Genomic DNA, 60,583 nt, shown 5'->3' with positions numbered 1-60,583 from the left:
AGAAAATTCATTCATTCATTCAATTTGGCATGTACTATTGACATTCGAGCGTTTATTAGATGATATTTTATTAGATGGAACCAGCGAAAACCAAAGGGTTTATTCACAAATTTCCTAACGGGTGTGAAGTTTCCAAAATCGTTTTCCATACGAAAGTTAAAAAAAATCCAAAGTATTGGAACAAACTTTAGTAATTTGCTTTTCATTATGATCTTTTCGAGAAAAACATGAAGATGATCAAAACACGGTGCAGAAATCTGTAGTGGGGCTGATATGCGGCTACTTTTCATTATGGAACAATTTGACTTATTACATATCTCATTAGAGCAGGTCTCAGCCCCACTGTATTTCTTTGAATTCGAATAAAAGGTTTTTATTCAGTGTGGAGTGTGGTATGCCGTCAATGCTGCCCATGCGGCAAAATTTATTTTCTGTCCGGTCCGCCGAATCGATCGCCACTCACGATTTGATGCCACTCACGCCCGAATCCTGTCTGTCAAAATGTTGGGACGTTTTGTGTGCGAATAAAACGGAGAAAACGAGGAAAGTACAACAAAACGTCGTAATTTTGTGAATTTCGCGAATTCCTTGGAATATTGGTTGTGTTTGACTCGGGTCGCCATGAGCGCCAGCGACAACAGTGAAGATGGGCAGCTGAGCAGCCCGTTGGAATTGAGGTAAGATGAAAATGGTCAAACTGATCGAGGTTCATGAATTATTTTTGTATTTATTTTTTTTAGCGGTGCCGAAGAGGAAACGACCGATTCCCTGGATATCAAACCCCCGCAGGCGTCGTCGGCCAGTTATTACACGAAACGAAAGGAGAAGAAATCGAAACATTCCAAGGAACATCAGCGCCATGCGAGCACTTCCGGAAGGGAGCACTATTCCGATTCGAGGCGGGAAGGCTATCGCGGCCACCGGGAGCGGGAAAGGGAAAGGGATCGCTACCACAAGGAAGCCAGAATGGAGCGGCCGAGAGAACGGGGTCACGAAAAAGAACGGTACCATTCGGCTTCTTCTTCGGGGCACCATTCGAAGGAAAGCCGGTACGAGATGAATCCATTCTATGGAGAAATGAGGGAAACCTATCAGAGCAGAAAGGAGAGGGATCGGGAGTATTATGAGAAGGAGCGCGACAAGCGGAAGGAAGTGGAGAAACAAGATCCGGACAAATTACTGGAGGATTTGAGAATGAGGCTGCTCAATAAGAAGAGCAAGTACGATTCCACAAAGCAGCAGGAGGATCATGCTCAGCATGAAAGCGAAGGTAGAAAGGAAAAAAGTCACCGCCATCATCATCGACACAGGGAGAGGAAGGAACGCTCCGAACCTGAATTGGTTGAAATCATGGAAAGCCCAGATTACGAAGATGCATCGAAGAAGGTTACACCGGAAGTGAAAGACAAAGAACATGACGAGAGAAGAGCTAAACTTTTAGAAGCCGAACGGCAGATGGCCCGCCGTAAGGAAGCAGCTAGAGATGAGCTTCAAACCAGACGTCTGATGAGACGAGAACGTGAACCTTCCGACTCCGCGGACGAAACCTCAAAGAAACAACAAGCCGACGACGATGAAGAGATGGAAAGTGCAGACGAAGCAACGAAGAAAATCGCAAAGAAGAAGAAGAAAGCTAAGAAACGCGCAGATTCCGACCGGTCAGACAGGGAAATGCGTTCCGAGGGCGAGGACGACGACACCAATTCGGACACTTCGTCTTCGAGCAGCGATAGCGATGATTCCCGTGATGCAACCGACGACGAAGAGAAACCGCCAGATAGTCCTCTGTCAGTGGGCGATTTGGCCAAGTCGGATAGAAGACACAGAAGTGATTCGCGCTCACGGTCCGGATCAAGGTATCGTTCGAGATCACGATCAACACGATCTAGGTCTGCCTCCGGCTCCAGTAGAAGCCGATCCCGAAGCCCCCGTCGTCGTCACGAAAGCAGCAGAAGCATTTCACCTCGATCCGATCGCGAAGACGGGGACAAGCGGTCAAAATCGAAAGACAAGGATGAACCCAAATCGCCACCAATGGAAGTGGAACCGGAGGAACAGCTTCCTCCTTATTTCCCCGGGATTCAAGGTTGTCGCTCTGTAGAAGAATTCCAATGTTTGAACCGCATAGAGGAAGGTACATACGGAGTTGTTTATCGGGCCAAGGACAAACGCACTGAAGAGATTGTCGCTTTGAAGCGACTCAAGATGGAGAAGGAAAAGGAAGGCTTTCCGATCACTTCTTTGCGAGAGATAAATACTCTCCTCAAAGGACAGCACCCGAACATCGTGACTGTGCGGGAAATCGTTGTGGGAAGTAATATGGACAAAATCTTCATTGTAATGGACTACGTCGAGCACGATTTGAAATCGCTGATGGAAACTATGAAACACAAGAAGCAAGTGTTCCTACCAGGGGAAGTCAAATGTCTTACTCAGCAGTTACTTCGTGCTGTGGCCCATCTGCACGATAATTGGATCTTGCATCGTGATTTGAAAACATCGAATCTTCTACTTTCACACAAGGGGATCCTCAAAGTTGGAGATTTCGGTCTAGCTCGAGAGTATGGATCTCCCTTGAAGGCGTACACTTCGATTGTGGTGACTTTGTGGTATCGTGCACCAGAACTGCTTCTATGCTGTAAAGAATATTCCACTCCGATCGACATTTGGTCCGTTGGGTGCATTTTCGCCGAGTTCCTTGCAATGACCGCCCTGTTCCCAGGCAAAACCGAACTGGATCAACTGAATCGAATTTTCAAAGAATTAGGTACGCCTAACGAGAAAATCTGGCCTGGATACAATCAACTCCCAGCTGTACAGAAGATGACGTTCACCGAGTATCCCGTATCGAACTTGCGCAAACGCTTCGCACACCAAACTAGCGAGTTGGGCATCTCTCTACTCCAGGGACTGCTAACCTTCGACCCGAAGCAGCGTTTGACAGCGGAAGCCGGCCTCAAGCACAGCTACTTCAAGGAACTGCCCCTTCCCATCGACCCGGCAATGTTCCCCACGTGGCCGGCCAAGAGTGAGCTGGGGCTGAAAAAGGCACTCGCTTCCAGCCCGAAACCTCCGAGCGGCGGAGGAGAATTCAAGAAATTGGTAAGTCTGTTAATTATTAACACAGCGGAATATAAATAACCTCCTCGCGTGTCTCAAAGATCAAATTATGCAAGTCTAGTAAATTTAGAACTGTTGAATCCGTTGTCTCTATCAGAAATGTTCCAACACGTAAAAATTATGTGCTACAGATCGTCAAAGTTGTGCAAAATAATGTGTTATTTTTGGTGTTTAACTAAAAAATTGAACTATGATTCATCATTATGCTTTATAATTCAATCAACCGAGCATGTAAAATACGACAAACATTTATATGAGGCATAGTTTGAATGAAATTCAACGTTCATCGAATTTTTGGACATGCTTACAGTCTTCATATAAAATTCGTCGTTTTTTATATGGCCAGAAAATCGCTTTGGATGATCTATGGTACCGTAAGGTGGTAGATGTTGCTAGCGTAAGACGCATATTGGATCCCATGTTAAAGCTAAATTCACGTAATTCAATTAGGAATTCTGAATATAACAAGTTTGGCTCACCCGTTTGTATCGAAATGTTTCATCTATCTTAACAGTGCAATTTGAAGTACTGTCCGTGTTCAAAAGAAGGGTAAATCACAGATGAAAATGTTATTAGTGAAAACCCACACCGCGAAATTGTGTAGACCGCGAAATGGCATACCGCAAAATGGTACTAATCACAAAACGGTAAATCGCAAAATGATACAAACTGCGAAATGGTACACCGCGAAATGTCGGAGAACCGTGTAACATCATATTCTTGTGGCTATAGCATAGTATTCATCTGATTCAGGACCCCTTCCTCTTCCCCACATTGGTCTGCATTCTGACGTGGCAGGCGCCATTGTTGCCTAAGAATAGAAGATCACCAGCACTAATAAACTGAGGGTGTCTGTTAGTCCCAAGCAGTCATTCGGTTGGTTCCTTGTGTAAGTGCAGCTGATCTGGCGATACTGGAGTAGCATCCACGGGCGGCCAATCAAGCTCAAGCTCAAGTTGAGACTAACCGAACAACAGTCAACTAACTGTTTCAATAGTAATATAGTAAAAAAAAAAAACATTTGCAACTCTATTTTTATAAGCACTTCCTAACAAAAAGTTTTTATTAAAAATCAAAAAGTTTTTATTAAAAACGCTTTTTTCGTATAGAAAGTTTATTTATTAAATTTATCAACAGGCTTCGTGGCCCCAATGATATTGTTAAAACTAAGGACAGTAATACAAATTAAAAAAAAAACTCAATCTCGAACATAATCTTGGTCACAGTCTCAAACATAATCATAAACTTGTCAGGCAATTAAAAAAAAAAATAACATATAATCGTTGTCGTTATCCGCTTCTACCAGCAAAAAACTCCGAAAATCTTCGACGAAGCGATTCACGGGTGACGTGGAAGTCAAACAGTAGGGCAATCCTGTTGAAGACGCGCTGGATACATAAACTTTCTATACGAAAAAAGCGTTTTTAATAAAAACTTTTTGATTTTTAATAAAAACTTTTTGTTAGGAAGTGCTTATAAAAATAGAGTTGCAAATGTTTTTTTTTTACTATATTACTATTGAAACAGTTAGTTGACTGTTGTTCGGTTAGTCTCAACTTGAGCTTGAGCTTGATTGGCCGCCCGTGGATGCTACTCCAGTATCGCCAGATCAGCTGCACTTACACAAGGAACCAACCGAATGACTGCTTGGGACTAACAGACACCCTCAGTTTATTAGTGCTGGTGATCTTCTATTCTTAGGCAGTTTCCGAAGTGCAAACCGAAGTAAGCGGTGCTGTACGGACTCAATCCTTTCGGAGCAGTTGTCGTAAGCGGGGCTCCAGACCGCAGAACAGTATTCCAAAGTGGAACGCACGAGCGAGAAATATAGGGACTTTGAGCAGTAGACGTCTGTGAAGTTCTTTGCAATCCTGAAGATGAATCCCAATGTTCTGGATGCCTTGTCGACAATGTACGAAACATGTGGCTTGAATGTCAGCTTTGAATCCAGAATCACCCCGAGATTCTTTACTTGGTTCACACGATCGATTGTAGTTCCCAGCAGGCAGTAGTCAAATATTATCGGCTGTATTTTCCTTGTAAACGTTATAATGGAACACTTCTTTGGGTTAACTACCATACGGTTCAGGAAACACCAATCGGCAAAGTGATCAAGCTGTTGTTGCAAAAACCCACAGTCGGCAATGGAGTGGATCTTAGCAAACATTTTGAGATCATCAGCATATGATAGCCGAGGACTTCTGATGGCCGAATAAACGTCATTAAAATAGATTAAGAAGATCAATGGCCCCAGGTGACTACCTTGGGGTATGCCAGACGTAGCATAAAAGCTGCCAGATCTGCAGTCTCCTATCGCCACCTTCAACAGGCGACCGGTTAAATAAGTTTTGAACCAACTAGAGAGACTGCCACAGACGCCGAGCCTTTCAAGCTTAGCGATCGCAATAGTATGGTTCAGCTTGTCAAATGCGGCGGACAGATCGGTGTAAATAACATCCGTTTGTGATCGTTCTACCATGCTGTCGGTTATAAACGATGTCAAACAGAGCAAATTGGTGGCGGTGGAACGACCGGCAGTAAACCCGTGTTGATCAGGACAAAGATGTTGCTTGCAGTGCGACAGAAGTGGTTTCATGATAACGAGTTCGAAAAGCTTCGACACGGCACATAGCGACGTAATCCCTCTGTAATTGTCAACGTTGCGCTTGCTTCCTTTTTTGTGCACCGGAAACATGTGTGCAATCTTCCAGTTAGAAGGAAATATGCCGCTCGAAAGTGACGAACGAAATAAAAAAAGAAGGGGGCTCAGCAAGCCGCCGATGTGTTTCTTTATGAGTACAGACGGTACTCCATCAGGTCCAGGATTGTTGGACGCTTTCAGTTGCTTCGCAGCAGTGAAACTTCATGGCTGCTTAAAGTCTCGCTGCTAAAAACCATAGAAAACTTTTCTGCGAATAGCTGGCAAATTTCCTGAGCAGATGAACTCGTTCTCCCATTCAATTCCATTGAAGATGGCAGCCCGTACGTCTTCCGCTGCTCGTTAACGTATTTCCAGAAAGATTTTGGCTTCAATTTGAATTTACGTTCGATTTCACGTTGGTATCGCAAGAAACATTGACGACTTAAGCATTAATATTCGTGGTTCAGCCTCACGTAATGGCATCTAAGAGAGGGTGTTCGAAATTTGGTATACTTGCGGAGAGCTGCTCTTTTAATTGACTTCATTTTTCGCAGTTCTGCAGTCTGCCAAGGAAGTCGCGAAACTTGATGCACTCTTTTTGGGACGTGCCTGTCAATGACGTATGCCAAGACATTCTTCTTTCTTTTTCTGGCGTTACGTCCCCACTGGGACAGAGCCTGCTTCTCAGCTTAGTGTTCTTATGATCACTTCCACAGTTATTAACTGAGAGCTTACTATGCCAATGACCATTTTTGCATGCGTATATCGTGTGGCAGGTACGAAGATACTCTATGCCCTGGGAAGTCGAGAAAATTTCCAACCCGAAAAGATCCTCGACCGGTGGGATTCGAACCCACGACCCTCAGCTTGGTCTTGCTGAATAGCTGCGCGTTTACCGCTACGGCTATCTGGGCCCCACATGCCAAGACATGTGAAAAGGTTAAAGCAGCAGTATCAACTTTGTTACGATCCAAAACATTGCCCCAGTCAATGCTACTCAACACTTCCGCAATACTATGGTGGTCGGCGTTCTGGAAATCATAAGATACAGTTGCTGGACGATCAACGCAATTGACGAGGAGGGTTCTTTCGACGGAAATAATCAATGGAGGGTGATGAGGGACCAAAATAAAGGGTGCTTCATCCTGGGTACTGACGAAGCAAAGATCCAAGCTGCGTCCGTTCTCATTGACTACGTGATTTATCTGGGAAATCATAGCGGCACTATAGCTGTCCAAGAGACCGGCTACACAACCATGGATTACGGAGCGTTCGGGGTCCGGATAGAAGAAACCATTGTGCGATAGTTTCCACGAGACGGTTGGTAGGTTGAAGTCACCTAAAACGAGGACCTCATCGACAGGTGAAGCAGTATCGATAACAGCAAAAACTGATTGAGAGTGAGTTTCGAAGACAGCATTGGCTCGGGTCAGATCGGGTGCAACATAAAGCGCGCATAGAAACAGTTTTCGATCACGGAGATCAACACATAACCAAACTTGTTCTAGGCATTTCCAGGCTTCGTTTTCGACGGCCCTCGCTTACAGTTTTCGTCGAACGGCAACGAGTACGCCACCACCAGTAGATTTCTTGCTGTTATCTGGACTCCGATCACAACGGAAAACTTCGTAATCTGGTCCAAAAATTTGGCTAGACAAAGTTCGAGAATCAAGCCACGTCTCGATTAGAACGATGATATCAAAACTGGAACCCGAAACAGCCAAGTGGTAGTCCTCCACACATGAGTTAATTCCTCCAACATTTTGGTAGTAAACTACGATCTCCTCGAATCGTTTTGGTACGGGATCGCTGATGTTCCTGGAATCCATGTAAAAATCAGGCGACGACTGAGGGCGTACAGAAGGAAAATACTCGCCGTGATTGGATGCTTAGAAGACCCTCTCTCCACATCTGACTACAGGACCGGAACGACTTTGATGAACGGAGCCAGCAAAAGGCAGGACTGCGTCAGAGGTATTAAGGGCTTCCATTGGGCTTTCTAGAGTGCGTTCCGGGTGTCCAGGAGGAGTTGAGTCCAGGGCCAGCATTGGTAGACATTCGGATGGAGATTTCCAAATCGAATTCTCGGCGTCGACGGTCTCGGCGTGAACTGATAGAGTACTGGAACACGGAAATTGATCAGGCGAAGAATTGCTATATATAGAAGCGTACTTGCCTGATAAAGGAGGTTGGGAGACCCTGTCACCAAGCACGACAACAGGACCAGAACGACGCCGATGGCAGGAAACAGCTTGCTCGACTGTGTCGTGAGGATCGAGGGCTCCCATAAGGCGACAGGCGGTGCGTTCTGTTATACTGGAAACGATGGCTGCTTGATCTACGTTGCTGCTTTGTAATCTGGTAGAAGTTAACTTGAAAGATCCATTCCGGTGGTGGGAGTGGAGAACTGCGAGGCTCCGACTTCGGGAGATACTATGATGGTCGGCGTATTCAAGGATGGTAACCATAAGTTTTTTGAGCTATTATCTTCGAACTCGCGAAACAATAATCCTTTTGGCCATGTATCTGGACTCAAAGCGGCATCGCGGAGCTTTGGATCAATTCCAATCTTGTAGGATATGAAGCTCAAACGAGTTGAATCAATCCCGCGTTTTACAAGTGGATCAGCCTTAATGGTGCCCTCGCTCTGCAAACAGTCTTTCACTAATTTTTCGATGGCTTCGGGTTTGACACTCGGATGAATACGGGAAAGATACACCCAAAACAGCTGAACAGGTTCAGGGACGGTAACTATGCCGGCGTTTGACATTTCCTTAGTGCCCCCAAGAAGTGGTTTGGTGACAGCCGGATTGAAAACTAACTCATCGTCACGGCGCCTTTTCGACGGTGGTTGTCGTGAAGATGAAGCAGATTCTTGCAGAAAAGGGGAAGTTGGTGCCATTCGTTTAGACAATTGAGCGATTTGTTGTCCTTGTATCGCCAGTTCCTTCCTAATCTCGGCATGTACCATCTCCTGTCTATCGGCAATAGCCTTAAAGGCATCGCCGAACGATGAAACGACCGATTTAAATCGTGCGATTTTCATAAGCTTCGCACACTCGTCACATATCCAAAACAAATTTGGGCTGTCGTGAACGATTTTCACAAATGGTTTATTTAGCTTTGTAGCCGAGCATCTAAGGTGAATCATCCGTTCGCAAAAAGCCATGCAAGTGATGTGTTCGTCATCACTTTTTACCGGCTTCGCGCAGTGATCACAAGCGTCGGACGATGGGGATTGCTCTAACCGCGATGGGGATGCCCTTAATTTTTGTACGGTAGCCCGGAAAGTGCACAGAGGAAACAGTGAAGAAAAACAAACAAAAACAATAGTTCACCGCGCTCAGTATGATCGGATTTTCTAGATGTTTTCACAATATTGTGCTTGCTATTCGTTAATGTCCACTATACACCGGAGCGTTATCGGTTTATTTAACTGGAGACACGAGAAACAACCGGTTTTACACGGGTAAAAAAACGAATTCAAAACGGCGAGAAATGTACACAAATCAAAAACCGTTCAACTTGCGCTTCGACCTTCCAATAATTCCATGGATGCTGTTGTGGGGAAGAAAGAGTTAAATAAATTTGTGGGCTTCAAAATTTAAATGGCACAGAATGACTTACTCGATATAGGTTCGAAATTATCGTCGATATCGGGTTTTAAAATACAGACAATTTTCCTAATCCGATATTGCAGGAAGGATAATAATAGTTTTAAAGATAAAAAACAGATTTCTGCAGTATATTCACCTCATAAATATGTAAACAAGCTGGCAAGATTGTATTCAAGTAGACTGAAATCGATAAATAATGTATTTTCAACAGAAAAACATCTCAAAAACCAGATTCACTATGACAAAACGGCAATAGATTCATCGACCTCAAAATAAGTTAATAGCGTTATTGTGATGCTTGAGACAAAAACTTGTTCCGCTGTGTAATGATCGGCAGCTTTTCACTAATCCAATTTTCCATTTCCAGGGTGACGATCCCGTGGCAGATAATCCTGGTTTCCATCTGGGTGCCACCTATGCAGAATCCCGCCAGATGGCGATGGGACCGGGTTTCAGTTTGAAGTTCTGATAAATGTGGTCACTTTCAGTTCCGCTCCGGGCTGGATGATCTGACACAGTTACAAACAATTATTACTCTGCTATCAATAAAAAAGTAAGTTATTCTAGTTGTGTAGGTTTAGAACATGGATTGATATAATTTTTCCTTATCCGAACGTTATCGATTCGCTCGTTGTATACCTGGAAGCAAACCGGTTTGTAAGGCGTTATCAATCAGCTGTCTGGAGCGATAAGCCATGACCAGACAACACGAGGGAAGTTAAAAAGGTTTCGCGATAGTCTGACGTGTCCGCAACATCGCAACAGGTGATACGCTCTTTAGATTACAGAAAAGTACTCTTCTTTTCAATTGCTACCGAATTCTCGATGTACTGCCAATAAATTGTATGTACGAGTGTACTGGAAATAAATTTCGGAATAATTGCTTTATCGTTCGCTACGTGTATAATAAAACGTTCGTCAAATATCGTTCCACACTTTTGATAATTGCAATCTATCTGAATGATTACTAAGTAGCTACACACCACAGCCTGAGTTCGCATCACACGGTATTAGGGCATGATTGCTTATGAGTTCCAAATACCGTGTTTCGATTATAATTCCAAAATGGCTGAGTAAAATATATATTTTATTTTCCGAATCAATCATACAAACCTCAAGACGTTGTTTGATACAAATGTTGTAATTATGATAGGGTAGATGTACCAATAGTGTAGGTACTAAGCACGATCGAACTTCTTTTAACCGCCTAAATTAAAGAAGCGCAATCAATGTACATATTACTGTTGTAACGGGAAGTAACGATCATTGACTTAATGAGAAAAATGACTTCGTCGCAGTAACCCACGGCATGTCAGTGAAGACGGGGTTGGTGGTCTGATGGCTACCGCTTCTGCTTCATAAGCAGAAGGTCATGGGTTCAATCCCAGGCCCGTCCCTTTTCGTACTTTGTAGTTGTATATCTCTCACTTGCTTCTATCTTCCATTCTAATCTATCACACTCAAACTATTCGTTCATAGCAAACGCTAGAACCAGAAACCGTTTCCCTTACGCTTCCATTCTTCCTCGCGCATGCCTTTCCTTACGCCTGATACATAGGCAGTCTGCTAACCACAAAAGCAAACCTCTCTGCCATGCCTTTTCCCCAATCCATAAACTCCCGCATGTTCTGGCGTAGATGCAGTGGTATATACGGTCTACGTGGGAGCCAGTACAATGCATCATCAATTCCTCCCCCTTCCCCACATTGGTCTGCATTCTGACGTGGCAGGCACCATTGTCGCCTAAAAACAGAAGATCACCAGCACTTATACACTGAGGATGCCTGTTAGTCCCAAGCAGTCATTCGGTTCCTTGTGTAAGTGCAGCTGATCTGGCGATACTGGAGTAGCATCCACGGGCGGCCAATCAAGCTCAAGCTCAAGTAACCCACGGCATGTCAGTGAAAAACAATAGCTCCACTATCAGTACACTGTTCCTTTAGTTGCGGTATATTTTTAATTCGTGTTCCTATAGTTGCGGTATCCGTGGTTTTCATATGGAATCTTCCACTATAGGAACACTTTGCCGCAACTATTGGTACAAGTAAGAAAAGTTTTTGTAATTTTAGTGATATTTCATCAGTTTTAAAGCAATTTGAAATTTAAACTCAATATAAACGGCACTACCGCAACTATAGGAACACCTACAATTAAGGGAACACTTACCCTACGCTTCGTTGAGAGATGTTTCAAATTGTCACCAGCAAATAGATCAAAGTTATCCAGGCTACTATGTTCTACAGCAAAAAAGCAGTGTTGCTCTGAAAGTAAGTGAATGATCACCTCAGCATGGTTTAGACTTTGTTATCAAGAATAACAAATTATCCTTACGTCCCATCAAAATTTGGTCTTCGGCAAAGTTGTAGCTGGGAAGATTTCACATGAGAAAAGTTTGTTCACTTTTCCATAGATTATTATTTCGCGCAGTTAGAGGACTGAATACAAAAGCTTAGCCTTTTTCATAGTAATTTCCATATAAACTTCAAATAGCGTGTGCACAATCAAATTTCTTCCAAATCACTTCAAATTTTGGGAGAATGATGTTTATCATAATTGACACCGTTTAAGCATAGGGGAGCAAAAATTTCCAAATTTGCATCAGTCTATTGTACATTTTTTCGTTGATCGGCGTTTTTGTATGGACCGTAACACTATAGGCCTATTCACAAGACGTTTCAAATCAGCTGATCGGGAAGCTCTTTGACAGTTCTTCCATGGAAATGACAGCCTCGTGTTAGCACCGGTCCTCCACCGATGTAAACAAATGCATAGACGGATCTGTCACATGAAAAGGCCTATGTAAGACCCCCTCCCTACCCCTGTTGCGTTACGTAATATTTGAACGGTTCCTTCCCGATGACGCGCCTTTGCAAATCATCCATCACTAAAATAACTGTTCCCAGCTCACTGTGTTGCCGCAGTTCTGGTAGATGGTATGATTACCTTAAACGTTCGTTCGGCAAGTATGCGTGTGCTTCCGATGAAGTTGAGAGATTTGCAGTTCCTCGTTCCGAGTTTCCAATCGCGAGTCCATTCCGTCGCTGGGGTCTTTGCCGATTGTTCTGGTCAGTATTCTATTGTTGCCGTTCCTGTGTTAATGTATTTTTAAGGTTGGCTTAGATTTCCGTAGGATCATTCCCCTTAAATGTTCGGGGGCCATAGTGCACAGTTTAACATAGAGTCCCTCTCTGGTATTCGGACGATGAGTCCTTCTCTGGTGTTCGGACGATGGTCAACCGCCCCTGACATGGGGAACATACGCTGTTGTGAGCCGCTCCGCACATGGAGTACAGACGCTCCAGGTTTGCAAATGCAAACTCTCCCATCCCTGCATATGACCAAAGTTCTAACAGGGGTTGGATACCCGATCTTCTCTAAGGTTGCTCGTACCGCGGCCAGTGCTGCGTAACTACACTGCTACCCGTAAATGGGCGAATAATAAAACAACATGTATTGATCATGTTTGTTTTGTAAGTTTGCGTCTGATCAATGACATGGTGACGATAATTTACAACGATCAAAACGTGAGTTTTTCATTAGTAAATTATACGGGATATTTAAACGGCTGGCGCCAACTTATAATTTAACAGATTGAGCTAAATTTTTGTAGAGTTATTTTGGAACCCAAATGATACCCTAAAAGTTGACTGGTGCGAGCTATTTGTATGTTTGGCAAAAGTTCGACCTTAGTGATATAATCAATATTCTTAGAAAAACTATAACAGTTAAAAAGAAATAAATACCACACATGGAACTTTCAATATATTGATTACAACTTTGCTGAATAAACTTTGTATTAAAATATTTATCCATTTTTGGTTATTACAGTTTTAACATTTATTGTCTTAAACCACTGTTTCCCAACCAAGGGTCCGCGGACCCCTATGGGCCGTGGCGATCTCTCAAGGGGCCCGCGAAGCCATTGTAACAAAAAGAGTTAATTTTGATTAAACAATAAAAAGTTATAATTAATAATTCTCAACTTGCCAAAATTATCGAATTTTGATAGTTGACAAATTTGAGAAAACTGAAATTTATAACAACTTCTCTATTAATGTTATCAAACCAGTTTTCGATGAATATCTGGTAATAATACTACTCATGTTCGCATGGTCGACGTAACCACCAGCACCATTGTTGGAAAAATGCGTTTTTGTGTTCTCAGTTGTATTCTTGAATCTTTCAAATCTTTCGGTCAAATAATGTATGCATTTACTGAAGATTCAAATTCAAAAGTTAACTGGGGAAGACTTTTTAATTATTTTCGTATTATCATCATCTGAGCAATTCTCGCTGAAACCAGGCCGCCATCGGCAACCATCGTTAGAATTCCAATTTTATGTCACTGATCGCTAGTTTTCGATAAAACTTAAGGGTGGTCCTTTCTGTTTTCTCAAATTGGTAGACCCCTCGTACGCCAGCTAGCTGAACAGTTTGCGAAAAAGCCCATTTTTAGATAAATCTTGGGTATATCTTGACGGGATATGTCTTATATTTCGCTTGGAACACATAGCAAACTTAGTGGCATCGTATAGAGAAAGGATATAGCTTTCATTTAAACTTGAACAAATTTGACGGCCATTTTGAATTTGGCCGCCATCTTGAATTTTGTTAGAAAAATCAATTTTTCACCATTAGCGCACCGCTAGTTTTGAATTCTGAGATCACCATCAGAAAGCTGAGGAAAAATTGCTTAAGATAGGCTACAGAAACTAGGTGAGCAATGGTATTTACCCTATCAAATGAACGATTTTCTAAATCATGTTATACGATTTTTACGTATATGGCGAGTGCAATCAATACAAACATTATTTTTTGTACAACAAAGAAACAAGTTTTCAACCTTTGGTGTTTTATTCGAGTCGAGTAAAGAATAAGAATATTATTTTTAGTGAAAAAATCTGGCGGCCATTTTGGATTTATACTGTCATAGCAACCTGGTTTATACACTAAACTATCCATATGGACCAATGTACGAGTTCACTAGTTGACGTTTGAGCGGTGCCGTGTTAGTTATGTGATCATGACAACAAGTGAATTCGGTACCGCTCAAATGTTAAATTAGTGAACTCGTGCATCGGTACATATACACTAGATAAACCGGGTGTTTCTTCGGATAAGTTGTATGTGCTCATGCCAATCCGTTTTCCTCTTTTAATTCAATCAGTTTAGAACAAACAAGTGAGGGCCCAGATAGCCGTAGCGGTAAACGCGCAGCTATTCAGCAAGACCAAGCTGAGGGTCGTGGGTTCGAATCCCAGCGGTCGAGGATCTTTTCGGGTTGGAAATTTTCTCGACTTCCCAGGACATAGAGTATCTTCGTACCTGCCACACGGATATACACATGCAAAAATGGTCATTGGCAATAGTAAGCTCTCAGTTAATAACTGTGGAAGTGCTCATAAGAACACTAAGCTGAGAAGCAGGCTCTGTCCCAGTGGGGACGTAACGCCAGAAAGAAGAAGAAGAAGAACAAATAAGTGCTGTTCGCATGTATATCGTGTGGCAGGTACGATGATACTCTATGCCCAGGGAAGTCAAGGAAATTTCCACTACGAAAAGATCCTGGACCGACCGGGAATCGAACCCATACACCTTCATCATGGCTTTGCTTTGTAGCCGCGGACTCTAACCACTCGGCTAAGGAAGGCCCCGATTCAATGATTGTTTTGGCATAATTTGCGTTCTGGAAATATTTCTACGTAGCATATTTAACATTTGGTGCTTCACTTCTTCTTCTTCTTTCTGGCGTTACGTCCCCACTAGGACAGAGCCTGCTTCTCAGCTTAGTGTTCTAATGAGCACTTCCACAGTTATTAACTGTGAGCTTACTATGCCAATGACCATTTTTGCATGTGTATATCGTGTGGCAGATACGAAGATACTCTATGCCCTAAGAAGTCGAGAAAATTTCCAACCCGAAAAGATCCTCGACCGGTGGGATTCGAACCCACGACCCTCAGCTTGGTCTTGCTGAATAGCTGCGCGTTTACCGCTACGGCTATCTGGGCCCTCACTTGTTTGTTCTAAACTGATTGAATTAAAAGAGGAAAACGGATTGGCATGAGCACATACAACTTATCCGAAGAAACACCCGGTTTATCTAGTGTATATGTACCGATGCACGAGTTCACTAATTTAACATTTGAGCGGTACCGAATTCACTTGTTGTCATGATCACATAACTAACACGGCACCGCTCAAACGTCAACTAGTGGTGCTTCACATGTTTTTTTTATTTCAAAATCCTTGAAAAGTTTCAGACGCCATTCTAAATATAATGCAGTGTAAGATTGCTGAACAACTTTTGGTAAGATGTTGACGTATTTCTCCTAAGAACCTTCGTCATTTTTTGTAGAAAACCTTTTTTGCATTCGTGGAAAATTTACAATTTGATTTTAAACACTCTTCAAGACCAACTTTCTAGGGGCCGCGGGACATTTGTAGGACCCCAAAGAGGGTCGCAACTTTGAGAAGGTTGAGAACCACTGTCTTAAACGAATATTTGCTCCGCCGGTGGGTCAAGAGTTCGAATCTGTGAGGCAAAACTTCGCTGGCTAAAACACAAAACATCGATACTTTTATGATAGGGATACTTTATACCAGCCGTACACTTATGTTTGCAGAAAAATAAACATTTAATTTTCATCAAAAAATTACACAAACAGGATTAATTGACTTTTTTTTAGCGAGATCAAACTAATTTAGCTAAAATTAAAAGTAAACTAAATTCGGGTGAAATAGATCAGTAGCGTGAAATTGTTCACTGTTGCACACGATTTTTTTACTTCCTAATAGAGCACAAATACCAATGGTACGTACAGTGAATGAACATTGCTTGTCGTAACCATCGTCAACTTTTGTGTTGTGAAGTATTTTGCGTTAATGAATATTTATGTCTAATGTAAAATTCCAACATCAGGTACGGCGTAGCTTCGACAAACATCCATAAACTTCTAGTTTTAAACAAGGATTTGAACATGGTACCAAACTGAAAGTTTGTGAGGATGCTAAAAATATGATGATGATTATATAAGCTGCCATCTATTGTAGCAAGGTATCCACCGGTAGCAATGGCCTGTTCTAACAAAACAATTTGTTCAAGATTGTTTGACTATTTGTATTCAATCATACTCCTGACTGAAGGGCCAAAAACGAATGGCGGACCCGTAAGCAGAGACACTTACGCGAAACCCGCAAGGGAAAATGAATCTCCTTCCAAAAGTATGTTCACACAAACAGTCGTACACTCAAAATATAATCAAATCATCGATAGATTAAATGATAATCTTTTTTATCATTCAACAAGTTTACACTTAGTCTAAATTTGAACGTATACATTCTTAAGATAATAAACTAAACTTTGCTTGATTGACGAGTGACTAATTTGACCAGTGTATATCTGCACATGTCAGCGTCATCCACCATCTTTGTTTATTTTAACGTGCCCGTTTTGTCGCGATGAAATTTCGTCAATTGTAATCTATAAATAATCATCATGCTCCTGAGTAATTCGGGAAACAGAAAGGTAAGTCCATATTAATTATTATTGCCTTCCAATTTGATGGCATTAACCCCTGTATCGACTTGAAAATGGTGTGGCTTTCAGCAGTGATTATTTTATGTTACAGGCGCTACCGAAACAGGATAAGCTGCAGCATTTCAACGATACCATTCTGAGAAGTCAGCAATACAGGTCGAAAATGTATTCACTGTGCAGTGAGTGCAGCCAGGCAGTGCAACAACTAAGGATCTGATAGAAACAAAAAACGGAAGGAACATCCGGGTCTGAGAACTTGACGGTGGCGGAGGAGATTACGACTCCTCGGACGGGGAGAACGATCCGGAAGTGATTAAACCAGGGTCAACGAGATAGCAGAGTTGAACTCAGAGCACCTGACGACAGCGGCGATTGTAATGGTTCCGATGAAAATACGTTTTAGTAAGATTCCCGATTATCACCAGGTGGATCTGAGACGTTGATCATTTTGCTGGTGGAAGATCCGCAAACATCCGATTTAAGATTTGGTCATTTTTATTTTTACTGAGAATAAATTTATATTTATCGATAGGACCATATCCATGGTCCATGTATTATGTATTTTATTGCTTATTTAACTTTTGAAGATGTTAGAAACAATCCGAATGCACAAAAATTATCAATCTAAATACGAATACATCGAAGTTACGCATTGCTACATATACTTCTAACTTATACTAGCCTCGACTAACCGGTGTCTAAACGAGACATGGGGTCAACCAGGCGAAACGCGATTTAGTGTGACTTTTAAACTATTTAGTTTAGATTTTTTCCAGAGTGTACAATCAAGCCCTTGCTTGTCAGAAAGACCCAATAGATGGGAAGAAGAGCCCGCCCTTTTTCCACGAAATGTTGGCAATAGGAAGTTGACAGTTTCACTCTTCCTATCCATCTCGCTTCAATCGGGTGGCCTGATGGTCCCACCCAACCCAAAATGCATGAAACATTGGAAATATAATCAAATAATACAATTCATCATGAAAAGATCTCACCGGTTTTCTTTATCCTTGTAGCTGGTCGTCAAAACGATGTCGTCGAACTATTCCACCGTTAACTATAGAGTATTATTTATGCGAGTTACTACGAAACTGTTCAAAACCCGAAAAAAAAACAAACTCCCACTCCTGCGATAGGGCGGTACGAAAATCGGATCCACTTGCTGATCTTCTCGAAAATCGAAAAAAAGGCCAGAACACTTTGCTTATGCGAAAACTGTACCCGCTTGCTGGGCTTCTCGAAATGAAGATCGAACGGTAAAGTTGCGAAAATCAAACGGACACTGTATCAATATGCAACACTCCAATTGAACACCATTGTACATGCCCACACTGAACCAAGAAATATCATAAAAAGTATTAAAAACGTCACATACATTCGGAATAATTGAAATCCTATCAATGTTATATGTATCCATTAAAATTCATGCAATAAGCACATAGAACATATTAAAATACCCTATCATATTTATTGATCAATACTGTAAATTGTATCTGAACATAATCCATGTACGTTATCCGATAATGTTCATGTGATTTTCAGATATGAAAATTTAGGATTTCAAAACAGTGTTTTCAAGATGGCGTATTCAGTTTATTGAATTTCAGCAGGTTTAGGACTTTTGAAAGTCTTCTCACAACTTTTTCAATGTTTTTGTGCAAAGTCAATGTGAATTATGTCAAAGGAAGGTAAGTTTGATGACTACATATAAGATAATTAAATATTAATCCGTTGTTTGAATCTGAATTTCACAGAATAATGATGAAATAAATCAACCAAACTTTCACAAATCGCAGATGATGGGCCATGGCAGGAAGAAACAGACGTGGAATTGGATAGTTCAAATTTCTTTGTTGAAATAATGCGGAAGCCGAAGATTGGGTCTATGAACGAAGTTATATCTAAAGTTTAAATTATATTATATAAAACATTTACTGCTCATGAAGTTAAGTTGTATAAGGTACATTGATGCTTTCGAATAATATCAAACTTAATCTTTATCTACTGCAAAAAGGTGTTACGGAGAAACGCAGATAATGTATTAAATAAATAATTTTAAACATGAATTATATTTTTCTTTTATTGTTGTAGAACAAACCCATAAAACTGAAATATAATTATTAAAAATCATTAAACGATCATATGAGAATCATGAACAAAAATAATAATTTTCACCTGAATTTCGCATGAAATTCATTAACAAAATCCAAAAACTCACATAAGTATTTCTAATTAAATGTATGTGCTTTTCTGATAAATTTAATCAAAAGGAAATAGCTTTAGTTCATGTTGTAAACTGATGAAAGTTATGTGAAAAGCTATATGGAAAAAAACTATATGTGTTTTCAGATAAATCTTACATGAATACTTGGTTCAGTGTGGGATGGAATCATATTACCGAGATAGTCATTTACGACAAAAAGGTTATAGTGACGTCTTCCTTCACATACATTCAGAATATTACAATTCATATCCAAATTATGTGTATCCATTGGATTTCATGTAGGAAGTACATAACAATCATTAAAATACTTGATTATATTCAATGACCAATACTGTAAATTGTGTATGAACCAAATTCATGTATGTTATCCGATAACAATCATGTGATTTGCAGATATGAATATTTTCTGTTTTAAAGCAGTGTTTTCAAAATGGCGTATTCGTTCGATGTACTTTTAGCAGATTTAGGATCAATTACACCTGTTTCAGTGATTGTACGGTAAAATCAATGTTAAATGGCAACGAAACGTAAGTTAACCTTTTACACAAATCATTATGATATATAAGTTTTTTTCGCATCTTACATTTGCAGAGAGTAAGGAACAGGTCCTAAGGAAAACTCAGATTATTCGCAAGTCGCATTTGAAGGAACAAGGCAGGAAAAAACAGACTCGGAAACTAAAAAAAGAACTCCAAAATCAAAGAATTTTGTTTTTAATATGCAATAAGATGTATATCAAGAATGTTACAAGCAAACCCATATAATAAATTTAATAAATATATATATGAATGCAATTTATATTTTTGGTTTATTTTAGCAGAGCAAATCCTGAACATTTATTATTAAATTCATTAAACAAACAAATAAAAATTACGAACAAAACCAATAATTATCATCTTAGTTTCACATGGAACTCATTAACAAAATCCAATAACTCACACATGAATATATTATGAAAGGTATGTAATTTATCTGATGAATCTAATCAAAAATTGATTGCGATAGTTTATGTCATAAGCTGATGAAGGTTATGTGAAAAACTAGATGGAAAAAAACCATATGTGTTTTCAGATAAACCTGATATGATTACTTGGTTCAGTGCAGTTTTCTAATCGTACCATCATCTTGCTCATACCCGCCTCTCTTTCCCCCTTCCGAAAGATCACTTTAGTCTGTTGGTGTGGGTAAGCCTCGCAAGCAGCAATTCTCCACACGCTTATCTCTCACACCACATTACTTCCACCCGTCCTACCTTTCACTACCACTACTACTGAGACCGCGTTCACTCAAACACTTATCACTTCTCCCCGCGCATGCTGTCATCGATAATTTTTTTCACATCAAGTCCGCCTTTTAAAAATCTAAATTATTAACTTTTTATACATTTTCCAATTGAAATTTAACTTGCACTCGCGACTTTGCTCTTTTCTACGTTCGGATATATGTTTTTCATCTATTTTACCATGACATTTCCACTTTTTTTTCACCATTTGAATACCATGTTAAAAATGCACAACTTTCCTCAGCCAGTGCTGCCCGGGTCCTCCTTGTGAGGATGCTAAAAATATATCCCCTAACTAGATTTGACCATCAAAACTCGTACCAATTTGATCAATTGGTTGAATTTCTGTTACGATATCAGGAAATTTCTTAGAAAGTTGCCTACATTTAGGCCAAACGAACATTTGCCTACGTTTTTCGCGTATTCATTATGAATATTGTATTGCTAAGGATTTCGCAAGCATATTCGGATTCAGGGAGTTGGAATTCAGTAAGTAGATTTGTTTCAAACACCAACAATATCCGCATTGACTAGTGATCAATTTCACTCCGAAATGGGATTCCCCGATGTTTTATTTTAGAGATGATTTTTAGCAATAAAATTGCATTTGTTAGAAAATTTCAGTACATGAGCCAGTTGTTTGGCAATTTGATTTGCAAGTTTGTCCGCGAGAACTTTTGTCCCACTATTGGCCAAAAATGGTTACGAAACTATTATGCAAAAACTAATGCACATCAATTAAGGCATCCTTACTACAGGCTTAGCTACGCTCTTACGTAAAAAAAAAAGAATAATAATGTCTCGGTACCAATGATTGTTATGTACCAGAAGATTGGACTATAGAATAACACGTATATTTGCGCTATTTTTGGCGAATAAAGCGACTCTAGTTCAGTCGATCCGCCAAATTTCAGCTTTTTATTTTAACAAAAAGTCATATAAATAATTAAGTTTTCTAAAAAAGATGCTCCCTTGCACCAGTAGTTGCCATCGTGTTCCAGTAGTGGCTCAACTGATGGAAGCAGTTTTTTCAACACGTGTACCAATAGTGGCTCAAGCGATTTTATGCTCAAAAAATAATTTTATCACTCTTTTTTATATTTTTCCCATATAGTAGAGGTTGAAATCTTTCTGTTGACGCCAACAAGTTCTCTGTTAAGGGTTTTCATTATTATGTTTGGTAGTCCACTAATGGCAATTGTTATAATTTTTTGGAGTGAATGTTTCTTATTTGAATATCATTTGAACCACCATGACATTTGTAACATTAGTTTTGAATTGAGCTGGAAATCTTAAAAAGAAACTCTTGCCCAACTCGAACTTTTGCCTAACTTTATACATTATTAAACCATCCTCGACCGGCGGGATTCAATACCCACGAACCTTAAATTTAGTCTTGCTAAATAGCTCGAGTTCAGCGCTACCTCAATTTGGGTCCATTTCTTTGTTCACCTAGTTTACCTCACCCTATCCATTGTACTATTACCGCCACATTTATGAACGTAAAAACTCCTGATACACGTCCTCACGATAGGAGACGCCCACCGCTAGAATCTGCGATAAGATAAAATCGTGTCCGTTGAACCTTCTCCAGGCACGTCGTCGTCGGTGTAAACTGTGTCAGAGTCAAGGCCTTGTTTCTGAGAAGAAAAAATATGTGAAGAGACGAGCGTGTAGATATGTGAAATCACGTGCGATTCAGACTCAGCTGTCGGTTATGGAATATTTCTCTTATCAAACTCATTCCCCATTACTCACAAAGTCCATTCATGCTTCCATCGGTAAGTAGATGATGGTGAAAATATATGGCAGCTCATTTGTGAAGTCAAGCGTCAAGCGATAACCTCTCTCCTCCGACAGACGTTGAAGTTCCTGAGAACGTCGATGAGCCGTTATTCCTAAATATTTGCCTTTTTAACTCATTCTTCAACCTTCCGCAGCGTCTCATCAGACAGACAGCAAGCAATTACCGAACAGTGAAGTGAGGGAATACGGATGAAAGAGGAAATTGTCGATAGTTGCCATCGACAGTTATCTCTATTGGATTGCATGTTCAAGTAGACACCACTCTAATTGGAGACGATAATTATCCCGCTGTCCCCAGGGAGTGACGGATGAATGATAAGTCTTGCTTAGTGCCCATTTGAGGTGTAGAAAAAAAACAATACTATTTTATTGCTCTTATTTTTTCCGTTTATGGATTGTGTTGGAACATGGTAGAGCAGCTATCTTTTGATGAATAGAACAATGCTAACTCAACGTGGAGGCCATACTACAAAGTAGTTAGTGTTATTCTGTGTTGTGACAAGGATATGCAGTTGCAGAGTATCTCTCTAATAGCCACAACAGCTTCTTAATGCTATTTTTACGGTACAATTTACGATAATAGTTTAGTTTGCGGCATTGAAGTATTCCTTCGACTTTTGCGGATCGGCGACCATAGTCTTGGATCCAGGCTTCCAGTTGGCGGGGCAGACCTCACCGTGTTCATCGGTGAACTGGAATGCTTGCACCAGGCGGAGGGTCTCATCGACGCTGCGTCCAACGGGCAGATCGTTGACGGTCACCTGGCGGAGATTCTGCTTACCATCGATGACGAACAGTCCACGGAATGGGACACCGCTCTCCTCCTGGAGCACTCCGTAGTCACGGGAAATCTTCATGGACTTGTCGGCCAACAGGGGAATTCGCAGCTCTCCGAGACCGCCCTGCTTACGCGGGGTGTTGATCCAGGCCAAATGGGTGAAGTGACTGTCGGTCGAGACGCCGATCACAGAGCAGCCGATCTTCTCGAACTCCTCGACGCGGTCCGAGAAGGCAATGATTTCGGTCGGGCAGACGAAGGTGAAGTCAAGGGGGTAGAAGAACAGCACCAGGTACTTGCCGGCGTAGTCCTCCAGTTTGATTTCTTTGAATGCACCGTTCACAACGGCGGTTCCCGAGAATTTCGGGGCGGGCTTCTGCAGATCTGGGACAGGCATGGTGATTGGGTTTGGTGAGCTGTAATAAGAATGAAAGGAAAAATTGAAATTATTCATGTACAATCTAATTAACTGAATTGTATATTGAATTTATTTCTATCTGTCATCTAATCATTCAATGTTTCAAGTAAATTTATAATTCACTGAATCTACAAAGTCCTTTGATTCCAATTTTGCATTTTTCATATTTTATAATATGATAAGTCTGACTACTTATATTCATAATTAATTTGAATTCAAAATGGACTTCAGAATCCACCTACTACTAAATCACAAAATTTCTGAACGCTCCTCAGTGCTGATTTGTATGGAACACATTTTCATTATAATATTTTTGGCGATTTTGACAGAAGTGACAGAAATAATCAAGAACGATTCTGCAGCTGGTGCTGCAGTTTATACTTCACCAGAAGACTTCTGTAGCTGCACCAATGCCTTCTGATTGTGGAAGCTACTTAGGGAATTTGGTGAGAGATTTCCACTTTGAACTGTATTTCTATTCTATATTTTAATTTTTTTGTACATTTGTTTTTAAATTTATGGGAAACAGTTTCGATTTCTGAAAGTAGAAAGGGACATAATGAATTTTCATCTCTTTTCGAAGACACTTAACCAAGGCTCTAGGGCCAGAACAAATGTCTATGTCACAGTCCAGGAGAACAGCAATAGCAACGCCGCTCCCAAAAATTTTAACAAAAACCGTGAATCGCAACGGTGGAGATTTTTTTTGTGTATTAGTTTATCCATACGTGAATAACATGATCGTTATGGTTTTTTTTAATTATCTTCAATTCCAGTGGGCCTAGACATTTTAATATTTGTATCGTATCGCTGATATTCTGCAAATATTAATGCTGACACACCTGAATAAATTTAAGTATTTCCAGGGTGCTTTTCAATATTGGCTGTCCAAGCGCTTAGATTAGATTAGATAGTCGAAATAGTTGCTAATGTAATAATCAGTGCTGTATGATCATACCTAAAGTAGACTGATAGTTGGCTTGATTATATTTGGACCATTCCCACATGGTTTAGCCGATTTGCGGATGGTCAATGTGATCTCAGGGTGTCTACTCGTTTACAGAAATGAAATTCCCTGATATTTCCAGGTTTTTTTCAGGTTCTACAAAATAATTCCAGGGTTAAGAAATACTCCAATTTTAGACATACAAAAAGTTATTGACAAAATAATTTGCTTCAATTCGTTTCAAGCTTCCATTTTTTTTAATACATGTCGAAGCTATTTAAAGGTGGAACAATTTCAAAGCTGTAGTTTTTGTCAACTGAATTGTATTTGATACAAAGCCTTGATTTTATTTGATAAGAAGACTCATTTTTATATCGTTTGTGAGAGCTCTGATCATCATTGAAAACTAAACAGAACCTTCAAGTGATTCAGTATGGTTAACCCTTCAAGTTTATTGATAACAGCGAACTTGTGCAAAAACAGATAATGCACTATTCATTTTTGGCCCACGTTCAGTGAAGAAATCTCAAAAGGTATCCATGGGCAGATACTTAAGACAGCTGAATGGGCGAAATAAACAATACTTACAAATGTTTGTGACAATATTTCACAATTAAAATTACATGTCGTAAAACATGTTTGTCGATAAATATTTCAATTATTTTCTAAAGGAATTCAACCAGACATTAATTCAAGTATTTGCCCAAAGATCCAGATGTTACTCCGAAGATTTACTCAGGCTAGGATAGAAGGATGGATTTCTTTATTTGTGAAATTTGCACCACTAGGCTAGCTCACGTCTTAAATGTCTGCAGGAGTTCATGTAGTGATTTCCCATTTCCCATGGAATCCCTTCGAGAATTTTTCTAAGGAATTCGTAAAAGAATTTTGTTTTAGATATCTCAAAAACACGACCTGGTTTTTGCCATTTATAACCACGGAAATTAACTCAGAGATCGTCAGCAATGTCTTTACTGATTCTTACGAGATTTCTTAAAAATTGTCCTTCATAATTTCTTTAAGATTTCAACTTCAAATTTTTCTAAGGATGACTCCGGGAATTACTCAGATTTCTTAAGGAATTCCTACAGTAATCCTTTAAAGATTTCTCAAAGAAGTCTTTAAAGATTTGTCCAAGTATATTTCCAGGATTTTTTTTATGCTTTTCTGCCTGAAAATGTGAATGCAATTTTTCAGAAATTTGAGAAAATGTTCAATTTGTGAGGTATTTCCAAAGCAAATTTTAAAGCAAACTCTGATAAAACTTGTGTAAGTCACCCGGTTACTAGAAGAAATCATAGACCCTTGAAGAATTTTTAGAAGATTTTCTCGTTAAATTGTTGGGATAATTGAAAAAAAGCAAAAAATATGTGTATAATTTTCTGGTAAAATGCTACAGTGTTAATTAGTATGGAAACCTAAACTTTTATCACTTTTGTAAGTTCCATGGGATTTTAAGAGAAATTTTTTGAAGAACTGCAGTTGGGCAGCGTCCATTTATTACGTAACGCTAAAATTGGAAATTTTCGACCCCCTCCTCCCCCCTCCGTAAGGCTTTTTGTATGAAAAATTTCTAATTTTTGTATGAGCCGTAACGCTTGGGCCTACTTCCCCCCCTCCCCCTAGAGCGTTACGTAATTTATGGATGCCGCCTTGAAGGTGAATGAAAAACCGAATTTAGTACTATACTATTTAATTCCACTAGAGTTTGTACCCTTTGACAAATACGCGTATTTCGACCTCAACTGAAAGACCATCTTTAGTGTCGTGTAATAGACTCGACTGCAGCTGTAATCATTCGATGAAATTCTGGAGAAGTCTAGAAGAATTCTATGATGAAACACAGGGTCGGGTTTGAGGGGAAACCTCTGAACAATTTCTTTCAAAAACTGTGGAATTGACCTTTGCGGTTTTTCTTGGAAAAAATACAGTTAACATTTTTAGAAGATCTCCTAGAGTAACAACTAGAAAATTCGGTTGAAGGATTAATGGAAAAATATCTAGAGAAAGTCCTCATATAGTGTTTCCTGGAGCAAATGCGGGATAAATTACTCAACATCTTCTATAAAAATCTCTGGGAGAATATCTAAGAGAATTGGCAGAGGAATCTCTAGAAGAATTTCAGGAGATATCCTGATAGGAATCCCTGGAAGTTTCCCAGAGGAAATCTCCGGAGAAACAACTAGGATTATTCCTGAAGGTTTTCCTCAAGAAATCTGAGATTTAATTTTTAAAGAATTAGTTGAAAAGTCTCGTAACAGTCACCGAAGGTTTCTCTTATGCCTACATCATTTAGCATCAAAATTTACTGCAAGCAAGATATGGGAAAAAGTGACTTTAGAGACCATTTTGATAAAAAAAAACTTCAGACCTTTCATCAAAAATAGAGACAATCAAGTCTTGGGAAGTCGATAAGATTCACTGAACACCTAAAGGAGGGTTTTGATAGCGGCGCAGCCGAATTTTTTTGGGGAGTTTCTACGTGAAAGTCATTTGTCATGTACACATTCTACCAAAAAATTCCGGACAAAGAAATTTCCCTGATTGTTAGTGAAATTCCCTGAGAATTCCAGGTTTTTTCCAGGTTTAACAAAATTCCCTGATAATTCCAGGTTTTTCCAGGTAGTAGACACCCTGGATCTTTTTGCGGCTTAACGTCCAAGGAACCGTAATCGTATACATCGAAACTTTAACAGCAGTTTTTCTGTTCAAAACTGAAATTTATACGAAGAAAATGTGTGTTCACTGTGTTTTGGTTGGGCAATAGAATACAGTGAACACATTTTCAGATAATCTTTCATCATGTTGAACGAAAATGTTGTTGAAAATTCTCATATTGATAGCGGATTCTGTCCCCTTTAAGAGGAGTTCGAAATAACAGAAACAAAATCTCAACTAGGGTGGTCATGTCTATTACGGCTTAAACCAGCCGACGGTGTTTTGAAAATACCTGAAGGTGTCTACGACCAATTCAATTTGGACAAATTGATATGCAAAATTGTGAAAAATAATAGAATCGTTCAGGTGGAAGGAGAATATGGGGTTTTGACGGACTTTGGTTTCAGGTTGGCCGATTGCGTTGCAGAAGACTGCGGAACACGTTTTTGTCTCAAGCATCAAAATACCACTATTAACTCAATTAAGGGTTGCTGACAGGGATGGGAAAAGTACTGGAGCGAACATTTACCGCATCTACATTTACATCTTTCCACCCGACCATCAAAATCCAAAGCAAACCATGACCGTTCAGAACAAAAAAAAATGTCACGGCTCTTCAAAACTGTAATCTTCTTCTTCCCAACTGCTATTCAAACCCGAATGCGAAATGACTCGAGCACAGTGGCGACACAATTTTTCCGGTTTTCGGGGTTTTGCAATTTTGCCCGATTAGGGTAGCATAAAATTGAATTTGTTTATATGTATCGCAATGGAATGATTGTGCTCTTGTTGTTAGCGCTAATAGATTTCAACTAATTGAAAACGCAAGCGAAATATTAGCGATTGAACTATTTGACATTTTTTCCCATCATTCACTTTATGACAGCTACCCGAAAACGGTCATCGAGGAGGGAAAAAACATTCAAGCAGTGTATGAACAGGCAGCGTAGCGCGTGATGGTATTGGTGCTGCTGCTGCTTTGTGTTGTTGTTGACTGGCTGAATCGATGAACGGCGGTAGAAAGTGTTAACAATTCGCATGCCTGGTTGCTGAATCCATTGTCGTTTTAAAAAATATCATAGCACGTCTTTTTTTTTATATTCCCTGTTGAAAATGCAAAATTTGACTATATCAGCCAACTTGCATGCATGTGTTAACAATACTTATAATAAGAGTTCATAATATTGTCGGTGCTTAAAAGTTATTTTTTATGGTTTAGAAAAGTATTGTATTTTACCATATAAGAAAAACGAAGAATTTTGTATGGAGACAGCAAGCATGTTGAAAAAAAAATCGATTGGATCTAAATTTAATCGTTTAGTTTAATCAAATTATGTTTTAAATGAAAGTTTATGTTCTATTATGCATGTTTGGTGGATAAGATTTCAAAAAAGTTTGATAAATCATACCTTAAATTTTATGTGAACATCAATAATCCCAGTGTTTTATACAACTTTGGCGACCTGTAGCTAAAAATTGTGACGTGCTGGAACATTTCTGAGAACAGCATTAGATTCAGCAACCCCAAATTTACTCGAGACACATAATTTGGTTCTTGAGACACGCAAAAATGTAATTTTTGTTACGCTGTGGAATCGTTACTCGTATTGGGAGTCGTGAGTTCGAAGCCCACGAGAACGATTCTATTATTTTCCACAATTTTAAATCTCAATTTGTCCAAACGGATTTATGTGTCTACGACCTTCAGGTATTTTCAGAAACGAAATTTTAACTATTCCACAATATTCTGGGCCCATAACCTGAAGATGCTTGTAAATTGACGAAAGCTATACAAAGGACTAACTTAAAATAATTGTTGCGATATGACTTTTATCAATAATGCAATCAACCGCCACTAAAATCCTATCTTCCAGTATAAATTATGGAAAGATTTCATACATCTTCTTCTTCTTCTTGATGGCATTACGTCCCCATTGAGACAGAGCCTCAGATTAGTTTTCTCATGAGGGATTGTTCAAATATTACGTAACGCAACAGGGGGAGTGAGGGGGTCTGACATAGTGTTACGGTTCATACAAAAATTTAAAAATTTCCATACAAAAGCTATTACGTGGGGGAGGGAGGGGGTCCAAAATTGGCAAATTTTGCGTTACGTAATATTTGAATGAATCCTGAGAACTTACACAGTTATTAACTGTGAGCTTTTTTTTGCCAAAGTTGCCATATTCACATTTGTATATCGTGTAGCAGGCACACGATTATATTTTATAAATTCTAAGAAATTTTCATTACCAGAAGATCCTGGACCGACCGGTAATCGAACTCAGACACAATAGCTTGGCTTTGCTATATAGTCGCGAACTCTAATCACTAGACTAAGGAAGGCCTTCCTTTCATATAGAGGTCATGGAAAACTGACAGGTAAGATTCTTTCATGTATTCTTGACGAAATATGGCTATAATTCAGAGAATTAAATGATAACCCTGGAAATATTCATATGATACACAGTTAGATTTTTTACACGAGCTCGGCTGTGCGAATCTCGGTTTCCCGATTTTAACCGAGACTCAGCTAACAATTTGTCCGGTTGCTTAGCAACGAAGCCCGATTTACTGATACTCGGCTTTTATTTACTGAGATCCCAGGAAATTTGTTTGCTGATATCTCGGCTGTGCGGATCTCGGTTAAAATTAGCCGAGATTCGGCATTCAAATTTAAGTGTGTACTAACTCAAGAAGCAAGAGCTGCTGCTGTTAGGCTTCAACATCAAGTAAAACAGTCACGATGAACGTTATGTTCTTAAGGTGAAACAGTTTTGAATCAACTTCTAAGATTGCACTAAAACTTCAAAGGCACAAATCTCGCAAAGAAAGAATCCAACAACCGTGCACTTTTTATTTTGGCTTTGTGCACTAGCAGAAAGCTTAAAATAAGAAGATCAGAAACGTTTGCCAACTATTTCTCTAGTTTTGTGCTTTTGAAATCGTGAGTAGGGGTACAAGTCGGCCATTGTGCCGGCCATCTTTGGATTCTGAGATGTTTCACCTTAATATTATTACTATTATTATTCTTGGCATGAAATTCCCACTGGCCTAAAATGAGAAGGGATCAAAGTATGCTACATTGAAGGGAACGCGTGTTTCATCGAGTAAAGGGAATCTTTTGAAATATCGAAATGCAGAATATCGAGTAAGGGAGAGTTGACTGTATCAACCAGATCTGGATTAGCATCCAGCTAATACCTGCGTAGTCATGCTTCGAAAGCACGCCCGTTGATAAGAAGGGAATCGTACAATGCCATCCATACCATTATTGACACAATTCATAACGGATGGCAAGAAAGCAACAGATCTTAAACCGGTTTACAGTCATCTGAAGTACCGTTTTGACTCATATTCCGAACACTTAAGGCCAACAGCGACTTCAAAAGCATCTGATAGGCACAAATTAGCTGATATTTGTGATAATTTTAATTCCTTCGCAAAGTCTAACCGTTAGCGGTTGGGTGTACTGATAAAAATGTTTATTTGACTTGTTTAGTATTGTTTTTACGTAAAAGTATGGAACAACATTTTGACTCAAATGCCGAACACTGCGTTCATTCTGTCTCATATTCCGAACACCTTGATTCAAATTCCGAACAGCACGAATAAATCGTATTCAAATGAATTATTTCGCAAATAAATTTATCTGAGCTAGTTCTACTGGTCTCGAACTAGAGAATCATTGCTATTTCAGAGCAATAAAATAGATTGGAAGACGTTAAAATTGAATTGCAATTGATCGCCATTCCCATGTAATTTGATGACATATTTCAGCGAAACATTTCAACCACATCGCCATACAAAAACCGAGTGTTCGGAATATGAGTCTGTTCGGAATTTGAGACAAAACGGTATATCTCGGCTTTTCGTTGCGTAATTCAGTCCGTACTCGATGACGAATGCGCTTTCCTGAATGTTCATGACGACAACCACGCCGGACGCCACCGTTGCCCGTGGTAATGAATTTAAATTGATTCCTCGCCTGCTGAGCTGCTGCGCTCGCCACCTGATATCCACATCATACGTACGTATGCATTTAATGCTGTACGTATATACCGTACTGCATTGAAATCCTGTACGTTCCCAATGTATATTACTAGGCGTTTTGTGTTTTTCAAAATCACCTTCTCGTGATACAAAACAAAATACGTTGCTTGATACATTCAACATATATTAATCAAAATTATCAATTGGATTAATTTGAAGTATCTGAGAAGTTCGAGACAGCACAGTACGCCATGGAAAACTAGTACTGTTTCGCGACCAGTTAACCGGCCGGCATTTTAATATATTCGCGATTAATCGTTATGTAGCATACTCAAGTGGGGTAAGGAGGCAAAGAACCCCACCGTGGGCTTTCCTTTTCACTTGAGCCGGTTTACCATATGATTTTGTTAGCGTATGAAATCGGGATGGAAGAAGTGAACTATTTATTTGAACAGGCCTTGAACTCTACAATTAATTTTCTCATGATTATCGCAATTGAGGAGCGACTCACGAATCGAGGTCGAACGCTGACTGGCAGGAAAAAAACTCGTTCTCTAGAAAATTCGATAGATTCACAACGTTGCGATAGAGCAAGCATAGAGAGGGAGCAAACTGCAGCGATTTAAAAAGGGTGACGTGTAGCAACACCACACGAACAAAATGGCAACTAACATTGAATAACAGAAATAAGAAAATAGCGTACCGCGAGCAATATAATTACGGCTGCTCATTGTGTCGGTATGTCTGAACCTGGATCACGACACTATGCCATCGAGCTTCAAATCTTCGCTCTTGAGATTAAAATTACTGACACTAACTGCCTCGTATGAGCATCATCCATCTAGTGACTTTCTAATTTCCAGCTTACATAAATCACACGCTGAATGTTTCTTATGTCCGCTGAGAAGCAAGCCATGATTCAGCTGGTTGTGATGTATTCAAGCCTACTTCACTGTGACAGGTATTGTCTGGTAGCGAGGTGATGCAAGAAACAAAGCATGCCTCGAAAGTCAGAATAAAAATCAATTGAATTCCAATGGTTTCATCAGCCATGATGGTCGAAAAAACTTCCCTTCGAACTCAGCTACACACATTTAAAACTTAATACGACCTTTCGCGTCGAAAACTTACCTGAACTCTTCTCGAACAAAAAGCCTCGTTTAGCTAAAGTTAGTAGGGTGATCGGGAATGCCGGCTTCCGTTTCACACACAGGAACGGATTAACTATAATCTCCACAGAGAGACCAACAAACAGCACACAAAACGTTGAGCAGACACTTGCGAACGCTGCTAGATGACGGAAAATACTGACGATAGTCCACGGAAATTCGTGAGCTAAAAGACGATCGATGTGCGCGCGAACGAGTTGTATAGTTAGGTATATCTGATGAATGCCGGCCGGCTGTTGGGATCGTTGGGATTGGTGCGCGGATAGAAAGGGAGACATTGGCGAACGGTGAACTGGCGGCGTGGCGCGCGGGAAATTTCATACACGAAGTAAACCCGATCGCAAGTTCGTCGTTCGGTAGCACAAGCTATTACACGCGTAACCAAAGGTCACAATTTATTATGATGAATTTACCTTGGAGTAGGTTGACGATGATGCATAACGGTAAACTTGTTTTATGTAAGATACTATGTGATTGTTTGAATACAGCAATGAATAAATGCATGCAATATTCGTCAAAAGTATGGATTAATCTCACGATGATTTTAGGCAATACAAACACGAAATTCAAAATTAAGTGTGTACCAGTTATGTTCTTTATGTGGAATCATGATAATGATTGTTGTCCTGATAACATGACTAAATATGGATTTTTAGGGTTCCAATTTTTATCCGTGTACACGAGTTTGCTTGAACTCTTCAATTTTGTGTTAAATTCAAGAATAGAAATCTAGTGATCATGACTGAATTCATGATCCGTCTTGGTTGTTCTAAGAATCATTATTAATTGAAACAAAATTCGAAAAAAAAAAACAGAATCAGCGAACATTATTTTAATACTTGATTCATTCCCATTGAATAATACTTGATTCATTCCCATGGAAAGCTAATTTAGATGAACGATTACAGTCTACAATTTTGACGGGAGCAATAGATTTGTTTTTAGAATTACCTCAACCATAATTACGAATGTCATCGCAACGCAATGATTCGTCATAAATTACGCCATTTATCTCGCAAGAATTGCACCAAAAAAAAAATATATATATATATATTCTAGGAGAGCATTAGCATCTCCACGAGTACCAAAAACTACCCTTAATTTATCTAGTATTTTTTTTAACTTCTTTATCATTTTTATTTTAAGTTTGAAAAGAAAACATAAAACTGTTCATGCCGTTCGTCGTGTTGAAAAGATATGGTCAAAAAACTCAAAAAATCCAATTCCAAAGCGCGTTTACTGAATCAGTCCAATTCTTGAACAGCTTGTTTGGAAAATTGTCTCCTCCTGAAAAAGAGAAAAAATATCCTGCGATCATAGCAACAACGATTAACCTTTTGTCAACAAGTTATGGAAACAAACTATCGTGCTGCATCGAATTGCTGGACGCTTCGAAAGCCAGACACTGGCCTTTTTCACGGTGTTATTGGACCTAATTCCGATTTTTTTTTCGCGTGAACTCCAAAATTTTTACTCCAAGTTTTTTACATTCTCCATGCATAAATGTTATCGAAAAAATATTTTTTGGGTGATTTAAGACCGGTGTCCGGGTTTCAAAGCATTATTAATTGAGATACAACCGTCCGCAAGTATGTTTATTAGGGTATCAATTATCATTTTATTTTTTCATTATGGGATCAATTGAATGCCATCAATTACTATACAGAACAAAACAATTGCAAAGGGACAAATTTTCAATACATTTGAAACGAATATTCCATACAAAATTTGGATTGAATGCGCCAGCTGGTGAAGTAACCGATTGATTTCTGTCACGATAAATTCATCTTTGGAACTAGAAAAGGCAGCTGAGTGCTTAACTTCTTCCATCATTAATGCTTACAACGAAAGCTGTCCAGCAAAGGAGCGATCTACTTGCAGAGATGTCCCTTGGTGGAATCACAGGTTAGAGAAGCTTAGAAAACAATTCAATCGGGCGAAATTAACATGTAATTGGGCTCTGTACAAAGAGGCTTTAACCAATTATAATAGAGAAATAAGAAGATCAAAGCGCAAAAATTGGAGATACATGTGCGAAGGCATAGAAAGTTCTCATGAAGCTGCTAGAGTTCGAAAAGTTCTCTCTAAGGATCATAATAATGGTCTAGGAACGTTAAAAAAGGACGATGGGTCCTACACTGCAGATACACAAGAAAGTTTGGAATTAATGGTGAAAACTCATTTTCCAAGATCCCTCTCCATAACTAATCGATCAAGAAATCAAGATATCAGTAAATCTTTAAATGGATCTGATAGATAGAATATAGAAGTTGCAGATATTTTTACATATTCTAAGATTGAATGGGCTTTGGATTCTTTCGAATCTTTCAAAACACCGGGTTTAGATGGGATTTTTCGGGTGCATCTTCAAAAGTGCAAGGAAACTATCATCCCTATTCTAATGACTTTATTCAAATCAGGCTTTCTTCTGAGATATCTTCCAACTAAATGGAGGCAAGTACGGGTAGTGTTTATACCGAAGTCTAATAAAAACGAAAAGGTGCGCCAAAATCCTTTAGGCCAATAAGTCTTACATCAATCTTTTTAAAAAATAATGGAAAAGCTTATAGATGAGTATATTAAATCAAATATACTTGAACATAAGCCTTTAAGTAGAGCTCAATTCGCTTATCAGACTGGTAAGTCGATACTTTCTGCTTTTCGTTCGCTGGTTTCAAAAATTGAAAAAAACTTTTGACACTAAGGAGATACTACTGGCTGCTTTTCTCGATGTTGAAGGCGCGTTTGACAATGCCAGTTTTACATCGATGAAAAACGCCATGAGAAATCGAGGCTTCCCTGAAAAAAATATTGTGTGGATAGAAGAGATGCTATCTAGAAGGGAAATATCAGCATATCTAGGAGATTCAGTTTTAAAGGTAACAGCTGTTCAAGGCTGTCCACAGGGGGGAGTTCTCTCCCCTCTTCTCTGGTCTCTGATTGTTGATGACCTACTTATAAAGCTAAAGCATCAAGGATTCGAAGTAATTGGGTATGCAGATGATATTGTTATTATAGTCCGCGGTAAATTCGATAAAACTGTTTCCGAGCGAATGCAAACAGCACTCAACTTAACTCTAGCATGGTGCAATAATGAAGAATTAAGTATAAATCCTAAAAAAAACTACAATAGTACCGTTTACAAGAAGACGTAAAATTTGCATTTCAGCTCTAAAAATAGGAGATGCTAAACTATCCTTATCTTTAAGTGCCAAATTTTTAGGTGTTATATTAGATTGTATGCTTGTTTGGAATAAGCATATAGAACAACAGATAGAAAAAGCAAGAAATGCTTTCTGGGGCTGCAAAAGAACCTTTGGTAAAAAATGGGGTTTGAAACCGAAGATGATATGCTGGATCTATTCGGCCATTGTTAAACCCATTATTTCATGCGCATCTATTTTTTGGTGGGAAAAAAACAAACAAGTCGCTACTCAAGCTAAGCTAAACAAACTACAAAGGCTTGCTACTATTTCAATTACTGGGGCAATACGAAACGCCCCTTCAAATGCGTTGGACGCAATGTTAAATCTTCTTCCACTTCATGACTATATACAAATGGATGCAGTTAAGAGTGCTATCAGAGTCAGAAGGTCCTTAGATAGCGCTGATAATGAACTGAAAGGACATATGACTATATTGAAGCACTTCAAAATAAGTCCAGTGTACTTAGTGAATGAAGATTATATGTTGAAGCGTAACTTTTTTGATCATCGTTTTTGGGTTGCTGATGTAACTCGTCAGGATTGTGTTACACTTTCCGATCTGAATCATTAATTTTTTTCACTGATGGTTCAAAACAAGAAAACATGGTAGGGTCAGAAGTGTATGGCCCAGGAGTTAATGTATCTTATGCACTGGGAAGTTGGCCAACAGTTTTTCAGGCCGAAATTTATGCCATTCTTGAATGCGCTGACATTTGTCTTAAAAGGCGCTATAGGAATGCTAATATATGTATGTGTTCGGATAGCAAAGCAGCCTTGAACGCTTTGAAGTCTAGAACTTACACATCAAGACTTGTTTGGGAGTGTGCCAAGCTACTGCAGCAGTTGTCCTATCATAATAAGGTTAATCTATATTGGGTTCCTGGCCATTGCGGAATAGAAGGAAACGAAAAAGCTGATCAGTTAGCAAAACAAGGTTCTTCCATGCAATTTACCGGGCCTCAGCCATTCTTCGGAATGGCCTCTTGTGCTCTGAAAATGCAATTAAAGAGCTGGATGAAAGCAAAAATTAAACTCAACTGGAAGAACGCAATGGACTCTCGCCAGTCCAAACGATTCATTGAACCAGATGCCTATCAAACACAGAGGTTATTAAACCTCAATAAACACGATCTAAGTACTTATACTGGCTTATTAACAGGCCACTGCCCCAGCAAACGTTACCTCAAAATTGTAGGTAAATTGCAAGAAGATATGTGTCGTTTCTGTAAATTAGAAAGCGCTGAACATTTGTTGTGCAAGTGTATTGCACTATACCACAAGCGTTGCAAACATTTAGATAAAGGCCTGCTAGAGCCTAATGAAATTCGAATCTACCATCCAAAACAGGTACCGTAAAACGGGGTAACTTTGATAATGCGGGTAACTTTGATAGTGCGAGACCCACAATATATTAAACGAAATAACGGAATTTCTGTAAATCAGTTAAGCAAAACAAATGCAAAAGTAAAGAGTATTAGTATGATACTTCATGTCAAAGCTGTTTTCATTGGAATCAAGTACATTTGAGGCTTTTTATACGAATATTAAAAATTGACACAATTTTAGCATTTTCGAAACGCTTACAAACAATCTGTTCTACGATCACTATTTGATGTAGTTTTGAATAGTTTGCCACTTATCTTTGACAGCCTAGTTATCACAGAACTTGAATACGGTCTCAAATCTCTTAGCGAATAGCATTTTCACAAACTGGGACCATTTTTGTAATCTAAGTCACAAATTTCCATATAACATTAAACGCCTAGAGGTATGCAATGCCCTACAAATGTTCGTTATTCATTCAATTTTGTTCGATTTATACTCCATTATCAAAGTTACCCCATAACAGAAAACCAACTTTCGATTATATGAAAAATTAAATATCCATTCATAATAAATCTTTTGGAAATCTATCAACTGCAATCGATAGCTAGGATGCCAGTACTTGTTTTAAAAATATAAATTATTATTCTTTGAAACAGCATGCATAAATATTCAAGTTTTCTTCGAAAAAACTATCAAAGTTACCCCGTTTTACGGTACTAAATTTTATCCGAAATGTAGTACCTGATTGGGATGCACGCCAATAGCTGTGGAGATAGTTACTTCATATAGTAATATATTTCTACAGTACGGCAAAAACAAAGAGGATAACACCACAATAGATCAAATTAATGGTCGCAGTGGTATCATGTCCCCACAAAGGAAAAAAAAAAACGATCGAGTTGAAAATTTGAGAGAGTTTTTCTCCTACCCTAAGGCACATATCTGATTTGATTTATTTATTTTCGTCAACCCTAGGGGCCTAGATAGCCGTAGCGGTGAACGCGCAGCTATTCAGCAAGACCAAGCTGAGGGTCGTGGGTTCGAATCCCACCGGTCGAGGATCTTTTCGGGTTGGAAATTTTCTCGACTTCCCAGGGCATAGAGTATCCTCGTACCTGCCACACGATATACGCATGCAAAAATGGTCATTGGCATAGTAAGCTCTCAGTTAATAACTGTTGAAGTGCTCATTAGAACACTAAGCTGAGAAGCAGGCTCTGTCCCAGTGGGGACGTAACGCCAGAAAGAAGAAGAAGAATTTTCGTCAACCGACGTAGACTAGTACATTTTACATACACATATTTTTGTATAACAGTAATTGAATAAAGGTCACTTATGCAATTATTGATTTCAAATGGCTCACAATCATATTTATAGTGTACATTTAGCTTATACTTACGGGGCTATTCGTGATCAAACGTCAATATCCCACCGCAAAATCGCTAGTGTTTGGAGGTGATTTTAACATCCAAATTGCGAAACCATCACCTACAAGTTATTTCTAATACTCTCCGTTATATGAAATATGGTGGCGCGTCGATCGTCGCAAGTTTCTCGTTAAACAGTCAATAGATTCATAGAATAGTCGAGTCCTGATGTAATCTGCGTCGAAGTGGACCATTCTGAAGTCAGAATTTCATATGGTTCCATAAGAATGCTGTTATAACATTCTCATGATGTTTTCAAAATCGAAAATTAGAAAAAGTAAAATTGGAAAAATGGGTTCCGATTTTGGCACGGTTCCGTTTTTGGCAACTGAAAATTGAGACTTTGTTGCCAAAAACGGAATCCCACTTTAATTTGCTTCCGGATAAACTGTTAGTGCTTCTAGAAGCCTTCGGGCATTGGTTGAGCGAAAAATAAAAGCGCGAATGCGGCATGATGCAAGTTGAGTACTACTTATAACAACAACATCCAATAAGGATTGTCTATAAATGACGTTGCACTTTAGGGGGAGTCTAAGATTTTGTGTCGAACCATATAAAATGCTACGTCATTTATGGACGATCCCTAAATTCTATTTCCCACGACAAATAGTGTATTGAATGCTCCATGTATCTGTGCTATGCGCGCGAAGTGAGGTGTTGCAATCATGCTGCTGGAAGAGGAAATGAGACTTTTATGCGAGTAGGGGTACTGCCAGTAGTACTAAAATTTTATATATTTTATATATTTGTACATACCCTTGAAGATAAACTGTTGAAAGCTATTCCTCTACCTTAAGCCATTCATACGTTTATCGCGATGAAAAATTGGTTTGAAATACTACTACGACTACAACAATAGAAACGAATAGTTGGTGCTGGCAGCCGTTTTGCGCTTCTACCGCCCGGCTAAAATTTTATCGCGTATTACCTTTTCAAATCATTCGCATTTCAAGCTTGCTTGGAAACACACTTGTTTTAACATACGCCTCGTCGCGTACGCGTATATCCTTAACAAAGGAAAATTTATAGGTGAATTAGATTATTTCCACCGACGCTATCAACATGTCTCCAAAAGCACCGATGGTCAAGTTGAACAACGGTCTGGAAATGCCAGTTCTCGGCCTTGGAACATGGCTGGTAAGTAATTTAAATTACATAGCTTAGAGCGATGGAATTTAGTGCTATGCATTCCGGTAATAGCATCAAGCTTTACCTCGCTCGATCCGCACACACTTGCTACTAACGCGAAATCCAAAAATAGGGTGTTGTTCACCAACACCAATGGTCGCTTGCATCGTTGGTGCGTTTAGCAGCGTTGAACCTACTGAAAGCACTTAGATGTTTCTTGAATTCAATTGCAGTCCAAGGAGGGTGAAGGCGTAGAGGCAATCAAAGCAGCCATCGACGCGGGATATCGGCACATCGATACGGCCTATTTTTACCAAAATGAGAAAGAGGTTGGCGAAGCTATACGCGCCAAGATCGAAGAAGGCGTAGTTTGCCGGGAAGATTTATTTGTGACGACGAAGGTATGGGTTTCAATCGGTTTACTTTGATAACTATTGATTTGTCTTCGTTTGAATTTTAGTTATGGAATACCTATCACCATCCAGACCATGTGGAACAAGCGTTCCAAAAGTCTTTGGAAAACCTGAACATTGAGTATATTGACCTGTATTTAATGCACCTGCCCATCGGGTACAAGTTTATCGATTGGGATACCAAAAACTTGATGCCGTATGATGCGGATGGAAAGCTGCAATTCTCTGATGTTGATTATATCGACACCTGGAAAGCTATGGAAAAGTTGTTAAAAACAGGAAAGGTTAAGAGCATTGGAGTTTCAAACTTCAACAGTGAACAAATCACTCGATTGCTTGCCGAATGCGAAATCAAGCCTGTAACCAATCAGGTCGAGTGTAATCCAAGTCTCAACCAACGAAAACTGACTGAGTTCTGTAAAAACTTGGACATTACTCTGACCGCTTATAGTCCTCTGGGTCGTCCAAATTATTACGAGAAGGACCCCGACAACATGCCAAAGCCTGCTTTGGATGATCCTAAGGTGATTGAGATCGGTAAAAAGTACAACAAAACGTCGGGCCAGGTAATCCTCAGATATTTGGTCGACATTGGAACTATCCCAATCCCAAAGTCATCCAACTCGGAACGCATTCGGCAGAACATTGACATCTTCGACTTCAAACTGACGGAAGAGGAAATTAAAATTATGGATGGATTCCATACTGGACAGCGTACGGTACCGTTCAACCTCTGTACCAGTCACAAGTATTTCCCATTTAATGCTGAATTTTAAATATAGATCGTTCTTGTAATGGTATCAAGAAATAATAAAGAAGAAAGGTTTTGACTGTGTTCAAATAAAAATAAAGAAAATTCACTTGAATGTTTGAACATCACAGAAATATTAAGTCATTCAACACGTCGCCACAGTTTGTCATCCTTATCTTGTGGTTGATTTGTTTCAATTCAAAATGAAGCAGGGGACTATTTTCGACCGCTTGTTATCAATGCGACGGCGATGGTTCCCAGAGGTGTTACTCGAAAGTTCTGGTGATTGGTAGCAACCATGTCCGCACGGTTTATTCCCACGGTGAAGCTAAACAATGGTCTCGAAATGCCGGCTATCGGCTTAGGTACATCGATGGTATGTATGATGCGTGTTATTATCGCGTGTGATACAGATGTTCTACAAACGCATGATGTATGTATTGCTGATAAACGCATAATTGTCCCATGTAAATAGGAAATCCAATACACATGGGACTGACATGCGGTTATGGGCAGTGTATGCGTGTATGAGTCTGTGAACTGTGCATCACGTCACGCCTGACTGTCATGGGTGACCACTGACCGACCACTAATTACTACGAATGCTTATTCTGTATCTGTATGCCTAACATATGCACGATGTAGTCCAAAGGAGACGAATGCTGCAAGGCAGTTATGACCGCCATCGATGAAGGGTTCCGTCACATCGATACGGCCTACAACTATCGCAATGAAGATGTCGTCGGGCGGGCAATACGAGCCAAAATTGAAGAGGGAGTCGTTACGCGCGAGGAACTTTTTGTGACGACTAAGGTAAGAGGATTTTGCAGTGAACATTGGCGCAGGCAGAAGACGTGGTGAGGGGTGGTTAACGAAGGATGGGCAAAGTTTTGTAGATTTGGTTGTGTATAGTTAAGCATGCTGTTTCACCCAAGAAGTCGATTTTTTTCTTACACACAAAAAATCATGTGATTTTACATCTTTTGGATGCATGTAAAACAAGGGAGCCGAATGACTTAAATTTGTATCGAATTTTAAATACATTAGCGTCTGATTTTGGAAACGTTGATCACATTTCCACCCTTTCCTTTAACATGTAAAATTACAATTTTTGTTCAATACTTGAAGATGTACACGTTTTTGTGTCGTTCCAACACTTATAAGTCACTTATATACATCATGATTATACATCATACATACATCATACATCATCTCATGTATACATCATATGCCATTCAGTCATAAGGTCCATTACCCCTCTACCGGCAGGTTCATTTTTTACCGCAAAAAAAATATTCAAATCGCCATAACTTTTTTGTTTCTCAAAATGTTTGCACCATTTTCTCACAAGATCCCAAAAAAACTCTTCTAGTATAGGAATCCATGTCGATATTAATCATTGATGAAATCCGAAACTTACGATATGAGTTTTTTGGAGTTTTCAAGATCTATATTTGTCCAGTGTGGTGCCAGAAACATAAATACTCATTACTCAAAGACGGCCGCACTAAATTGTTCACAACATACTCGCATTAATGTATCATTCTGAGGTTTGAATATCCGAATACGATAAAAAATCTGTAGCCTGAGATATTTACGTGGGTTATGGCTACGCGTCGGTCCCCCAAGGAATTTCGGAATATCTCCGGATCCAGATGATCAATTATCAATATCGAAAACTAGATGAATTTTTTGAGAGCTTCTGAAAAAATGGTGCAAAAATATTGAGAAACAAAAAAGTTATCGCGATTTGAATATTTTTTTAGCAGTAAAAAAAATGAAGGGGGGTCCGTAGCCTTGAGGTTACGCTTTCGCTTCATAAGCGGAAGGTCATGGATTCCATTCCCAGCCCCTCCAAAAAATAACCCGTCCAGCCACCAGAAGACGCCGCACGGAGGACCGTGCATAGTGGAGCACATCCATCCTCCGTCAGTATCAGATGGTGACTGAGACAAATTGACCCACTTCGCAGGCAGCTAGCCTCAAACAACTCAGGAACACGGCAAAACGAACCACCGCAAGAGTAATGGACTATGGCTTATGGAAATCGATTGGACCAACAGCAGAGCACTCTCCTACCTGCTCGGTGTGAGAGCAAAAGAGCAGAAGAGAGTGAAAGCAGATGTAAATATAGATTTGTTAAAAATAGAACTGTATCGGTAAGGAAGATACAGATAAAACTGATTCCGGCACAGTAGTGGCCACGAGCACGGAGTGCCTTAATAAAAAAAAAAAAAAAAAAAAAAAAAAAAAAAAAAAAAAAAAAATAAAAAAAATGAAGCTGCCGGTAGAGGGTTTAATTACGTAAAACAATTTTGGGGTTTTTCGACCCCCCATGGTAAGATTTTTTTTGTATGAAAATCAAATATAATTTGTGTGGCACGTAGCAAATCTTGAAATTTCAATTCGATTTCTTGTACCGTCAAACGGGGTAACTTGCAACAATTTTTAACTTTAAAGCTATATGGATGAAAAATTTGAGGATTCAGATGAGACAAAAATCATCTAGAATTTAGAAACGGTCTTTTAAAAGCTTCTGATTATTGCCATCTCAAACTATCAGGCATAATTGGTTTTCTGGAAATATTGGCATACAAAAACTTTTGACTGAAAGTGTATAATAAAATCTAATTTTAGTTCTATACCTAATACGTTTGCATTCCTACCGGCTATATTATTTGCAGCTGTGGAACACATTCCACCACCCAGATCACGTGCCGATGGCGTTCGGAAAGTCTTTGGAACATTTGGGCCTTGACTATGTCGACCTTTTTCTAATACACATGCCTTTCGGGTACGAATTCAACGGATGGGATCCGGAGAAACGCACGCCTTTGGACGACAATGGGAATGTGCTGTGCTCCGACGATGACTACGTGGACACCTGGAAGGCCATGGAGAAACTGTTGGAGAGCGGAAGGGTTCACAGCATAGGAGTTTCGAACTTCAACAGCGAACAGCTTGAACGGATTTTGGCGAACTGTCGGGTGAAACCTGTGACCAATCAAGTCGAGTGTAGTGCTAGGATTAATCAGAAACTTTTGATCGAGTTTTGTATGGAAAGAGACATAGTGGTGACGGCTCATAGCCCTTTTGGACGACCACATCTGTTCGAGAAGAATCCAAAAGACAAGCCGAAACCAGTGCTCGACGAACCAGAGATTGTTGAAATAGGGAAGAAGTTCGATAAAAGTTCTGCTCAGGTTGTGTTGCGATATTTGTTACAAAACGGTGTTGTTCCTATACCGAAGTCTACAAGTGCTCAGCACTTGAAGCAAAATTTGGAAATATTTGATTTCGAACTATCATCGGATGATATGGCAATACTAGATGGTTTCAATACCAATCAACGAATGGTTAGACTGAGCCTTCTAAAAGAACACAAATATTACCCATTCAATATCCCGTTCTAAATCGTTTGCATTCAGGCATCGGAAATAATACAGAGTAAACATGTGCTAATCTCATGCTATTTCTGCTCTATCATTGCGTCTGTTTATCATCACTTTTGCTATCAACAGATAATGAATTGGCTATTTACAGTACCGTGCGAAATTATGGTGCATGCAACAAATATTTTTTCTGTCTTAAAGCTTCTATCTATCTACTTATCTATCTAACTATCTATTCTGATTCATAAATATTAGATTTGAAAAAAGACATGTTAAGTTTTAAAAGAAGTAATACCGTAGAAGTTATAAGTAATGTTATAAAATAAGATGTTAAACAAATAAAAATAAAAATAAGAAAATAATCAACAAAGTGTGTACTTCCGTCTGATACTGTGTGTCTCGTGTGTACTTTTGTCCGCTATTATAGGTATAGGTATGCTTATCATACACTATTTGAGCTGAGAGTCGATGCAGTCGTTGAGCAGTCAAGCGTTGTACACGGACGAGGTATTGCATCCAGCGTGAAAAAAATGGCTCCAGTTGCACCAAAGGTGAAATTGAACAATGGCTACGAAATGCCTGTACTTGGTCTCGGAACGTGGCTGGTATGTGTTTTGAGTAATTATAATAAATCTGAAAAAAATGTGTTCATAAACCTTTTTTAAATTCTGCGAATTAAGTCCCGTGAAGGAGAGGCGATAAATGCCGTCAAAGCTGCGATTGATGCCGGTTATCGTCACATTGACACCGCCTACTTGTATCGCAACGAGAAGGAAGTTGGACAAGCCATTCGTGAAAAAATCGCAGAAGGCGTAATCAAGCGTGAAGACATTTTTGTTACTACTAAGGTGAGTACTGTGTTCGATGGAAATAGTTAATCGGAGCTGAAACGAAAACTTTACAGCTGTGGAATGGCTATCATGATCCGGCTCATGTCGAGGAAACGTTCAATCGTTCACTTTCAAATTTGGACATTGGCTACATCGATTTGTATCTGATGCACACTCCAATGGGCTACCAATTCGTTTCATGGGAACCGGAAAATCCTGATATACCAAGCGTACCCGCGTTTACCGAGGTGGATTACTTGGATACATGGCGTGCCATGGAAAAACTGCTGGAAACTGGCAAGGTAAAGAGCATCGGAGTTTCGAATTTTAATAGTGAACAAATTGCTCGCCTCGTTAAGGAGTGCAAAGTAAAGCCGGTCACCAATCAGGTAGAGTGCAATCCTGCGCTTAATCAACGGAAGCTAACCGAGTTTTGCAATAATCTCGGAATTACTCTCACGGCTTACAGCCCCCTAGGTCGCCCCAACTATTACGAAAAAGATCCCAAGAATACTCCAAAGCCGGCATTGGATGACCCACGTGTTTTGAATATAGGGAAAAAATACAATAAGACGCCGGGGCAAGTTATTCTGCGTTATCTGGTTGATATTGGTACGATTCCAGTACCAAAATCATCCAATCTTGAACGTCTACGTCAAAATATTGATATCTTCGACTTCAAACTCACCGATGATGAAATTCGAATCATGGATGGATTTAACACGGGCAAGCGCACCGTTCCATTCGGTCTGAGCACGGCTCATAAATACTACCCATTCAACATCGAATTTTAATCAAATAAATACTGTTTATTTATCTTCAACAACTGTGAAAATCAATTTCCAACCGAAAATGTCCCTGACTCTTAACCTTAAGTGGCTTTATCTGATACCCATATCGAACGCGCGGATAACGAGCATACGAAAATTGACAATTGCTTCTGAAAACCACCTTATTCATCAAACAGATGATTAACCGTAAAAAAGAGAATTTTTCCTGACTCCCACCTTCTATTCTTTTTCTATAAGACTACTGATTTACAAATCTAGGTGCTCTTTTCGAGCGAAATCCCGAAAAATTCACCGTAACCAATAATGATAATGTCCGAAAACCCTCGTCAAGGAAGTGCAACCATAGAGAACAGTACGATGCGTGGAAAATCGCTCGATTAGCGTGACGCCATGTGCCAGGTTTGGGAAAGGAACAGGCAAAGAATCAGGAAGAAAGGCAAACATTTTCTGCTTGTCGATGTTGCCTGCGCAAGAAAGTTCCATTATTGTCTATTGATCCTTTTTTGTCAGTTTGCTTTTAGTCAAACTTCAAAGTTAGCGATTTGATAGAAATTTCGTGAGATTTGCACTTTATTTGACAATATTCTTTTTTGTAAATATAATAAACGTATCCTTAAATTCCATATTTATCATACCCTTAACTGCGGATCGAAGCTCAGTTCGTGTTGTTCCATCAACATTGAACATCTTTGATTGGACTTCTTAAGCTTCTGAACAGGGAATATTGGATTGAATCTACTATTTCTGGCATAAAATAGCTCACAAGTATTTCTGTGATAACTAGCGAGTATCTTCATAATCATTTAGCATTAGGAAAGGTTCAAAAATGCCATTTTGGAATTTCTAGACTGACAATAAACGCATATCAGTCCCATATTCACATAGGACATATATGCGTTTATGGGCAGTAGACCCCCTCTAGATTAATTTTCTAACAGCTAATAACATATATAGTAGTTATTTGAAACTTTTTTGTTTATCGTAATGATCGACTGGATGAAGTATGTGGTGGGGGTGCAATCATCATTAATAGATGCAAAAAATATCTTTTTTTTTCGTCATTTGAAACCAAAGTTTTTGAAACTCCGGGTGTTTTAGTTGAAACACAGATTGATAAATATACTTTCATAGCTTCCTATTTGCTTTTTCAATGCACTGGTCAGCAAGGTAACTTGCTCCAAATTGACTCGCAATAAGCATGAGTATTGGCCAGAATAATCGAAGTTGCACAAGAAACCAACATATGTAGCTTGGGAGCAGTGATGAGAAAAGTACTTGAGCAAACATTTACCGCCTTTACATTTACATCTTTCTACACGACCATCAAAATCCAAAGCAAACCATGACCGTTCAAAACCAAAAAATGTCACGGCTCTTCAAAACTGTAATCTTCTTCTTCCTAACGTTTTTCAACCCCGAATGCGAAATGACTCGAGCACAGTGGTGACACGATTTTTGCGGTTTTCAGGGTTTTGCATTTTTGCTCGATAAAGGTAGCATGAAATTAAACTTGTTTATATGTATCGCAACGGAATGATTGTGCTCTTTCTGTTAGAGCTAATAGATTTCAATTAGTTGAAAACGCTAGCGAAATATTTGCGATTGAATGATTTAACACTTTTTCCAATCATTCACCTTGGAATGGCTGCCCGAAAACGGTCATAGTGGAGAGACAAAAACAGTCAAGCAGTGTGTGAACCGTTGGCAGCGCAACGCCTGATGGTATTGATGCTGCTGCTGCTTTGTGTTCTGGTTGAATGGCAGAATCGATGAACTGTGGTGAATTGTGGTCACAGTTCCCAAGACTGCTTGGGGGTAGCTTTCCATCTTCAATGTACACTTTCGAGAACTCCAAACATTAAATAGTCAATAACGATGCGGGCACGTACTTATGGTCAAGGGGAGGAAGGGAAGGAATATTAACGTGACATCCATTGTTACTAAAGACCGAGATCACCTCTGCATCCCCATGGTTTTCATGGGAAGGAGTTTTGTTAGCGTGGAGGGTTCATAACTGCATGATCAAGATTCACCTGGGTAAGTGAAGCGATTCATGCAACCACAGTGCAAAAACATACATAAGTACGACACTTTTAGCGTCGATACTTCATACTTACCCCCCTAGACGACGCGAAAAGCTGGACTCGATTGTACTCAGAATACGTGCAAACAAAAAACTCCGGCGACGCGACGACGCAAAAAAAAAGATTTTTTAGTGAAGATGAAACGAAGCCAAAACTCAAACTCTCTAGAGCACAAATCTAGAGAACCAGAGAGCGGTTCAAGCTGAAAACCTGATCGATTAATCGCTACCAGGGAGTGACCATTCGATCAGGCCCTCAGCCTGATCCGCTGTCCGGCTCTCCACCTGTGCTTCTGAAAATTTGAGGTCAGGCTTTGTTGCATCTTTACCTTCTGCTTGGGCTTTAACGATACACTGCCTAGCGGAACGTGTGCAGAATTAACCGTTTCATTTCCGCCACAGACACTTTTTTCACAAATTGCACCTGCCGTTTCACCAGCCGAATCTAATAATTTGCGGAGACGGTAAAAACGTGACATATCAATTTTCAACACATCCGTTCGCGCGCGCTGCCTACTGCGATCTCCATCTTCCAAAAATTGACTCGCAATAAGTCAAAAAATTTTGTCATGTGTGACTTTAATGCAATAATGGAATAATTCGCAAAGCAATTCCAACGGCAGAATTTTATTTGATGAGTGCTCTCACAAGGGAAGGTCACGATGGTGTTACACGGGGTTTTCAATCGGACTATTTTTGTTAGATTCTACATGTCGAAATATGAAAAACCCCAAAGCCTTTCGGGTGATGGGCCAGTGGTGTAGCCAGGAGGGGCTCTGAAAGAGGCAATTTTGTACGAATATAATATTATTGAGTTAATTGAAAATTTGACAAAAAGATTTTTCTCAGTATTTGTTATGAAAGTAACGAACAGAATTAACATTAACGTATGTTTAAAATGTATTTTTATGCCATAGGCGTAACTAGAATAAGTTCTTCTTGTCATACTTTTCCAATAAAATCAAATTGATTTTGGTGTCAATATTCCGTTCACTTCATGGTTTTCTAATATCTATCATAGAACCCGAGATAAACTTAATGTTTTTTCTGTAGTGTAGTAAGAAGAGCTTGAAAAGGGCTAGTTGAATAATGAAGAAGATATGGAGATACAAATAGTACTGACAATATATATTGCCAAGAAAATCCTCCGAGGTCATAAATGGGACTGTTTTCCAGATTGCAAATATGTGTAGAATTCCAAAGTTTGTTGGAACGTTCGTAAACCAGTAGTGTAGTCAGTAAAAGTATCAATGTAAGCAATTTTTGATATTTTTTTCATTATTTTCTAATATTTCAAATATATTAATAATAACAGTTTGCTTGAATTATTAATAATTGTAGCAGAATAAAAGACAGCTGTATAATAATTGATACATTTTATCATTTACATAACTCTAATACTAGTATTTCACTAATATTTCATCAATTCCCTCACCTCCGCAACATTTTTGTTTGTAAATTTGTTTGCATCGTTTCACTGATCCATATCTTTCTATTCAGCGTCCTTTCTATTCTACATTTTCTCAAGTAGAATAAAATAGCCTCAGAATTTCAGGGATTGTTTTCGTTTTTTTCCCTTGTCAACCTATCCCCTAAATCGCCTTCAATATATTCTTTCTCTTGATACATTTTTTTCTTATTAGAGAAGGTCACGATGGTGTTACATATGGTGTGACTTTTAATCAGAATCGTATAATCAGAAAGGGCTTGTTTTCAATCACTGGTCAGAATAAAAAAATCAGAATGTATTGAAGGAGCTCCGAGGTTTTGACGAGCCTAGTTTGTCCAATAATCTACTTGGGAAAATGCAAAGTATTCTGGAGAGAGATAATGACTAGTGTTGAGATACAAACAATCTACATACAAATTGATGCGAAAGAGTAAACATTTGTAATATTTTGATTGTTTAATGTTTTGTAACAGCATTATATATTTTTACCGACCTTAACACTCAAATATATCACGAGTTTCTTCCAAAAGCGTTACGTAATTTAAAGATAGAGTAAAACCATTTTACGTTTATTTGGCACTGTGTGTGACGTAAGTTACAATACAGGCAATACAACTGTCTCTTATATAGTTTCACCTTAAATTTTATTATTTTGTTACAACTGAAATTAACAAGCATACAAACAGTACACATTAGTTCCATAACAGGCTAAAAAAAAAAACAAAAAAAAAAAAATAAAAAGGTAAAGTGGCAAAATGATTCCACATGGACCCTTACTGGCTACACTACTGCTTCATTCTTAACAATCCCTTTCTAATTGCACTATTGAAAAAAATGCATGTCTTCTATGAAAGAAATAAGAAAACCATGAAATACATGGAATATCAACACCTAAACAAATTTGGTTTTATTTTAATAATATGTCAAGAAAAACCCATACTGGTTACGCCTATGGCATGAAAAAATACATTATAAACAAACATTAATATAAATTCTCTTCTTTACTATCACAAAAAATACTGAAAAAATCTTTTCGTCAAATTTTCATTTAACTCAATAATATTATATACGCAAAAAATTACCCCTTTCAGAGCCCCTCCTGGCTACACCACTGGTCCATCACCCGAAAGGCTTTGGGGTTTTTCATATTTCGACATGTAGGATCTAACAAAAATAGTCCGGTTGGAAACCCCGTGTAACACCATCGTGACCTTCCCTTGTCAGGTTATTTCTCAATTCAATACCCTGATAGACCTATTTGTTTTTAATCTTCTAGAAACCCTTCTACGACTGATTTGGACTTAACCGATTTTACTCATCAACTAACTACTCTACGGCATTCTAGATTACCTTATGAGCTATAAAATTTTGGGCAACTGCAAGGGACATCGGGGTCTTTAATTTGTCTTTGGTAAAACCTCCATGAGTCGATATCTGAAGGGACCATCGACTCATGGAAATATCGAGTCGTGGAAACGAATGCCTTGTAAAGTCGTTTGAAGGGACCATCATAGTAACCATGAAATTTTGTTTTTAGTATGGTTCCATGAGTCGATATCGAATCATGGAATATCGACTCATGGGGGTTTAACTGTAATATACAAAACGAACATTGGGATCTAAATTTAACCTTAATCGCATCCATCTCGTTTCATTACATTACATTTGCTTACTTTTATTTAACAATAAATATTTTAGAACAATAGATTTGAATCAAATTTAGTTCCATTTAACCTCCTTTGAGAGTTGATTGTCAATGTTTGTAACAACTATAAAAATCGATTTCTCGCGCAATAATACCTGTGACGCTGCTTCTCAAGTGCCCTCATCTGTTACGCATCGAACATGCGAATAACTAGCGAACCAAAATCGATCTTTTCGCTTCCTAGAAAGCAATCTATTCATCAGCATATAATCCACCGTGAAAATAAATTTTCACAGATTTTCACCTTTCATACATTTGTTCGAATGACTATTGATTGTCTCTGTCGGTCGTCCAGCTGCCGGTTTATAACTATAGCATTTCTTCTTTTGCTGTGCAGGTCGGAACGTTGTTTGACGCACCCACTCAGTTGCTAGCATAAAGCAGGACGATGTCAGTTTTAATTCGGCGTGACTGTCTGCGATGATATGCGCAGACCTTCGTCAAGGAAGTGCAACCATAGAAAAGGAACGAGGCATGGATAATTGCTTGATTAGCGTGAAGCCATGTGCTGGGATATGCATAAGGATATGACAAACATTAATGTGTTGATGGGTATTGGAAGGGAAAGTATGGCAAAGGAGATCGTAGATTATTCTTGTTTATTGATTTTAGGTCTGCTAGTTTTTAAGAAAAAGCATTTTCAATAGTATTGAGAAATGCACTGAAAAATGTGTGATGTGCACTAAACGTATTCACTTTTTCAAGCAAGGGCTTTGATTTCCAAATCCCCGTATTTTGACTGAGATCCTCAAACGAATTTCTGGTTTGTATTTCAGCTGATTTCATTATAACTAAGATTTGCCTCTAATCGGTTTTGTGATTTTGTACGACAGTCAATTTCACAAATATTCCATAACTCGGTATTGAAGTGATTACCTTCTTATATCGAGTTACAGAACATAAAACCAGAGCAACTGCGATCCAAGAGATCATCGAGTTAGCCATGAAAACCAGTTTTTACTATAGTTTACTATAGTTAGATATCGAAATACGAAATATCGAGTAAAGGAGGGTTGACTGAACAAACTAGATTAAAAAATCATAACTAAGCACAAACTCAACAAAAAGTAATTCTTCAACCCAGAATAATAGATATATACATTCCCGTGCAAAAGTTTGGGATCCGCCCCTTAAAACATACAGAAAAGTTTTGTTCCTATGTGTATGATAGTCTAGCTAAACATTTACTTGAAATTGGGACATTTTTTAATAATTTCACTGAAAAACATGGCTAATTTTCTTAGCATTGAATCTACAAAAAATTCGAATCAATACGGCATAAAAAACGCAGTCATTTTTCGACCAATTTCAATAGTTTGTGTATTTTTTAAGTCAATAATCGGACGTACAAAGTTGGGATGAGATCAAATGAGGCTGTCACCTCATGCCAATACTCACGATTTAGAAGGCACTAATTTCGAAGTCAAGCTTCTTTTTTAAGCATTCTGCTTGTGCACAAAGCTAAAAGAGAAATTGCACTGTCGTTTGATGCTTCTTTTGCTCGAATTGTACCTTCAATAATTTGGTATGGAATAGCTTATCAATAACTAATTAAATTTTGATAGGATAGCTTAACATGTTTAGTTCCGGGTGTGCAATAATTGGCGCGTTTTTAGCCCTCCATACAAATTGGTAGAGAAATCCCTTGAGAAATTATTGGAGGAATTTCTGAAAAAAAAATTCTAAGGAATCCCTTGATACATTTGAAGAAACCGTGTAAGAGTTCCTGAAACAATCTATAAAGGAGTTGCTAAGAAATTCATTGAGAAACCTCTGGAAGAGTTCCTAGAGTTTATATGATTTTACATAGATAAATTTTTGTAGAGATTCCTGAGCAATCCCTTGAGCAACGTCTGAAGCAATCCCTGGAGAAACAGGGATTCCTGAAAAAATTTCCAAAAACAGTGACATCTTTGGAGATACCTCTGAAGTGATTTCACGAGGCATTCTTGTTGAAGTTTCTGGGAGAATCCCTGTATAAATCTCTGAAGGAATTCCCAGAGTAACCCTTAGAGAAATTTCTGGATAAATTATTGGAATAATTTTCGAACGAACCTCTCTATGAATTCCCGAAGATATCTATTAAGATCGGACTGGGCTTCGTGGCCATGCGGTTAGTGTTACGAAGCATTTAACCGCATCGTGTCAAGGAGTGTGGGTTCGATTCCCGCTTCAGTCCTGAAAACTTTTCTTCAGGAAACTATTTCGACTGTGCAACGCCCAGTGGGCATGCTAGTCCTTCGCCTAGTGTAGTGCTTCCTTCAAAGGGCAAATCGTCCACTAGAAGCATTAACGTGTCGTCGGTGTCTTTTAAAGAAATTTCCTGGAGGGAATCAAGAGGGAATCCCCGTAAAAATTTACGGATGGTTCTTGGGAGAATCCCTTTTTGAAATTCCTAAAGGATTCTCTGAGGAAATTCCTGGAAAAATCCCTGTAGATATCCATAAAAAGTTCTTGGGTGACCTCTTGAGAAATCTCCAAAAGAAATTTCGTAGGAATCCTTGGAGGAATTTTTATTGAAATCATTTAAAAAAATCATTAGATTTAACATTACGATATTCCTGGAGGGCACAATCTAAGAGTCCCTGGAGAAATCCCTGGAGGAAGTTTTGGAAGAATTTCTATAATCTATATAAATAAAAATGGAGTAGTGTTTGTATGTCACGAAATGACTTCCGAACGGGTCAACCGATTTGAATGATTATTTTTCCGTTTTATTCTTTAAGTGTTCCGACGTGTTTGTGTGTATAAAAAACCCAGGATATTCACCGGTAAAGTTAGAAAAAACGAGCGTGAACGGAACTGGCATTTTGTATGGGACGATCCATAGCGTTTTCAACAGCCTACTTGATGGCAAGACGAAGTTTGCCGGGCCCACTAGGTATTCATAAAGAACATCCTGGAGGAAACTCAGAAAAAAATCCTGGAGCAATTTATGGATTTTATGGAATTTATGGAACATCTGGTGGAAACCAAAGAAACAACTGGATGAATTTTTGGAAAATCATAGCGGAACTTTCAGGGGAGATTTTTCGAAGATTCCCTGGAGAAATTCCTGGGATAAATCATGTATTGATCTCTTCAAATACTTCTAGAGTAATCCTTTGAACAAAACATAGAGAAATCCCTGGAGAAATTTTTAGAGGCCTTCCTTGGTGAAATCTTTGGAGGAATTTCTAGAGCAAGCATTGAAGGACCTTCTGGAAGAATTCTAAAGGTATTCTGTAAGAAAGTCAAAACAAATTTTAGCATTTATCCCTGAAAAACATCTAGAGAAATATTCCTGGAGGAATTCATGAACAAGAAAAATCTTAAGGGAAAATTCACTGGAGAAATTCTAAAGAAACTATTGAATGAATTTTAGGAGAATTTAAGCGAAATCGCGCAGAAAACCTAGTTTAAATTCTTGCCTAGATTTCTGGAGAAATCATTTGAAAATCCCTGTAGGAACATTTGTAGGGATTTCAGGAAAACTCTCTAAATTACTTCAAAGCGACATCTTTGGAGACACTTCTGGAGGGATTTTTGGGAAAAAGTTCTGAAGGAAATCCTAAAGAGTAGTGTTTGATCCTTTGCTCGCGTCGCTTGCTCCTGCGGGGGCGGGTGATGTGAGCAGGATCAATCGTGTCGCGCGTCGCTCGTGTGGCGTGATTTATTAGGGTCGCGGATCGCGAAGCAGGTTAGTTGTGTTTGATCCTTTGTTCGCGTCGCTTGCTCCTGCGGGGGCGGGTGATGTGAGCAGGATCAATCGTGTCGCGCGTCGCTCGCGTGGCATGATCTATTAGTGGCGCGGTTCGCGAAGCAGGTTAGTTGTGTTTGATCCTTTGCTCGCGTCACTTGCTCCTGCGGGGGCGGGTGATGTGAGCAGGATCAATCGTGTCGCGCGTCGCTCGCGTGGCATGATCTAATAGTGGCGCGGTTCGCGAAGCAGGTTAGTAGTGTTTGATCCTTTGCTCGCGTCGCTTGCTCCTGCGGGGGCGGGTGATGTGAGCAGGATCAATCGTGTCGCGCTTCGCTCGCGTGGCATGATCTAATAGTGGCGCGGTTCGCGAAGCAGGTTAGTTGTGTTTGATCCTTTGCTCGCGTCACTTGCTCCTGTGGGGGCGGGTGATGTGAGCAGGATCATTCGTGTCGCGCGTCGCTCGCGTGGCATGATCTAATAGTGGCGCGGTTCGCGAAGCAGGTTAGTAGTGTTTGATCCTTTGCTCGCGTCACTTGCTCCTGCGGGAGCGGGTGATGTGAGCAGGATCAATCGTGTCGCGCTTCGCTCGCGTGGCATGATCTAATAGTGGCGCGGTTCGCGAAGCAGGTTAGTAGTGTTTGATCCTTTGCTCGCGTCACTTGCTCCTGCGGGGGCGGGTGATGTGAGCAGGATCAATCGTGTCGCGCGTCGCTCGCGTGGCATGATCTAATAGTGGCGCGGTTCGCGAATCAGGTTAGTAGTGTTTGATCCTTTGCTCGCGTCGCTTGCTCCTGCGGGGGCGGGTGATGTGAGCAGGATCAATCGTGTCGCGCGTCGCTCGCGTGGCATGATCTATTAGTGGCGCGGTTCGCGAAGCAGGTTAGTTGTGTTTGATCCTTTGCTCGCGTCACTTGCTCCTGCGGGGGCGGGTGATGTGAGCAGGATCAATCGTGTCGCGCGTCGCTCGCGTGGCATGATCTATTAGTGGCGCGGTTCGCGAAGCAGGTTAGTTGTGTTTGATCCTTTGCTCGCGTCGCTTGCTCCTGCGGGGGCGGGTGATGTGAGCAGGATCAATCGTGTCGCGCGTCGCTCGCGTGGCATGATCTATTAGTGGCGCGGTTCGCGAAGCAGGTTAGTTGTGTTTGATCCTTTGCTCGCGTCACTTGCTCCTGCGGGGGCGGGTGATGTGAGCAGGATCAATCGTGTCGCGCGTCGCTCGTGTGGCATGATTTATTAGGGTCGCGGATCGCGAAGCAGGTTAGTTGTGTTTGATCCTTTGCTCGCGTCGCTTGCTCCTACGGGGGCGGGTGATGTGAGCAGGATCAATCGTGTCGCGCGTCGCTCGCGTGGCATGATTTATTAGTGGCGCGGTTCGCGAAGCAGGTTGGTAGTGTTCGATCCTTAGCTCGCGTCAAATAATTTATCATGGTCTAATCGCTTATCAAAGTGAATCCTGTGACCCAACGATCCTCCCCATTAACAAACATCCCTCCCAGTAACCTTTGTGGAGATGCAGAGGTAAACACGGTCTCCATATAGCAAAGGTTACACACTAACATTCCTTCCTCCAATCCCACCTGACTGCAAGGACGTGGCCGGCGCCGTTATTGACCCTGTATAAATAGAGGCACTGAATTATGCACACTGAAGAAGATTATGGCCAATCCCAGCCGAACTTCTAGTTGATTCTTTGTGCATTTTCACTGACTTCGGTCAATCACGGAATAGCAACCATTGATATGTGTAGTCAGTCTAAGCTAAGCTAAGCTAAAAGTTCTGAAGGAAATCCTAAAAAAATCCTAATAGGAAATTCAGATGGAATCCCAGTAAAAAATCTTTGAGAAATTCCTAAACAAAATCCCTAGAGGAAATTCTGGGGAGAATCCTGCAGAAATCTTTTTTTTTTCGGAGGAATCTCTAGAGAAATTATTGAAGAAATCACTTGAGAAATTCGTTAAGTAACTGGAGCATGCTTGTCCAATGTCTAGTGCCTTTTTTAAAAGAAGGAATTGCTGGAAGAACCTCTGGGGAATTTTGTGGAAGAACTTATAATGTAATTCGTTAAGGAGATCCTGAAGGAAAACCAGAATAAATTATTGCAGGAACTCCAAAGGCAATCCATTGAGAAATATCTGGTGGAATCGCTGAAGCAACCTGGTGAGTTTCTGTAAAATGCGATGTAATATTTACGGCATTTTTAAAGAAATTTCAGGGGGTTTCCGAAGCAGGATACGTTATTATAGATTATAGATTTTTTGTCGAACGGGAGGGAGGTCAGAGTTACTTTTCTTTTCGTTTCAGAGAGCGAGTAAGAGCACTTAAGCCTAGGCTTCAGAGCCAGGACATACGGGAGAAGTACCTGTGTCCCATCCTAGGAAATAGACCATAAACAACAATGGAGTGCGCATTAACTTTCTTAGCCCGACCAACCAGTCTTCATAATTCTTTATAGATCTTTGACCAACGATGGCGATCGCTAACGGTTCAAAACGAATCTTTATCGATCGCTATCGAAAATCTCTGACTGGTTGACCGGGAGCAATGTCATTCCCAACGATTTTGCCCGATCTCCCTGAATAGAACGGTTGATACGGTTGTCCCCGTTTCTTCCCTCAAAATATTTTCCGTCTATCATCGCTGGATTTTTTTTAAATTACTTTCAAACACCAAATCTGCACAGTGGGCCTGGCCATTTTAATATTTGTATCAAATCATTGATATGCTGCAAATATTAATGCTGACAAGAAAATACTGGAAGCAATTTCGGCCAGGATGCTTTCCAACATTGGCTGTGTGAATCTCCGCAAAAACCTCTGGAGTGATCCTTGGAAAAAACATGGAGGAATTCTTGGACAAATTAATTGAAGAATTCCTGGAGAAATCTTTGGAGAATTTCTACAGTAGTCCTTGAAGAAACATCTGGGAAAATTCTGAAGGTATTAGTTAAAATTTGTTTTTTTTTAAAGACTCAAACTAGAAGCCATTTTGGCTAGGCCTCCAAATTTGACAATTTTGTGTTGAAAACGACCTTTTTCGGTATTTATTTTGTGATTATTCTTATTGTTGTCACGAAAAAAAATGAAAATCCCTATCGGCCAATGAATTGTTATCTACAATTTTCATGAAAGTTTTGAAAGTTGAGATTATAGATGTATATCAAAGAATACATTTCTGATTTTGGAAAAAAAAAATCCATTCTCGTTTAATAAGAAGCAATAAATACCGTATTCACAGTCACAAACAAGATAGTCACAGCGGTAACCACGCAGCTATTCAGCAGATAAAGTTAGGGTTAAAATCCCACCGGTCGAGGATCTTGTTCGGGTTGGAAAGGGGCATAGAGTATCTTCGTGCATGCCACACCATATACCTACAAATTCATAAATGATCAGTTGGCAAATAAATGATCAGTTGGCCACAGTTAATAGCTGTGGAAGCTTAGTCCCAGTTGGGATGTAACGCCAGAAAGAAGAATTATATGTCACAGACCGCTTCAAAAATGTATTAGTATGCTTCACCATCAGATAAGAGAGCTGCTACCCAAATGATGAAAAGTTGATTTGATATTGAATTGAGAACAAACTGCGTTGGAAGTACACGATATTTGCTCTTTTTTGGTGGTCTATATTTTTGGGAATGTTTTAAATTTGGACCACCGGTGAAAACGACCTTAGGATGCCAAATACGGGTATGGACTAGAATTGTGGGACTTACCTACATTTTAAGAACTTTGTTAAAATGTTTGCAGGCCTACTGTGCACCTTCTTCTTCTTCTTCTTTCTGACGTTACGTCCCCACTGGAACAGAGCCTGCTTCTCAGCTTAGTGTTCTTATGAGCACTTCCACAGTTATTAACTGAGAGCTTACTATATCAATGATCATTTTTGCATACGTATATCGTGTGGCAGATACTCTATGCACTGGGAGGTCGAGAAAATTTCCAACCGGTGGGATTCGAACCCACGACCCTCAGCTTGGTCTTGCTGAATAGCTGCGCGTTTACCGCTACGGCTATCTAGGCCCTATAAAATAAATTATCGATATCGGAAGATATGTCAAGACAAACACAAATGTGGAGAGTCAACTGTATGACACAAAACGCAATCGAGGTAGTTATATCATTGCATCTCCATTTATTTTTAGCAACAATAACTCATAACACTGAAATGTGATCTACTGCCAAGCAGCGCCCTTGACGATTTCGCATATATCTACAATAAATTGCACATAATGGAGCCCCATTACATGCATTCATGTAAATTCGCTAATTGACTGGATGGACCACCATAGCAGGCATATGGATAAATACTCCAACTGAAATGAATTATTCTTCCTTTTCGAACGGATGATGAGGATGACCGAAGGCTCCAAATTCCGGGCAAATGCGTTCATTCCGTTCCAGCGCAGCCAGTTGTTTCATATCATCAGCATCCAACTCAAAGTTGAACACATCGAAGTTGGATGCGATCCTGGATTTAGTAACAGATTTGGGAATTACCACGTGACCCAACTGGATTTGGTAGCGGATAAGAATCTGGGCCGGTTCCTTTCCGTGTTTATCGGCTATGGTCTTTAGTTTTGGATCATGCAGCAGGACAATGTCGTCCTTTTTAACCCACGGTCTTGCCGGTGATCCAAGAGGACTGTATGCCGTCACGATTATTCCTTTCTCCCTGCAGAAAGCAGTCAACTTGGATTGATGGAGGTACGCATGATTCTCAATCTGATTGCAGACCGGTTTAATGCGAGCGACATCCAACACGCGTTGAATCTGCTTTGAGTTGAAATTAGACAAACCGATGTTCTTCACCAAGCCGGCATCCACCAATTTTTCCATTTCCTTCCAAGTGTCCACATAGTCGGCATCGGAAAAGATAAACGTTTTACCATCGGGGCCCATTGGGAACAGCTCATCGCCTTCTTTGTATGCCACTGGCCAGTGTATCAAGTACAGGTCCAAGTAGGCGAGCTTAAGGTTTTTCAAAGTAACTTTCAAGGCGCCTTCCACCAAATCCGGGCGATGGAACGTATTCCATAGTTTGCTCGTTACGAATATGTCCTCGCTTGAAAATGAAAATAGTCAGTGTATTGTAAAACCAAATTTAAAACACATTACCGCTTGATTGTCCCATCTTGAATTTTGGCAGCTATTCCATCGCCAACTTCATGCTCGTTTTGGTACACGTGGGCGCAATCGATGTGTCGATAGCCGATTTCAATTGCATCTTTTACGGCTTGTGTAACAACTCCAGGAGGAGACTGAGGAGTTGAATTATGAATCGTTAGAATATCATCTGAATCAACTGTCTGTTGAAGGATAGTAACTCACATTCCACGTTCCGAGTCCAATCATCGGAATGCTGTTGCCGTTGCTGAAGATCGCGTTGGGAATTATGGCTGCCATGGCAATGGATTGGGACTCTGTATGGAAATTTTACAGACAGACGATCAACTCTAACAAAGTTACGTTTGCTTTTCACCGCGGCTCAAAATAAACTGATCGGGATAAGGCCAGTGGAGCTTCATTTGTGTGAGCACTAATTTGTTTGCGCATTTCATGGGGATATGAATAGTAGGTATATAGAGAGGAAGTACACATACAGATCTACTTATGTTTGTTTGATGTACTCGAACGGTCTGATAATGCATAGAATATCTGTTATCTGCTTCGATTGTATGCAGGTAGAGTTCATTTCAAGCGTCTGCTGATACTGTCCATTAAATATAATATTAGGTGATACTAGCCTCCGTTTGAAACGGATGGATATTTATCAGCATGCAGTGTGGGAATAACTTTTTATTCAAACAAATTAATCAAAATTTCAATCACTAGATCGTTTTAAAATCCGAATGTTGAACGCTTGAATATTTTTTTTCAAGTCCGCCTCAAATCCCATTCTTGAAACATGCCTATATTGTTCATCTAGCAAATTTATGTGACTGGTAGTCACTGTCGATCAAAGTAAGCATGCATTTTTCTGATGTCACCCGTCGACTACCATACTGTCCATAACTGCATATTTGTAACATTCGACAAAAAGAAGGGCATTAAGTAAATAGAATATCATTATGTGTGTATTTTATAGCAGTATGAGAAGAAACTAAAATTTCTTAAAATTAACAAGCACTCGAAAGTGCTTATTTGAAGCTGAAATTTTGTATAGGTAATATCGCATATTGGGTGAACAGTCGTAAAAAATATCTGATAGA

General features: G+C 39.6%; 6 protein-coding genes and 1 long non-coding RNA gene across 7 annotated transcripts; 5 read left to right on the top strand and 2 right to left on the bottom strand.

Moving 5' to 3' along the window:
* The first annotated feature begins 471 nt into the window (after positions 1 to 471).
* LOC5564114 (serine/threonine-protein kinase PITSLRE) lies at positions 472 to 9,963 on the top strand. Its single transcript, XM_001648401.2, has 3 exons — positions 472 to 677; positions 741 to 3,102; positions 9,746 to 9,963. The coding sequence occupies exons 1-3, from the start codon at positions 622 to 624 to the stop codon at positions 9,845 to 9,847; spliced, it is 2,520 nt and encodes an 839-aa protein (XP_001648451.1). The 5' UTR covers positions 472 to 621; the 3' UTR covers positions 9,848 to 9,963.
* Positions 9,964 to 16,637: 6,674 nt separating this feature from the next.
* LOC110678903 lies at positions 16,638 to 17,479 on the top strand. The gene is made up of 2 exons (XR_002502033.1): positions 16,638 to 16,906; positions 17,010 to 17,479. It is a non-coding gene; the product is annotated as an uncharacterized LOC110678903 (long non-coding RNA).
* Positions 17,480 to 22,563: 5,084 nt separating this feature from the next.
* LOC5564117 (peroxiredoxin 1) lies at positions 22,564 to 32,391 on the bottom strand. The gene is made up of 2 exons (XM_001648402.3): positions 32,152 to 32,391; positions 22,564 to 23,421 (listed from the first exon to the last, which is right to left on the bottom strand). The coding sequence occupies exon 2, from the start codon at positions 23,400 to 23,402 to the stop codon at positions 22,812 to 22,814; it is 591 nt and encodes a 196-aa protein (XP_001648452.3). The 5' UTR covers positions 23,403 to 23,421; positions 32,152 to 32,391; the 3' UTR covers positions 22,564 to 22,811.
* A 6,682-nt stretch (positions 32,392 to 39,073) lies between these two features.
* On the top strand, positions 39,074 to 40,545 carry LOC5564124 (1,5-anhydro-D-fructose reductase). Its single transcript, XM_001648404.2, has 3 exons — positions 39,074 to 39,285; positions 39,510 to 39,677; positions 39,737 to 40,545. The coding sequence occupies exons 1-3, from the start codon at positions 39,211 to 39,213 to the stop codon at positions 40,463 to 40,465; spliced, it is 972 nt and encodes a 323-aa protein (XP_001648454.1). The 5' UTR covers positions 39,074 to 39,210; the 3' UTR covers positions 40,466 to 40,545.
* Positions 40,546 to 40,629: 84 nt separating this feature from the next.
* Positions 40,630 to 43,950, top strand: LOC5564116 (1,5-anhydro-D-fructose reductase). Its single transcript, XM_001648406.2, has 3 exons — positions 40,630 to 40,816; positions 41,086 to 41,253; positions 43,125 to 43,950. The coding sequence occupies exons 1-3, from the start codon at positions 40,739 to 40,741 to the stop codon at positions 43,851 to 43,853; spliced, it is 975 nt and encodes a 324-aa protein (XP_001648456.1). The 5' UTR covers positions 40,630 to 40,738; the 3' UTR covers positions 43,854 to 43,950.
* Positions 43,951 to 44,275: 325 nt separating this feature from the next.
* Positions 44,276 to 45,485, top strand: LOC5564118 (1,5-anhydro-D-fructose reductase). The gene is made up of 3 exons (XM_001648407.2): positions 44,276 to 44,437; positions 44,513 to 44,680; positions 44,737 to 45,485. Exons 1-3 carry the CDS (start codon positions 44,363 to 44,365, stop codon positions 45,454 to 45,456), a joined length of 963 nt encoding a protein of 320 aa, XP_001648457.1. The 5' UTR covers positions 44,276 to 44,362; the 3' UTR covers positions 45,457 to 45,485.
* Positions 45,486 to 58,483: 12,998 nt separating this feature from the next.
* LOC5564130 (aldose reductase) lies at positions 58,484 to 59,893 on the bottom strand. Its single transcript, XM_001648408.2, has 3 exons — positions 59,703 to 59,893; positions 59,490 to 59,632; positions 58,484 to 59,436 (listed from the first exon to the last, which is right to left on the bottom strand). Exons 1-3 carry the CDS (start codon positions 59,775 to 59,777, stop codon positions 58,698 to 58,700), a joined length of 957 nt encoding a protein of 318 aa, XP_001648458.1. The 5' UTR covers positions 59,778 to 59,893; the 3' UTR covers positions 58,484 to 58,697.
* Between the last annotated feature and the right edge of the window lie 690 nt (positions 59,894 to 60,583).

This window comes from Aedes aegypti, chromosome 3 (assembly GCF_002204515.2).
Source record: "Aedes aegypti strain LVP_AGWG chromosome 3, AaegL5.0 Primary Assembly, whole genome shotgun sequence".
NCBI classification, from domain to species: Eukaryota; Metazoa; Arthropoda; class Insecta; order Diptera; family Culicidae; genus Aedes; species Aedes aegypti.
The sequence above is the reverse complement of the archived record's forward strand: the minus strand, read 5'-3'. Positions and strand labels throughout refer to the sequence as shown.

Bases quoted from the DNA above. Each gene is read 5' to 3' on its own strand.
- LOC5564114 (XM_001648401.2), top strand. From the start codon at position 622: ATGAGCGCCAGCGACAACAGTGAAGATGGGCAGCTGAGCAGCCCGTTG. The intron at 678-740 runs GTAAGATGAAAA...TATTTTTTTTAG, and splicing joins AGCAGCCCGTTGGAATTGAG to CGGTGCCGAAGAGGAAACGA. The intron at 3,103-9,745 runs GTAAGTCTGTTA...TTCCATTTCCAG, and splicing joins GAGGAGAATTCAAGAAATTG to GGTGACGATCCCGTGGCAGA.
- LOC5564117 (XM_001648402.3), bottom strand. From the start codon at position 23,402: ATGCCTGTCCCAGATCTGCAGAAGCCCGCCCCGAAATTCTCGGGAACC.
- LOC5564124 (XM_001648404.2), top strand. From the start codon at position 39,211: ATGTCTCCAAAAGCACCGATGGTCAAGTTGAACAACGGTCTGGAAATG. The intron at 39,286-39,509 runs GTAAGTAATTTA...ATTCAATTGCAG, and splicing joins TCGGCCTTGGAACATGGCTG to TCCAAGGAGGGTGAAGGCGT. The intron at 39,678-39,736 runs GTATGGGTTTCA...TTTGAATTTTAG, and splicing joins ATTTATTTGTGACGACGAAG to TTATGGAATACCTATCACCA.
- LOC5564116 (XM_001648406.2), top strand. From the start codon at position 40,739: ATGTCCGCACGGTTTATTCCCACGGTGAAGCTAAACAATGGTCTCGAA. The intron at 40,817-41,085 runs GTATGTATGATG...TGCACGATGTAG, and splicing joins TCGGCTTAGGTACATCGATG to TCCAAAGGAGACGAATGCTG. The intron at 41,254-43,124 runs GTAAGAGGATTT...TATTATTTGCAG, and splicing joins AACTTTTTGTGACGACTAAG to CTGTGGAACACATTCCACCA.
- LOC5564118 (XM_001648407.2), top strand. From the start codon at position 44,363: ATGGCTCCAGTTGCACCAAAGGTGAAATTGAACAATGGCTACGAAATG. The intron at 44,438-44,512 runs GTATGTGTTTTG...CTGCGAATTAAG, and splicing joins TTGGTCTCGGAACGTGGCTG to TCCCGTGAAGGAGAGGCGAT. The intron at 44,681-44,736 runs GTGAGTACTGTG...AAAACTTTACAG, and splicing joins ACATTTTTGTTACTACTAAG to CTGTGGAATGGCTATCATGA.
- LOC5564130 (XM_001648408.2), bottom strand. From the start codon at position 59,777: ATGGCAGCCATAATTCCCAACGCGATCTTCAGCAACGGCAACAGCATT. The intron at 59,633-59,702 runs GTGAGTTACTAT...TCAACTCCTCAG, and splicing joins TTGGACTCGGAACGTGGAAT to TCTCCTCCTGGAGTTGTTAC. The intron at 59,437-59,489 runs GTAATGTGTTTT...TTCATTTTCAAG, and splicing joins CAAGATGGGACAATCAAGCG to CGAGGACATATTCGTAACGA.